Here is a 72,089-nt window from a genome sequence, read left to right on the forward strand (position 1 = left end):
TAAGTAAGTTCCTTCTCTTGCAACTATTTTCTCTCCTCTTCTAGTAGTCAGTTCTCCTCTTGTTCTTCGACATGTTTCTGTGCTACTTATTCTTCTTCTCTTCTGTGCCTTTCTTTGTATTCTTATGTATGCCTTTCTTCTTCCAATATTTTCTATTCTTGTTCTTCCCTCTGCTTCATCTCTTCTTCCTGCTTCCTTGGTTTCCTCCTCTTTTCTGTTGTTATGGTTGCTTTCAGGATGATTGGATCTTCTTTCATCTTGCGTCTTTTCTCTTCCACTGGACTACGTGCAACTTTCCTCTTGCATTTTCATGCAATGGGTTGCATCTTTTAGCTGGTTCTTCCTATGGAGTGAGCTCTTTCTAAGGAGTAACATGTGATGTTCCTGCGAAGCTTACTAGTTCATGGGACTTGGAGGCATTGTAACACTTATTCATCTCTTCTTCCTCAGGCCTATAAAATGTCTCGCTTGGCCAATGGAAATGAATCCTCATACTATGTTATTTGAAAACATTCCTAGGATTGTACAGGTTGAATTCAAAATGATTGAATGTGAATTTCTCTATCACCTTGGCTTCGGTGTCTACAACCTTCAAATTCTTAATCTGGTACAATCTATTTTTCAAAGGAAGAATAGGCAGAGGTGCCTTCTTCTTCCGGTGCAAAACTCCTAATAACCCTATAGAGAGATGATAAGAAACTTCTTACATGACCATCTTGTTAGTGGCATACCTCGACAAAAGATGTGGATACTTCTGACCTCCAAAAACTCTAAGGAAAGTGCCATCCGATGAGGTAAACCAATCTTCTAACTCTGACACTACTTCCATTTCCCCACGGGACATGCAAGGTGGATCTTACTAAAATATTAACCTGTATAATGGAATGAGGAAGTGATCAATCAGCTTTTCAATTACTCCTTTGTAATTGCACTATGAAAGAATATTATAGTAAATATGCAAGGCAAGTTCTTTTGGTGACCAAGTCCAACTCATTCTAGGAAACGTGTTATGTGCACAGATTGCATCCAGCAAGTAGGCATAAATGTAGAAACTGTATTTCTTACCCTTAGGAGGGTTTTAGAATTTTTTACATGGGTCCTCAATTTTTGAGCCAACAAATCTGTCCAGTTGAATGGTTTTCCTTCATTCACAACCTGATTAAAACAAAGTTCCTAGCCTTCTAGAAAGGTCTCAGTACTGCTTTGGCCTTAGATTTGATAACATAATACTACCATGTAATGGTAAGCCTTCTTGAGATATTTGGTTTTGTAAGTGTTGTTGGGTGTTTGGTAGAATTTGGAAGGCTCTTTCACCCAACTTTTGACAATATCCTTTGTTCTCAAGTAGTTGGTGACAACATAGAAATGGGAATCCATGTAAGATTCTAGCAGCGACAAATATACATACTCCGAAATCATGTTCCATAAAATATGGAAGCCTTTACCCATTGGAATTGTTGAGAATCATGATCATTTTAATCCCATGGGACAGTATCCAGTTGATAATGTCTGCACATGGAAAAAGCGAGTACCTACATGTAATCTTGTGTAATCCTAACATTTGAAAATTGATGTAAACTTGTTGGTCTTCAAGGTCTGCTTTGAATATTTTTTCTAATAATACCTCATTCACCTTCTACCATGTGTTGTTTGACTCTTTCTTTATGAACAACTGAGTATATGAGAAAACTAGAAAATTCATTAGAGTACTCTCAATTACCTCCCTAGTGCTTCTCTTTATAATGTCCTTTGAGATAGATATCTTGGGAGCCATAGTGGCAGTAACTAATCAAGAGAAGTGCTCAAAAACTATAGTACCTATAGGAGAAAAATGCACTCATGGAAAACATAAATTAGCTCGATCAAACTAACTCAAAAATCAAGAACAATGCAATAACCACAAGATTGAGGGGGAAAATTGTGTGATTCCTGGACTGAGGGGAGAGACTATCCTCATGAACTGCACATTGTGTAGTCTCAGCAGTCAAGGGAGAGGCTTGAGCCCTGAGATTGTGTAATGTGTAGTCTTAGCATGGGCACACTAAGGGAGAGACTACACATTGTACAGTCTCAATGGCCAAGGATGAGGCTTGAGCCCTGGAACTGCGTAATTTGCAGTTGGGTAAGCCAAAGATCATGCATTGCGTAGTCTCAAAGGAAAATAATGAGGCTTGAGCCTTGGAGTTGTGTAATTCCCAATTGATGCGACACTTGTAAAAAGTGAATGAAGGACCGAACCAACACTTTTACAAGCTAATATAGTTTAAAACACTAGCAACTATGAAGAGAAACAAGCAAAACAACACTCACATTAGTGAAACGATAAAAAGCGACAAAATAAAAACTCACCTAGAAAAGTACCACAAACTCAATGGAAGATTGCTTGATCTCCTTGGGAATGTTAGAGCTCCAAGATCGAGTGCAAAAATAAGCTCTAGGGGCATCTATTATATATATCTAGGTTTGTCAGGGTTTTTGATGCACATGCCTAAAATCAAGGAAAAATCACCACTTCTCTGAAAGTCATGATTAGTAGCTTGATGGACCAAACCAGACCTCAATTGGGCAACTCCTGTTTTTTAGGGATGCCAACTCTTCTTTTTCAGGAAAATTCTTTTCATATTGGCAGAGGAGATTGCACAATTCCCAGGCTCAAGGGGTTTGGAAATTCCTTGCCTGCGTGAATTGTGTAGATTCTAATGGGAAGGATAGCTTTGCACAACTTGTAAGCTCAAGCTTGGGATGCCCTCCAAGATTTTGTAGTTTCTGATCTCAAGGTTGGCCTGCCTCTCTAGATTACGCAATTCAAATCCTCAAGGTTGGCCTTCCTTCCAATATTGTGAAATTTCTAAAGGGAACACTAGCAAAGCTACAAAGTCAAGGCAAGAGATGGCTTTCGTTTGAAGAGGTTTTGGTTGGGATAAAAACAAGACATCACAAGCACTGCATAAAAAATAAGTCTCTAAGATAGCAAGCATACTTAATTAAAATGAATGATGAGCTCTTGTGGGTAGAAGGGAGGCTCCAAAATATAAGCATGGGAAAAATTCTACAGAGTGGTTGTAGCAGCTACAACACTTGGCGACACACTAGTAGAACTCCAAATCTTTGTATGGGTCTTAACTCATGTAAAATAGGTCTAAATATTTAGGAACTATTATTCGTATCATTCATCACCATATCTTCTTTACTTAGCTCGAGCTAAAGATAAAGTCCCTACCATTCTCTTCATCGACAACACACTAAAAAGGACAAGTCAAAATCATTTGTTTTGATTGGGGATGGGGAGTATATAGATACACAAGTGAAAAAGGATTGTCAGAGTTTTGGTTTTCATCTTTGGTGTTTCTCTGCTTCCAGTAGGCCTAGACAGTACCCCAACGGAGTCACTTTAGGGACACAAACATTGCTCTGCTACTAGTGATCCTAGACAGTACCCTGACAGAGTTTCTTGCTTGACCTCCCTACGTAAGAAGCCTTTCTCTTCTTTCACATTTTATTTATTTTTTTCATTTTATTCATATAACTATGCATCGACACTTATTGATTTCATTTGGAAAAATAGGGATCCTGACTTATTGAGAGCATATGAGGTTGTCCCTTTAGAGAAGAATATTTATACACCTATAAAATATAGTTCACTTGTTAAATTTTCCTCCCCTCACTCTACTTGATTTAGTTGAAAAGGAAAAACCAACCAATCATTAAAACTGATTAGAGTAGGTGGTACTTAATATATATTTAAGCATCATGATTCCACTATGGTTCTTTGTGATAAAGAACGCATTTTCCAACAGAGTATCATTGACTAAAAGGTGTAATATCCACGCAAAGAGACAGAATAAACAGATAACCAAGCATCAACAACAGCAAAATTTCCTCTTGAACTTCACCATGATTTCTTTGAAACCAAACATCATCTTAGGTGGAAGTTATTTGCAATGGAAATAAAGAAAATGGAAGGGCAGAAAGAAAATCAAAACTAAGAAAACAAAGAAACAAAACTACCCCTACTGTTAAACTAACCAAAAAAATTCTAGGTTCACGTAAAATGAAACTTCCAATGTAACCACAGAAGCATTTATTGGCCTAAGAAAGAGAGGAACAACAAGAGATATATTGAAGAATAACACCAAAAAAGAAATATAAATCGTGGCATGTTGCAACATTCGAAGATTGAAAATCAAGGCAAAGAAATACATGAAGAAAGCATATGATAAACATTTTATGGATACATGATGGTTTTTGTACACATTGCAACAATATGACATGAAAAAGCATTCTTCCAAACTTCCAAACTTGGAAAACACAAAAAAAAAGTGAAAAAATTTTGTTTTGCTAATGGGCTTGCTAGCTATGACTCCTACAATGATTGGGAAATAGGATCATGCAAAATAGATGGAGGATATGAAGATTGTGAAATGGATTGATTTTCAATCTACACAGTCGACTGATGAGGTTTCATGGGAGATGAAGTACTATCCTGATCATGATTGGGCTATTAGCACAGACTGCAATGCCTCGACATGTTGTGGTTTTTCGAAGGCATCAGAAGGTAGATTGTCGAAAACTGGTGGTTTAGAAGAATCAATAGTGGAAAACATGGAGTCATGACTACATGAGTTGATAAATAGATCACGACAACAATGATAAAAAAATCCATCGTTGGGAAGAAAAGGATCCTCGTGATTTGATGAACCATAGAGAGGAGGAGATTTAAAATAATAAATTCACTCTCTATTTCTTCACAATGATCAGATGATAGATGGGAAAGATCAAGAAAAAAATATTCTCCCCCTCTAAGTTCATATTTCAAACTAACATTCCATGAGTCCTCAGTGTAATCATAATTAAAATCATCAAAAATCGATTCTTCAAAATATACAACAAGTATGACAAAATCATGTAAGATGTCAGGATAATGAGGGAGAGGGGAAAAGGGAGAAACATCAACTTGATCATAGATTCCCATTCAAAAATGGAAACCCACACATAATCATCGTAAATGATATCACAAGTTGGTTGGTCAAAACTAACCCCATCCTGAATTTTATCCTCATGAACATCAAAAGAAATAATTGAAATAGGTGGATATAAAATCAGGAGGACCAAAGGAACCAAAGGATGGTGATGAGGAGAAAGATCATCACTAGAAACATCGCATCCACAGTCCAAACTTGAGTTTAAATTTTGAATAAGTTGGGTGGGAGAAGATGGTGGTAGATCAACAAATGGACTCTCAAGTTCTCCAACCTCACCCTGCATAAATGGATTTGTTTGATGAGAGGAAGACAAAGAGTCACTTGGAACAACAACTTCCTTTGTCACATATTTCAGAGCTCCATAACCAGTATATGTTAGGATACTTTCGAAAGATTCATATTGTATTGGATTCATCAAAATATGAACAAGAAATTTGAACTTCTCCTTCATGAAATTCCAATCCATATCATATTCAGAAAATTCATAACAGAAATGAATGAAGCGAGCATGAAAATTGTTAAGAGATTCATTAGGTGCTTTTCTTAGATGCATGATTTTTCTATAAATAAAATTATAATCATACTTGTCAAAGGTGCGGTAGAGATCTTTGAAAAGATTTTTGAAAGAGAGAATAGAAGTGGTTGGCAATGTGTAACACCATTCCTTAACGCACACTTCGAACATGAGAACGAACAACCTGTAAGCAATATCCTCACAGTGAATACCACGATGAGTACAAAATTCCAAAAAGCGAGTGATGTTCTCAAGAATGGTTGTTCCACCCTCACCATTGAACTTCATATTTGATAATTCATTAATTATCCCCTTGGGAACTTTCATATTTTCATTTTTGGAAAAACATTTCAAGGTTAAGATAGCGGAAGAAGCCATTAAACGATAGGAAATTTCACTCAGACCTCACAAGCTCAGCTTGTCATCTGGCCCTCCTTCTAGCACTAGAAATGTTGGTGGTGTTGGACTCACGAACATTTAGGGGGTATCCCCAATTAGACCTCACACTGTTTGGAGTAGGAGCCTCATTTGGAATACGTCCTGGGTTCTGAAATAGTGGGATTTAGTGTTATGCCTTGGTTGTGATAGTGCATAGAATGAAATATTCCTAACTTTGGTGAAACAAGTGTATAGATTTGCGAAGTTTCAAGTGTAATGCATGAAAGGTTCTAACATGATGAAGGGAAAGTGAGTGAGCCCCTTAGAAGCTTGTAATAGTACACAACTTAAAAGCAACACACGAGCATAAAAGGCATCACAAGTTAACCATGATGGAGATAAACAATAAAATGCATTCAACAAGATTCATACTAATGCAAATGAAATAGTTCATAATCGTTATCGTAATTGAAATAACATATATTTCAAACATAACAATAATAGTCCTACTATATTCACAACATATGCATGAAAACATGTCAGCTATGAGATTTTATTAAAGTAAAAGTCCCAAGCATACATATACAATTGACAAAACACTAAACCCAATAGTAGGACATGAAGCCAACACCTGCTCCTCCAAGGAAAGATACTCCCTCTATGCTATAGAGAAGCCAAGGCTCAAAAATCCCAAGATTTTGCTCCAAAGACAAAATCCTGTCCAAAAGCCCTTTACATGACTAATGATGGTATATTTATAACAAAAGGGGTGACTATTCATCTCCCTTTGTGACTCTTTGACTTCCCTCATGGATGTTTGACTTCCTTCAAACATTACCTTTGGATTTCATTAAAAAATGACTCTTAAAATTCCACAATGGACACTTGGAATTTCACTTACAATTAATTACAAAAAGATATGACAATATCATTCAAATCGATGTAAGACAAAATTGGGTAGAGTCAACTAGACAGCCTAATAAGACAAAACAATTTAAGCTTTAGCTTGGTAAAAACATATATCAACCACCTTAACTTGTAGCTCCTTGGTCACATAGGAGTGCCAAGCCTTGTACTATTCGATGACTTCCCCAAACTATGCCATGGGATCAAGCTAGAAGAAGACTCTAGCCTCCATTACATCCAAGTAGACTAACTTGGAACCAGTTTGAATTTCTTTCTTCATCGGGACTAACAAGGTATTGATCTAGGCAAGGCCACCAAAGTACTCCCGCATATTGTGTTAGGATATTCTGACACATAGGAAGTACTTAAGTATAACTTGGTTTAGTATAGAGTTAGGTAAAGTGTGTTTCTTTACTATGTACTTTTTGTAACTTACAATCCAATGGTCATGATATGTAGTGATCCGACGGTTCATTCTCTCCGCGGTATTACCGACACTTGATCCGTGGCTTAACACCCGATTGGTCCATGATCTCTATTTAAAGAGCATGGAGGGTCATTTGTAGGGTAACAGTTCATGAGAGAAGCTTATGTAAATTTTCATTCTTTTATTAATATATTTCCTGAAGTGACCGCGTTGGCTCAGGCTGTGGACTGTTTCCCTCTTTGAGGGTTTTAACCACGTCAAAAATACTGGTGTATTGATCTGTGATCTGTTTGTGAGTGGTTTCCTTTGGTGTTCTGTCTGAGGAACTTACCCTATAAATTCCTACATGCTATCAGAGCTATTTGAGGGCTGCGTCTGTTGGTGATCCAAATCTGAAGCCGGTAGAACAATATCCGACTGTCGTTTCCTAGATCTACTATTTTTGACTACTTTCAGGCCGAGAGGACTGCTCTATTGTGTTAGGAGCATTTGTTCCAGTGAGGAACCCCTTTCGTTTCACGCGAAAAGGTTTCCGGTAGCCCTAACTACACCATTTTTAAGATCTGGAGGTATACAATGTTTATTTGCAGTTTACAGTGATTTTCTCTCTGTTTATTTCGGTTTCAGTTTATTTAGCTTTTTGTTTTTTAATTACCAAATCTATACCTTTCATTTCCACGTATGCTTTTTGCCCCGTGACTCTTTGTGATCTGGGCAAATCAGAAACAGAAAGGAAGGATTTTTCTCATGCGTATGCTCTTTTCCGCCACGCCTTAGTGTGATCTCGGAAAATCAGAAACATTGAGGAAAATATTTAGTTTCCAGCTAAAGCTAACTTTGAGCCGTAAGGTTTTTTTTTTTTTGTATGTCCGTGTTGGGTTTTTGTGTTTTTTGTTTTGTATGGAAAAAGAGCTTTCTCAAGTAAGCACGTAGCCCAAAGCTTCAGCGACTAAATAGATTAAAAAAAAAAAAAAAACAACCCCCCCTTCCTTTTTTCCAAAAATTACTAAACTTTTAGTTTAGCTCACTTGGTCCAAAGCTACTTTATGAGAGTAGAGGTCTTGAGTTCAAGTCTTATTTTTTTTGAGCTAATTATATTAAGTTTGGAAAGGGGGCGGAATTTTCTTTTTAACATTATCATTCATTTCCGCACATTCCCGCACTTCGTCAACATCTTCATCAACTTTTCTTCAAAAAGCCATAACTTCTTCATCCGGAAGCCGTTTTCAGAGCCGTTTTTTTTTAACCAGCCTAATTTTTCAAGATATTTCCATTGGAACACTTAGTTTCAGCATCTTTAGCTTCAGTTTCTTTTTAAATGGAAAGTCCATGCCAAGTTATTCTTGACAGCACCAACTACTTCCAATGGTGGTCCTACATTGTGGATTTACTTAGAAGTAAAGGTCTCTACAGAATAGCTCAAGCCAAGAAACCAAACTGAAAGATGAAGATAAGGCAGCTAAATGGGAAAATAGACAAGATCAAGCACGAGGGTTGATAGGGATGTCTATTTCTCCAAATCTTAGATTCCATATTGCAGAAATTGATACTCCTGATGAAGCAATGAAACAGATTACTAAAGTTTTTGGAATTAAAAATGAACTTAAAGCCCATCAACTCGAAAATGAGTTGCTTACATTGGACCCCAATAATTTTTCTTTCATTGAATATTTTTTTTCCAAGTTCAAGACCCTTAGACTTCTCTTGAAAGGTGTTAAGGTTAAGAAAGAAGATAGTAACCTTATCTATTCCATTCTTACTAAGTTGGGACCAGCCTACTCTGTGTTTGTTTCCACCTTCTATTCTCCAAGAGAAGCCTTCATTTCTCAAGGACAAGTCTACAAGTCCCCTTCCTTTGATTCCTTTTGTGATTCTTTAATAAAAGAACAAGAAAAACTCTTACACCTTGGTCTTCTTAATCTTGGAAACTCTTCTAAGAAAGCGTTAGCCACCCAGCAGCAACCAAATTCAAAGAATCCTAAGAAGTTGTATCCTAAAAGGAATGGTCCTAAACCAAACAAGGGTCCTAAGCAATTTCAGCCTCAAAATGAAAAATAATTTCAACAAAATGATAAGACAAATAAAAACAAAGGGAAGAAGACTGATAGACATTGCAACTTTTGTAATCGAGATGGCCACTTAGAATCCAAATTCTTTAAGAAGATGGAAGCCTTGTAAGCATAAATGAAGAAGCATAACATCCATTTGGAGCACTCTTCAACTTCAACTTCATCTTCAGGAATAGCACTTTCTGCATGTGGTTGTGAAGCATCTCGGTCTAGCTATGCACTAAATGTATCTTCTTCTTCTCATTCTCATGAGTGGCTCATTGATTCTGGAGCTTCTTATCACATGGCCAAAAACAAAGCCATGTTTTCTTCTTTAAATGATTGTAACACCAAAAAAATATATGTTGGTGATGATATATCTCTTAGTGTTGTAGGGACTGGAATTGCTCATATAGAAAATGGTCAATTTATTGATGTATTATGTGTTCCAACCTTATCTTGCAACCTTCTATCTATATATCAGATAACTCATTCAGGTGAAGGTAAAATCGTTGAATTTTCACCTCATGATGTTGTAATTAAGGACCTAAGAGATCCTAGGCAGATTTTAGCTACTGGCATTGTTGATGATTCTACAAGGTTGTATAAGTTTCACAACTTTGGGTCATCAAATCTTCCCTCAGTTTTTGTTGCTCATAACGATGAAGTGAGCAAACTTTGGCATGAGCGATTTGGTCACTTAAACTATCGCTCCCTTCAAAATCTATGTAAAGAAAATATGGTGACAGGTCTTCCAATGGTATCTTACAGAGATGGTGTTTGTTTCGAATGTGTACTCGGAAAACATCATCGGGATAGTTTTGAAAAACGTGCCTCTTGGCACGCCTCATCCCCTTTACAGCTTGTGCATAGTGATTTATGTGGTCCACTTCCAGTTGTTTCATTCTCTGGCTACAAGTATTTCTTAACTTTCATTGATGATTTCTCCAGACGCACTTGGGTATACTTCTTAAAACTCAAGAGTGAAGTATTTAACATGTTCTTGGCCTTTAAGGCCTTTGTTAAAAAACAATTTGGACATCAAATTCTTAAGCTAAGATCTGATAATGGTGGAGAATATGTTAACAACAAATTCATCAACTTTTGCACTGAGAATGGAATTCAAATGCAACATACTGTTCCATATACTCCACAACAAAATGGTGTAGCTGAAAGGAAGAATCGCACCTTAAAGGAAATGGCTAATTGTATGCTTCAATCTAAAGGACTTGGTCTTAATTTTTGGACAGAAGCAATTAACTGTGCAAATTACATAATAAATCACCCTCCTACTAAGGTTTTAAAGAATATCACTCCAGAAGAAGCATGGAGCTCAATTAAACCAGATGTAAGTCACTTTCGTGTTTTTGGAAGTGAAGCATGGGCCCATATTCCAGATGAAAAACATAAAGCTTTAGAACCTAAGAGTGAAAAATGTATTTTTGTTGGATATTCTAAAGATGTCAAAGGATATAGACTTATTCCACTTAAGTCCAAGAATGTTATCATTAGAAGAGATGTAAAGTTTGCTGAAAACATATCGGCCTACGAGCCTAGTTCGGCGGATGTGCCACCTCTCCCTATCTCTTCTACTTTTGAAAATATTTCTTCTTCAGATGATGAAAGTGAGGATGAAAATCCTCCCCCACCTTCTCAGGATCCTCCTTCAACTCCTCAGCTTCCAAAATGGATTCGTGCTACTCGGGATGCAGCAGGTGATCTTGCCGGTGATCCTACAGATCAGCGACGTACAAGTTCTCAGTTCGATAGAGCCTCTTCTTTACTGGCTCAAGCTTCAGCGAATTATGATCCTGACACCTTTGCAGAAGCTTCAGGCCATCTAGATTGGGATGAAACTATGAATGAAGAATATCATTCATTACTGGCAAATGATACATGGGATCTTGTTCCTCTACCAAAGGGACGAAAACTTGTTAGATGCAAATGGGTTTACAGAACCAAGTATGGACCAGATGGGAACGTTGATAAACATAAAGCTCGTCTTGTTGCTAAGGGTTTTTCACAAGTTGAAGGAATTGACTATACTGAAACCTTCTCCCCTGTTGCCAAAATGAACTCTATCCGCCTTGTTCTTTCCCTTGCTACCTCTTTCAAATGGGAAGTCCATCAAATGGATGTTAAATCTGCCTTCTTGCATGGGGATTTGCATGAAGAAATCTATATGGAACAACCTACTGGCTTTATACAAACAGACTCTAGCCTTGTATGTCGGCTTAAGAAATCCCTTTATGGTCTCAAGCAAGCTCCTTGGGCTTGGTATTGCAAAATGGATAGCTTTCTTTTAGAATCTGGCTTTTCCAGGTGTCATTCTGACAATACTGTCTACACCAAGAAAGTGGGCAAGTCTCTTATCATTCTTGTTCTTTATGTTGATGATCTTATCCTCACTGGTAGTGATCCCAACCTTATCAACCATGTGAAGTCCAGCCTTAAAAATAAGTTTGAAATGACAGACTTAGGACACTTGCATAATTTTCTTGGTCTTCAAGTCTCACAATCCAAGGAAGGTATTTCCCTTTCCTAATCCAAGTATGCTTGTGATCTTCTACACCATTTTCACATGGAAGACTGTAAGCCAGCCCCTTCTCCCTTTCAATCTGGAGCGAAACTTTCAGTCACTTGTACTTTCCCTGAAGTTGATGCTACCTTATACCGTCAACTTGTAGGAAAACTTTTGTATCTAACCCATACTCGTCCTGACCTTTCCTTTGTTATTGGCCTTGTTGCTCGGTTTATGCAAAACCCACATGAAAGTCATTGGAAAGCAGCTAAAATAATACTTCGTTATGTTCGAGGTACAGTTCAGTTTGGGATTCATTACAGTGCCGAAGCATCTCCTCTATTGGTTGGTTTCACTAATTCCGATTGGGCTGGTGACCCTGATGATCAGAAGTCTATTGCAGGTTATGTGTTCACTCTTGATTCAAGACCTATTACATGGGCTTGCAAGAAACAAGGTGCCATTTCTCTTTCTTCAGTAGAAGCAGAGTATCGTGGTGTTGTAGAAGCTAGTAAGGAAGCCTTGTGGCTTCATCAAATCCTGTCAGAGTTTGGCTTTCAGCAGCAGCATCCAACTACACTTTGGTGTGATAATCAAATTGCCATTCAACTATGCAAAGATCGAGTCCAACATCAGCGCAACAAACACATTGAACTGCACATGCACTTCATCAGAAAGCTCATTCACGACCATGTTCTTGAAGTGCAATATTGTTCAACAGATGATCAAGTTGCAAACATATTTACAAAGGCTCTCATAGAGGTGAAGTTTACTAAACTTCGATTTATGGTTGGAGTTCAGGAAGTTGTCACTAAGGGGGGATAGGCTCTAGTGCCTCCTTCCTTCTCCTATTGTGTCATATTTTGTACATCCTTCAATCCTATCCCAAGTTGTTCTTAAGCGGGGATGTTAGGATATTCCGACACATAGGAAGTAGTTAAGTATAACTTGGTCTAGTATAGAGTTAGGTAAAGTGTGTTTCTTTACTATGTACTTTTTGTAACTTACAATCTGACAGTCACGATATGTAGTGATCCGACGATTCATTCTCTCCTCAGTATTACCGACACTTGATCCATGGCTTAACACCCAATTGGTCCATGATCTCTATTTAAAGAGCATGGAGGGTCATTTGTAGGGTAACCGTTCATGAGAGAATCTTATGTAAATTTTCATTCTTTTATTAATATATTGCCTGAAGTGGCCACGGCCGTGGACTGTTTCCCTCTTTGAGGGTTTTAACCACGTCAAAAATACTGGTGTATTGATTTGTGATCTGTTTGTGAGTGGTGTCCTTTGGTGTTCTGTCTGAGGAACTTACCCTATAAATTCCTACATATTGTTCTTATTCACCTCCATATCTTCCTTCGTGGTGATTTGCCTGAGCTGATCCATGTATTCTTCAACCTCATACTTGACTTGATTCTTGCGCTTGGCTTCGTTGGGTGAGCCAACTGAAGGGATATTATGTGATTTCACCATGAAATCCATGTTATTGTATAATCATTCATATGAGGCCTGAATTTTGGAAATGAATGAGGCAAGCTTTTTGTTACTCTGGATGATCATCTGAACTTGTGCTTTCTCCAACTCTGTCTATTGCCTTGTTCTCTTTGACAATTCAAATGGTGCCCCTTTGTGTTGCATTAAACACTCATGCATGACAGTGATGGTTGTATGAAAAACCTTAAGGGATTTAGCATTATCCTTACACTTCTATTGCATGGCATGCAAGCAAACAACTACTTCATGCATGGTGACAAGCTCCTCATAAAGACTTTGCAAGGTTTCTCCAATGTCAATACTTTGCCAAGTATGGGTGCCTTAAGTTCTTCTAGATATACCTATGCAGAAGCTACTTTCCAAACCTCTTCTTGGAGCTACTCAATTTTTTTCCTTGAATCCTGCAAGTTCTTTTCCATCTACCTATTCTTGTCCATGAGATACTCCGTATTTGACTTGGTAGCACTTGCAAAGGCTAATTTTGCTGCAGCAATGGCTTTTGGGTTTCTCCTAGTATCCATTACAATCACCCTTTCTCTATTGAATGCACGAGATGTAAGGTCGTCTGAAAAATGTTTCTTTCTTGCTTGTATAATCTTATCTGAAGCTCCTCATAAGTTAGCTTGTATGTATCCATGACCAGACCATCATCAAGAGGAACAATTTCCTCTTCTTTGCTTGGAGATTTCCTATTATCAAAGGAGGGGGAGAGTGAATGGTGGCTTGTTGAGTACTCAACATGAGATCAACATCTTGGTTTAGCAACTCTGGTTCTACCTCCATGTCTTGAATCACAATCAGTTTTTCAAATTCTTGAGCAAGTTCCTTCTCCTGCAATTATTTGCTCTCCTCTTCTAGTATCTAGTTCTTCTCTTATTCTTCAACTTGTTTTGTGTTGCTTCTTCTTCTATTCTATGCCTTTCTTCTTCTTATTATTTCTTCCTTTCTTCTTCAAATATTTTTTGTTCTTGTTCTTCCCTCTGCTTCAACTCTTCTTCATGCTTCCTCTATTTCCTCATTTTTCTTTTCTTGCTGCTATGGCCACTTTTAGGATGATTGGATTTGCTTTCATATTGCATCTCTTCTCTTGCACTGGACTACGTGTAGTTTTCCCCTTTCCTTTTTTGCACACTCGGTTAGGCCTTTTAGCTAGTTTTTCCTCTTGAGTTACCTCGTTTTGAGGAGTACCCTATGATATTCCTATGAAGCTAACAGGTTCACCAGACTTGGAGGCATTGTAAAAATTCTTCATATCTTCCTCCTTAGGCATGTAAAATGTTCCACTTGGCCATTAGAAATGAATTCTTGTAGAGTGTTCTTTGAAAACATTCCTAGGATCGTACAGATTGAAGTCCCAATGACAAAATGTGAATTTCTTTATCTCCTTTTCTTTCTTGTTTGTAACCTTCAAATTCTTGATCTCATACAATCCAATTTTCAAAGGAAGAACATGCCAAGGTGCCTTATTCTTCTGGTGAAAAACTCCTAATAACCCTTTGGAGAGATGATAAGCGACTTCTTGAATGACCAAATTGTTGGCATACCTCAACAGAAGATGTGGAGGCTTCTCACCTCCAAACACTCTGAGAAAAGTGCCCTCCAGTGAGGAAAAAAAATCTACTAACTCTGACAGTGATTCCATTGCATACCTTGACAGAAGATATAGAGACTTATGACCTCCAAACACTCTCAGAAAAGTGCCATCTGGTGGAGCAAACCAATCTTCTAACTCTGACACTACTTCCATTTCCCCACGGGACATGCAAGGTGGATCTTCATGAAAGATTAACTTGTACAATGGAATGAGAAAGTGATCAAACAACTTTTCAATTACTCCTTTGTAACTACACTCTGAAATCATCTTGCGGTAAATATGCATGGCAGGTTCTTTAGGTGACCGATTCCAACTCATGCCAGGAAAAGAGTTTTGAGCGGAGATTGCATCTAGAAAGTAGGTAGACATGTAGAACTTGGATTGCTTACCCTTAGGATGGTTTTTAGCATTATTTAAATGGGTCATTTATAACAGCCCTGGTGAAAATTCCATGTAATAAAAGTTAAAAACAATAACCACATTGTATGGGACACTTATTCCAAGCTTAATGTTGGGCAAGACATCCTAGGGGGTTGTTCATTTGGTTGTTTATGGATAAGGAAATTGGTAAAGGAAATGGCTAAGGCTTTGGAAAGGAAAAATGACATTTTTGGCATATTTATTTATGAAAACGAAGGAAATTAGGAGAAAAGGGAGGTGAAAGGTCACAGGCTGCATGTGAGGAGGAAAATGAAGGAAAATAATGGAAAATGAAGAAAATAGAGGCCTCATTCAGTAAAAGGCTTCTAAGGATCAGTTGGTAACCTTTTGTCAATTGAGTTTTGGATCTCTCTCATTATTCTCTCTCTCTCTCTTTCTCTCACTCTTATACACTTATAGTTCTCTTGGATAATTTTGGCATTATAGAAAGAAAGGAAAAGAAGGCAAGAGGAAGCAAAGATCAAGCATGGAAAGGCATGATCAAGCAGCTAAAACAAGCTTCATTGTAGGTATCGACTTGCATGTGTATTTTCCTTTCTATATTTTGCATGCATGGCATTGCATGTGGTTCTTTTCTTTCATGGCATGGGTTTTGCCAGGTGCAATAGTGTTTTCAACCTATCCTTTCCATTTCCATATAGCCATGGTGTGATGGGGTTCTCATGTTTTGGTTGAGTTAGATTGTTGGAAGGATTTGAAGCTAGGTGAGGTGGATCTCTAAATGATAGAGCACATGGCCTAATGGTCCCTGAACCAGACTATGGATCACGGTAAATCCACTGGCCTAGTGACCCCTAATATAGACTGTGAATTGCAGTAAAGCCAGGATTATGTTACCTCGATGGGCCTAGGAATCATAGCCGGTGAATGGCATGATATATGGTAAAGCCAAGACATGGTTTGCTCTCTGTTGGGCCTAGTAATCCCAAAATGGGATGTATGGTAAATCCTAGAGAGTATGTCTCGGTTCAGGGCCTACTGATCCCAGGATCATACTGTGGATTGTAGTAAAGCCTGAGAGACTAGGAGACAGGAAAATTCCTCACGGTGTAGGTGGAGAAACCCGTTGGAGTCCATGCTTGTTTGGCTTAGTGATCAGGTGGAGATCACGATAAAACCTGTTATGATGTGTTCATTGTGTTGGCTAGTGATCCGGGATGGATTACGTTAAAGCTTGGTTTCTATTGATGAGGGTGAGGTGGTTTAGCCTTGGTATGCCCTAGTTGGTTCTTTTGGTTTGAGTCCCACATTCATGCTTGGAATACGGTACAGGGGTGATTGAATGAAGAGAGACTTTGCTCAACGAATCTATGGTTGGGTGGAACGTGGTAGTCTCATCTCCAGTTGGTTTATTGCATTCATTAATGAGAAATCCATTCCCTTTATTTTCATGTGTAAATGTACTAATGTATATGTGGATTTTATGGCTGATATGTTTATGATATTTATGCCCCTATTATGTTGGTTATATGTATGTTTCATGACAACTATGTATGGCTCTCAACATGTTTTTACTTCTGAATGAATGGATAATCTATCTATGGTCTAATAGATTATAATGTAGCAAATGACGTGACAAAACAATGGTTCATAGTGATTCTCAGATAACTATGATATCCCTACACTAAATTTTGTTGTTTACACATGTAGGATATATGTTGATGATATGTTTGACAAAATTTCTATCATGGCTAGTAGGGGTCTAGTTAAGGTTTTATTCAACTTATTTCTTTTTCATCATTGTTTCCATGTAATTTTATTGATTTTGAGATATCACTCCATTTTGGGTAGTGACATGAGCTCTAGGCCTGAAAACATGGCTTAAATCCCAAGGTCACCGGCACAGAACTAGTAGCTTTAGTCTCTGGTTGCTGGCAAGAAAGCCTGTGAGAGTGAATTTGGGTTTCTGGACGTTATATTTCCTATATCATGAGAGCGACTGAGGCTTAAGAAGTTTAGAACTTCAGTGGGACCCAAGGACAGGCTATCTAAGTGGCTGACTTGTCTCCTGAGGATTCTGAAGCCAATGTTGGATGACTGTGTGTGATGTTTCCATTGATTTTACTTCCTTAAGGTTACATAAGAGGTTGAATCCAATTATAGTAGCCTCTCATCTCATGTTTCCCCTGGTTGGCTAGTTACTTGCGTAGATTTGGGAGGAGGGTGTTACAGAGTAGTATCAAAGCATGGCTCAACCCCCAGACTGGATGGGTGGTGTGTGTTGATCATGCATGCATGTCAGTTTCATGTGTGTTTCTTACACTTGAATTTCATGTGCTTGTTTCATTTTCTTGATGATTGATTATGGTTGTAGTAATGTTGCCATGGATAATTTGATGTTGATTTTGTGGGATGCATTTGTCATGAGTGTATGACTGGTTTCATATGGTTATATGTCGCTTACATGTTTATTTTATGTCAACTACTTACATCCTTGTATGTTAGGCTACACTCTTGTATGTTTTCATTCCATATATCAGTCTTGTAGATTGATTACAAGAATTGATCGCTAATGCTCGACTTCATGCGCTTATGCATATGTGTAGTTGATTTGGAACTGTTGATGTATATTCTTGGTTGCATGTGACAATGTGTACAATGGAGTAATGGTTGTTTTCATGCATGAGTTCATAGCATGCATTGTTGATATGGCCTTGCATTGATGACTGGACCCTAACTAGAGTGATGTTTATGTGTTGATACATTTAATTACGTATGTATATATGCTATTATGTTTATGTTATACATGTATCACACTAATTTTTGATCTTGCAGACAAGGTATCTTTTCCAGATTATGCTAAGGTATGTTGATTTATTGTGATTTGGTTTATCTGACATATTATGCATTGTAGGAAAGAGATCAAATGGCTAGAAAGATGGTAGACTATAAAGACTCTCCCTATGAATTAGATGAGAAACATGGTGTGGGGCACTCTTCTGATTTGGTAGATGCACTGAGAATCTTGAAGGAAGAGATAAGGATTTATAAGGCAGATAATGACTAGATCATACAGGCAGAAGAAAGGCAAGCAAAGGTTAATGCTATACTTCTTCAGAGTTTTTCACACTTTCAGTGACAAGGGATGCTTCAGATCAGCCATGGACATGAGGATAGAACTAATGGGGAATATAGCAGTAGGTCTCCTAGTAGACACAAGTCAGATAGATCTGATATGGTGAGAGATGGCAAGTTGTTGGACACTCTAGATAGAAGGGGTGATGAGTACAAGTACTATTCTAGTTCTAGTTCTAATAGACATCATGCTTGTCATCACTATCATCCTTACAGGAGGAATGATAGGGGATACTTTCTAGATGAGTTTAAGAAAGCTAAGACACCTAATTTTGATGGAGATGTGAAGAAGCTGGAAGGGCAGAGGCTTGGATACTTGGGATGAAAAAATTATTTGAGTTTCATGAGTACATAGATAACAGAAGTCCAAAATATTTATCTTCAATTTTAAAGGTAAAGAAGACATCATGCGGGAAGACATTAAGCGGGTTAGAGACATCAGGATAAATGATTTGAGTTGGCAAGAGTTCAAGAGGATTTTCAGGAAGAAGTACTTGTCAGAGAGGTATTACGGCAGTAAGGCTAAATAATTCTATGAGATAAAGATGGGATCAACGACAGATGAAGAGTACATGACCAAGTTTCTGGAGCTATTGAGGTATATACTATATCTTACTGATGAGAGGGCTAAAGTTCAGAGATTTGTTAGTGGTTTTTCATTAGCATTTAGAAACCAGATTGAGTATGATGAGCATCAATCACTTGAGGAATTCATTGGGAAATTGAAGCATTTATATGAACAATCAAAGCATAAGAATAAATCCCAACATGGATGGAAGGGAAAAGAAAAATAAAAAGGTAAATGATAGCCTAAGAGGACAAGGTCACCGCATGCTAATGAGAAAGAGAATGTGGCACCACAAAAGAAGTTTAATGCAACTAGACAAGGACATGAGTCACAACAACAACATAGAGGTGTTGGTACTAGTTGGTTAGAGTGTTGGACATGTGGAAAGGAACACCTTAACAGAGACTATCCACAAAATCAGGTTGCTAGGCCTCATATATACAGTGCACAGGAGGTGTAGATTGTTGGTGATGTTGGGTAGAGAATTCCTCGTATCTATGCAACAATGGACAATAGACAGGGAGAACACCATGCATCTATCATTGAGATGGATGGTAAGCTTTGTGACCAAGTTATTTCTATTTTGATTGACCCTCAATCTAATTGTAGCTATGTTATTCTTGACTTGGTGAATAAGTGTGGTTTGAGTAAGGAATTTCATGCAAAATCTTGGTTAGTGCAATTGGCTACAACTACAAAGAAGTGAGTTCATTATTGGGTAAGAACTTGTGCATTTTATTTGAATGGTATGCCTATAGCAACACATTTGAATTTATTACCATTGGGATCATACAATATGTTGTTGAGCATGGATTGGTTGTATCTTCATAGAACCAAGGTAGATTGTTCTAGCAAAGCTATTGAGTGTGTCAATGACAATGAGGAACAAAGAGTCTTACAGGGTAAGAAGAAATCCACATTAGTTAGGATGGTGATAGATATGTAGGCAAATTATAGTCACAGGAAAGGGTGTATGTTATTTGCAGTGCACATTCATAGTGATAAGGGAAAGGAGGTTTAGGATGCAGATGTGTTGAATAGGTTCCTAGTTTTACTGCAGTTCAAGGATGTATTTCCTAAGGACATTATAGGGTGCCACCTCACAGGGACGTATAATTTTCGATTAACTTAGTACCAGGGGCAACTCTAGCATCAAAAGCACCATACAGGATGAGTACACCTAAGTTGGTTGAGTTAAAGTAGCAGTTTAAGGCAATGTTGGACAAGGGATACATTAGGCCAAGTGTATCACCTTGGGGTGCACCAGTATTGTTTGTGAAGAAGAAAGATGGTACTCTCATATTATGCATTGATTATAGGCAATTGAACAAAGTGACTATCAAGAACACGTACCCTTTGCCGATGATTGATGACTTGTTTGATCAACTGAAGGGAGAAGCAGTATTCTTGAAGATTGATCTGAGATCATGATACCATCAGGTACACATCAAAGAGGAGAACATTTATGAGACGCGTTCCAGACAAGGTATGGGCATTATGAGTTCATTGTTGTTCCATTTGGCTTGAATAATTCTCCATTTGCACTTATGTGTTTGATGAGTAGTGTGTTGCATCCATATTTTGATAAGTTTTTTATTGTGTTCATTGATGATATATTGGTATATCCTAAAAACAAGGAAGAGCATGCTAAGCATTTAGCAGTAGTGTTGAGGTTGTTGAGAGAGCATCAGTTGTATACTATCTCAGCAAGTGTAGTTTCTTTCAGACTTAGGTACATTACTTGGTGCATGTTGTCTCAAAGGAGGGCATTGCAGTAGATCCAAAGAAAATAAGAGCCATTATGGAATGGGTAGCTCCTAAGAGTGTGGATGAGGTGAGATATTTCATGGGTTTGGCAAGCTACTATAGGAGGTTCATCATGAACTTCTCGCAAATTTCTTATCATATTATATCATTACAGAGGAAAGGTAAGAAGTTTGAATGGACAGAGGAATGTGAGGCTAGTTTTTAACAACTCAAGCAGTTGTTGAGACATGCATCAATGCTATAGATTGCAGATCCAGAAAAAGAGTTTTTAGTGTGCATACATTCTTGCAGGAAAGGGCTTGGTGGGGTCCTTATGCAAGATAGATAAGTGGTATGTTATGAGTCCCAAAAACTAAATGAGTGCAAGAAAAACTACCCAACACATAATCTTGAGTTGGCAGCGATTATACATGCATTGAATATGTGGAGGCACTATCTTCTTGGCAAGAAGTTTTTACTTATGAGTTATCACATTGGGTTGAGGTATTTGTTTGACCAGCTAAATCTAAGCACCATGCAGGCTAGATGGTTGGCCACAATCAACAAGTTTGATTTTTAGATCAGGTGCATCAAAGGAAACGAGAACAAGGTGAAAGATGCTCTCAGTATGCGGGTACAAGTAAATCACTTGGTAGCTATGAGCTCCTATGGGACAGATCTATAGGATAGGATCTTGCAGAGGCATGTCAACAACATGTCAAGTATATGAGGATTGTGCAGAGGTTACAACAGGGTGTTGGTACAGGTATAGGTGATATTACAGGTACAAGTACAAGTGAAGGTACATGTAGTGGTACATGTATAAGTGGAAGTACAAGTCCAAGAACAGGTACAAGTGTAGGTGCACAAGGTATGGATTATTGTCTTACAACATATGGATTGGTAAGATTTAGAGACAAGATATATGTGTCGAATAGCAGTGAGCTCAAGAAGGTGATCTTGAGAGAGTTTCATGCGAAAGCTTATTCAGGTCACCCAAGCTACTAGAAGACACTGACAAGAATGAAGAGATATTATTAGTGGCCGAATCTGAAGAGGGATGTAGCAGAGTTTATGGCTAGATGCTTTAATTTTCAGCGAGTGAAGGTAGAGTGTAAACATCCAAGTGGACTACTATAGACAATTGCAATTCCAAAGTGGAAATGGGAATTCATTTCCATGGACTTCATCAGAGGGTTGTCAAATACAGTGAAACAACATGATTCCATCATGGTCATTATGGACAAGTTGATGAAGGTTTCACATTTCATTCTAGTGAAGTCAACATTCTTAGCTAGTGATTGGCATAGGTATTCATTAGGGATGTGGTTAGACTACATAGTGTTCCAAAGAAGATTGTGTCAAACAAGGATGCAAAGTTCACTTCCAAGTTTTGGAAGGAGTTACTTGTAGGTTTGGGAACATATTTGGCCTTTAGTATATCTTATCATCCACAAACAGATGGAGAGACAGAGAGGGTCAGTATGATATTGGAGGACATGTTGAGGATGTATGTGATGCATTAGTGGCAGAAGTGGGAAGAGTATCTCCCCTTGGTAGAGTTCGCATACAACAATGGTTATCAGGAGTCATTGAGGATGAGTCCTTTTGAGGCATTGTATGGGTAGAGTTGTAACACTCCTATCAGTTGGCGTGATCCGGTTATCAGGGTATTTATTGGACCAGATATGTTGGCAGACATGGAATAGGAAATGTAAGTGATTAAGAAGAATCTAAAGGCAACATAGGATAGGCAGAAGATTTATGCAGATAGGAACAGGTGGTTCAAGGAGTTCTAGGTTGGGGAATAGGTGTATTTTCACATCATACCAAAGAATATCTCCTTACAGATTGGATCTTGTGCCAAGATGGCTCCATGATTTTGTGTACACCTCAGTATCATTGAGAGGATTGGACCAGTAGCCTATCGACTTGCACTGCCTCCAACAGTGAAAGTCCGTGATGTTTTCCATGTATATTTGCTTAAGAAGCATGTTAAGGATGTTGATCATGTGATTGATTTTTTTGTAATGCAGGTGGAACCAGATGGAGAATTCCATCCGGAGCCTCGATGTATATTACAGAAAAAGGTGCTCATGCTCTGGAACTGAGCAATCGAGCAAGTTAAAGTGCAGTGGAAGCACTTTGGGCCTGATGAAGCTACATGGGAGATGGTGGATCACATGCAGGTTATGTATTCTTCCTTATTTTCCGATTGAGGCAAAGCAACTTCGATTTGGTGGTTTTTTATATGCTTTGATATGGTATTTTGGTATATTCTTTGATATGGTGTTTTGGTATATGCTTTGATATGGTGTTTTGGTATATGCTTAGATATGGTGTTCTAGTATATGTTTTGGTACATGTTTTGGTATATATTTTTGGTGATATTGTTATGTGTACATATGTATATGGATGTAAATATTGCCATGAGCTATGTTATAAAGCTCCACTATGCGGTATGGGTGTCATGTCATTATGATTATGTTTTCATGTTACTATGCTATCATGTCGTTATGTTATCATGTCATGTGGGTTGGAACTTAGCAGGATGATCATTGTAAATACCATAAGGAGTTATGTTATAAAGCTCCAGTATGCAGTATGTTGTCATGATGTTTTGATTTTGAGAAGGTCCTTCACTGTAAATATTGCGTCGAGCTATGTTATAAAGTTCCATGAGCAATATGTCTTCTTTCAGTGGGTTGTTGAGGTATATGTGTGATTGAAGACTTAGGATGATAAACCCCAAGGGGGAGGGTTCTGTAACAGCCCTGGTGAACATTCCATGTAATAAAAGTTAAAAATAATAACCACGGTTGATGGGACACTTATTCCAAGATGAATGTTGGGAAAGACATCCTAGGGGATGTTCATTTGGTTGTTTATGGCTAAGGAAATTGGCAAAGACAATGGCTAAGGCTTTGGAAAGGAAAAATGACATTTTTGGCATATTTATTTATGAAAATAATGGAAATTAGGAGAAAGGGTGGTGAAAGGTCATAGGTTGCATGTGAGGAGGAAAATGAAGAAAATAGAGGCCTCATTCATAAAAAGGCTTCTGAGGATCAGTTGGTAATGTTTTGTTACTTGAGTTTTGGATCTCTCTCTATTTCTCTCACTCTTGGACACTTAGAATTCTCTTGGAGAATTTTGGAATTATATCAAGAAAGGCAAAGAAAGCAAGAGGAAGCAAATATCAAGCAGGGAAAGGCAGGATCAAGAAACTAAACCAGACTTCATTGCAGGTATCAACTTGCATGTGTATATTCCTTGCCATATTTGGCATGCATGGCATTTCATGTGGTTCTTTTCTATCATGGCATGGATTTTACCAAGTGTAATAGTGTTTTCAACCTAGCCTTGCCATTTTCGGATATCCATGGTGTGATGAGATTATCATGTTTTGGTTAAGTTGGATTACTGAATGGATTCAAAGCTGAGTGATGTGGATCTTTGAATGATAGAGAACGTGACGTAGTGGTCCCTGAACCAGACTATGGATCATAGTAAAGACACTGTCCTAGTGACCCCTGAGCCAGATTGTGGGTTGCAGTAAAGGTAGGATTGTGTTGCCTCAGTGGGCCTAGGAATCCTTGTCGGTGGAATACTAAGGTACACTGATTTATTGTAATTTGGTTCATCTGACATATTAAGCATTGCAGAAAAGAGATCAAATGGATAGCAAGATGGTTGACTACAAAGACTCTCCCTATGAATCTGAAGAGTATTATGGTGTTGGTAACTTTTCCAATTTGGGAGTTACATTGAGAAGTTTGAAGGAATACATAAGGAGTTGTAAAGAAGATAATGACCGGATCATACATGCACAAGAGAAGTAAGAAGAGGTTAATGTTATACTTCTTCAGAGTTTGTCATACTTGTAGCAACAAGGGCCACTTTGGATCAACCAAGGAGATGGGGATGGAACTAATGGGGCATATGGCAGTAGATCTCCTTGTAGACACTGGTCAGATAGATCTGATACAATGAGAGATGGCAGGTTGTTGGAAACTTTATATAGAAGGGGTGATGAGTACAAGTACTATTCTAGTTTTGATCGTCATCATTATCATCCTTATAGGAGGAATGATAGGGGATACTTACCAGATGAATTCAAGAAATAAAAACCACCTAATTTCGATGGAGATGTGAAGAAGCCATAAGATGAAGAGGCTTGGATACTTGGGATGACAAAATTATTTGAGTTTCATGAGTACACAGATAAGATGAAGTCCAATGTATCTATCTTCAGCTTGAAAGTTTAAGCAGGCATATGGTGGGAATATGTTAAGTGGGTCAGGGACATCAGGATAAATGATTTGAGTTGGTGGGAGTCCAAGAAGATTTTCAGGAAGAAGTACTTGTCAGAGAGGTACTACAACAGTAAGGCCAAAGAATTCTATGAGCTAAAGATGGGATAAATGACATATTAAGAGTACACAACGAAGTTTCTGGAGCCATTAAGGTATGTACAATATCTTACTGATGAGAAGGCTAAAGTTTAGTGATTTTTCAGTGGTTTTCCATTATCATTTAGAGATCAGATTGAGTATTATGAGCATCGGTTACTTGAGGAAGTTATTGGGAAATTGAAGCATTTATATGAACAATCAAAGCATAAGAATGAATCTCAACATGGATGGAAGGGAAAATACAAAGGTAAAGGTAAATGACATCCTAATAGGACAAGACCACCACATGCAAATGAGAAATAGAATGTGGCACCGCAAAATAAGTTTAATGTAGCTAGACAGGGACATTAGTCACAAGAGCAGCATACAGCTGTTGGTACTGGTCGGTTAGAGTGTTGGACATGGAAAGGAACACCTTAAGAGAGGTTTTCCATAGAATCAGGGTGGTAGGCCTCAAATATAAAGTGCACAGGAGGCGTAGACTATTGGGGATGTTTGGCAAATCATTCCTCGTATTTATGCAACAGTGGACAATAGACAAACATAGCACTAGGTGTTGGGCCTAAAAATTATCCTTAAAATACATCCACTTTCACTCCATTCAACATCCACTCTCTCCATTCACACCTTTTCTCACCTCTATTCCACCACCATGTCATCACATTAGCTTCACTTTCATCATTATATGGGTTATCCTTGTGTTTTCCAAAACATTATTAATCCTTAGTATTTTTAAGAGAATTTGTGGTTCAAATTTAGAAAATAATATCCATATACTTATGCCTAACAATTAAAATGATTTTGTTTACATGTGTAGGTACAAAAGGAAGCTTCCATGGCATCTTTATATGGCACTCTATGTTCAAATTCGAATTTGAGGAGATCATGGACCTCATGGAGGAAATCATGGAGGATAGGGTTATGTGTCACCATTGGTTGAGAAATATGTGGAACAAAGGAGGGGATAGTGGGTCTACATTTATGAGTTTGTTATCATAGCTTTTGTATAAATAGGAGTGTTATCTCCTTCATTTGTAATCTTCATTCTTTGTAATCTTAATTTTTAGAATTTTAGAACCTAGTCCTTCATTTGTAGTCTTAGTATCTTATAGGTTGGTAATGAGAAGTTAGATTTGGATAATCATTGTAATGGTTGTAATTGCAATTTGCAATTGATGATGAATAAAACGAGCTTCTTTGATCCTCTACATTTGACTTCTCTTTTGGTGTGCTTGTGAATCCTTGGAAGGATCCCCATTGCCTAGCAAGTACACTTTTATTTTGGCAGGGTTTTATTTTATGTTTTTTTGTGAATTTCATTAGATTAAATTATTAGGTTCATATGTTTGAAATATTAACGAATAACCTTTCGTAAGAAAGTTATGTTTCCTTCAATGAATCTAATTTTTTATTTAATGTTTGATTTCATTAGTTTAAGTTTCTGATTTATATGCTTGAGATATAAAAGAATAGTCTCTTGTAAAAGAGCTTTAATATTTCATGCAATCAATCAAAATTATGTTTAAGAGCTTTAATTTCATTAGTTTAAATAGTTGATTAGAAATATTAATGAACAGTCTCCTGTAAGGAAGCTTTAATATTTCTTCAACTAGCTTAGTTTAGTTTGTCTCTAAGTTCATATATATTGGATGATCCTCGAAGTTTAGTTACCCGGATTGATAGTAAATGAAACTCCAATTTGCATCCACATTTTGGAACAAACACTAGGCATCTATCATTGAGATGGACGGTAAGTTTTGTGATCAATTTATTTATATTTTGATTGACCCTGGATCTAATTATAACTATGTTAGTCCTGACTTGGTGAATAAGTGTGGCTTGAGGAAGGAATTGCATGCAAAATATTGGTTAGTGCAGTTGGTTATAGGTACAAAGAAGTGAGTTCATCATTGGGTAAGAGCTTTTGCATTTGACTTGAATGGTATGCCTACAGTAGCATGTTTGAATGTATTACCATTATCATCAATCGGTATGTTGTTGGGCATGGATTGGTTGTATCTTCATAGAACCAAGGTAGATTGTTATGGAAAAGATATTGTGTTTGTTGATGACAATGGGGAACCAAGAGTCTTACAGGGTAAGAAGAAAGTCGCATTAGTTAGGATGTTGGCAGCTATGTAGGCAAAGCGTAGTCATGGGAAAGGGTGTATGTTATTTGTAGTGCACATTTCTAGTGATACCGATAAGGAGGTTGAGGATGTAGATGTGTTGAGAAAGTATCCAATTTTGCAGCAGTTTCAGGATGTATTTCCTGAGGACATTATAGAGTTTCCACCTCATAGGGAGGTAGAATTTTCGATTGAGTTAGTACTAGGGGTAGCTCCAGCTTCAAAAGCACCTTCAAGGAGGAGCACACTCGAGTTGGTCGAGTTAAACTTGCAATTAAAGGAAATGTTTGATAAGGGATACATTAGGCTGAGTGTATCACATTAAGGTGCACTGGTATTATTCATGAAGAAGAAAGATGGTACTCTTAGACTATGCATCGATTATAAGCAGTTGAACAAAGTGACCATCAAGAACAGGTACCCTTTGCAGAGGATTCATGACTTGTTCGATCAAATGAAGGGAGTAGCAATGTTCTCGAAGATTCATCTAAGAACCGAATACCATTAGGTACACATCAAAGAGGAGGACATTTACAAGACGCATTACAGATGAGGTATGGGCATTATGAGTTCGTTGTTGTTCCATTTGGCTTGACTAATTCTCCAACTACATTTATGTGTTTGATGAATAGCATATTATGTCCATAGTTGGATAAGTTTGTTATTGTGTTCATTGAGGATATATTGGTATATTCTAAAAAAGCGGAAGAGCATGCCAAGCATTTATCAGTAGTGTTGAGGTTGTTGAGAGAGCATCATTTGTATGCTAATCTCAGCAAATGTAGTTTCTTTCAGACTTAGGTACATTACTTAGGGCATGTTGTCTTGAAGGAGGGAATTTCAGTAGATCTAGAGAAAATAAGAGCCATCATGGAGTGGGTAGCTCCTAAGAGTGTGGATGAGGTGAGATCTTTCATGGCAGGCTACTATAGGAGGTTCATCAAGAAATTATCACAGATTGTTGATCCTATTACATCATTACATAGGAAAGGTAAGAAGTTCGAATGAACAAAGGAGTGTAAGGCTAGTTTTGAAACACTCAAGCAGTTGTTGACACATCCACCAGTGTTATAGATTGCAAATCTGGACAAAGAGTTTGTAGTGTGCACAGATGCTTGCAAGGAGGGGTTTGGTGGAGTCCTTATGCAAGATGGACAGGTGGTATGTTATGAGTCCTGGAAACTGAATGAGCACAACCAAAAATACCCGACACATGATCTTGAGATGGCAACGATTATACATGAATTGAAGATGTGGAGACAATATCTTCTTAGTAGGAGGTTTGTACTTATGAGTGATCACATTGGGTTGAGGTATTTATTTAACTAGCCAAATGTGAATGCTAGACAGGCTAGATGGTTGGCCACGATTAGCGAGTTTGATTTTGAGATCAGGTACATCAAAGGAAAAGAGAACAGGGTGGTAGATGATTTCAGAAGACGGGTATAGGTAAATAACTTGGCAGCGATGAGCTCCTATGGGATAGACTTACAAGATAGGATCCTATAGGCAGGTCAGCAAGATGTTAGGTATATGGATATTGTGCACAAGTTGCAGCAGGACACTGGTACGGGTACAGGTGCAAGTACAGGTACATCTGTAGGTACATGTATAGGTGGAGGTAGTGGTACATGTACAGGTGGCAGTATAGGTATAGGTGCAGGTACATAAGGTATGGATTATTGTCTTACAATAGATGGATTGGTCAGGTTCTAAGATAGGATATATGTACAAGATAATAGTGAGCTCAAGAAGGTGATCTTGAGGGAGTTTCATGCAAAACCTTATTCAGGTCACCCAGGCTACCAGAAGACACTGACAACAATGAAGAGATATTATTGTTGGTCGAATATGAAGAGGTATGTAGTAGATTTTTTGGCTAGATGCTTTGATTGTTAGTGAGTGAAGGTAGAGTGTAAACATCCAGGTGGACTACTACAGCTGATTGAGGTTCCAAAGTAGAAATGGGAAATATTTTCCATGGAATTCATCATAGGGTTTCTGAAGATAATGAGATAGCATGATTCCATTATGGTTATTGTGGACAGGTTTACGAAGGTTGCACACTTCATTCCAGTGAAGTTTACATTCTCATCTAGTGATATGGCACACGTATTCATTAGAGATTTGGTTAGATTGCATGGTGTTCCAAATAATATCGTGTCAGAGAGGGATGCAAAGTTTACTTCCAAGTTTTGTAAGGAGTTATTTGCAAGTTTGGGTACAAAGTTGGCCTTTAGTACATCTTATCATCTGTAGACAAATGGATAGAAAGAGAGGGTCAAAAGGATATTGTAGGACACGTTGAGGATGCATGTGATGCATCAATAATGGAAGTGGGAAGAGTATCTCCCTTTTGTAGAGCTCACATAAAACAATGGTTATGAAGAGTCATTGAGGATGAGTCATTTTAAAGCATTGTATGCGTGGAGTTGTAACACTCCTACTAGTTGAAGTGATTTGGTTAGCAGAGTATTGATTGGACCAGATATGTTAGCAAACATGGAACAGGAAATGCAAGTGATCAAGAAGAATATAAAGGCATCATAGAATAGGCAGAAGAGTTATGTAGATAGGAACAGTTTGTTCAAGGAGTTCCGAGTTGGGGAACATGTGTACTTACACATCAAACCAAAAAAATGCTGCTTGCAGATTGGATCATGTTCCAAGATGGCACCACACTTTTGTGGACCCTTCAATATCATTGAGGGGATTGGGCTAGTAGCCTATCGAATTTTACTATATTTGATAGTGAAATTCCATGATGGGTTTCATGTATATTTTTGTAAGAAGTATGTTAAGGATGTTGATCATGTGATTAACTAGTCTATATTGCAGGTGGAACCAGATGGAGAATTCCAGCTAGAGCCTCAGTGTATATTGGAGAAAAAGGTGCTCATTCCATGGAACCGAACAATCGAGCAAGTTAAAATGCAGTGGAAGCACTTTGAGAATGATCAAGCTACATGGGAGATGGCGGATCAGACATGGGCTATGTATCCTTCCTTCTTTGTTGGTTGAAGCAAAATAGCTTCGATATGGTGGTTTAGTATATGCTTTGATATGGTGGTTTGGTATATGCTTTGATATGGTGTTTTGGTATATGCTCAGATATGGTGTTTGGTCTATGTTTTGATATTTGTTTTCATATGTGATTGGGTATATGTTTTTGGTATATATTTTTGGTGATATTGTTATATGTACATATGTATATGGATGTAAATACCACCATGAGCTATGTTATAAAGTTCCACTATTTTGTATGGATGTCATGTCTTTATGATTATGTTGTCATGTTACTATGCTATCATGTGGTTATGTTATCATGATGTTATGATGTCATGTGGGTTGGCACTCAGCAAGATGATCATTGTAAATACCATAATGAGCTATGTTATAAAGCTTAAGTATGTGGAATGTTGTCATGATGTTTTGATTTTGAGTAGTCCTTCATTGTAAATATTGCATCGAGCTATGTTACAAATCTCCATGATATTTATGTCTTCTTTCAGTAGGTTTTCGAGGTATTGTTGAAGCCTAAAATTTCACTGCAACAACATCAGGGATGACCACCCAATCTTGACCTTAAGGCAGATCCTTTTTCGTTTGGAATGGTGATTCCAACTAGTTTAATTAGGTCCAACTACCTTCTCTCAATATCCAATGGCTTAAAATATGACTTTCATTCGCCAATGGAAAAGAGACATCAAATCAGCCCTCTTGTTGATCAGTCAAGAAAGTGATCCTTAAGTTGATCTGGGCTCAGCCAAGCCACAACTAAAGTTTGCCTCTTTGTGAAGAGGAATTTTAGGAATGTAGAATTAAATCTATATGAAAAACTTTTCTAAAATGCAAGAAAAAGGAACTAAATCTTAATCCTTTCTCAATTAGACATATATAGATCTAACCCAACTGAGAGCAAGATATTTAAATGATAGGGATTTAAATATGTCTGCCTTATATTGAATATTAAGCTAACAAAGTAGTTCAATTAACTGACATTATGAATACCAAAACACATTCTATTCAGAGACATCTTAACTGAAATAATCAACCAACAACATTTAGGTAGTTCACAAAATGATATTAACTATTAAATCAACAATTCGAATAATTAAACAATAATATGAGGAAATAGTTCAAAGCATATCATTATTTGTTAAATCAGTATTAAAAGACAGAATTCTGATTAAATAGTTACTAAGAAATAAAAAATCAACCCATAAGAGTAGAGATAAATAATAACATATAATTGAGACACATTACTCATATCAACAATAGTGCACAAATATGAATAAAATGACACATTCATGCCATCATAAAATAAAACTAGTATTTAGAACAATAGTATTAGAAATACCAATTTATTGAATCCATTTCTTTGGCTCTCATCTCCAACAATCCTCTACAATATTTGAACTTTTGTTGTTACAACAAGAGTTTGCATTAGTGCAAGCTCTATTTTCCATACATAATTCAGAATGCAAAAGAAAATCCTCAATAATCCCCAGACCTAATATTTTCTCTCCTCTCACCTACAACTCTAAATACCTATTACAGTAGTTCTTTTAGAATTCCAGAATTTAGAATGGCCAAAAATTTCTCTTATGTGATTTCTACCAAAAGACGTTTCTTAATTTTAGAATTGCAGAAGAGAGAAACCCTTAATCCATTGTACAATTTGTTATTTATAATATTTACAAAAGAATTCTCAACAAGAAAGCTTGTTGAAGAATAAATTTGATCCATTAATTTTCATTGGCCTAAAATTCCATTCTTCTATTGCTGAAGCATTCTCATTGATTGAGATCTTCTTCTCCTCACCTTTTTAAATGTTTCCCTGCAAAAAACAAATCAAAAGTAAATTAAAATGACAAAATAAAATAAAAAATGCCAAATCTGGAATTAAAACAAATCCAATCAAAACTTAATTACATAATTAAAATAAAATAAATATGAGCTTTCTATTGATTCCTGTGAAGATTTAATTGGGCAAGGAGAACATAGGTAAATGGATCTACACTCAGAAGAGTTGTGGGCAAATGAAAATGCAGAAAGTTAAACTTAGAAATTAATTTTGTTAAAAAATTTAGAGCTTGATCTTCTGCTGGATTTTAGACCAAATAAATGATCAAATCTGGAAATGAAACTACTTCATAAATATTTTCCTTAATTTTATCTTTTCAATGAGCCATCCTAAGAGTCATTTGGCCAAGTAAAACTTCATTTATGAGCTTCCAAAGTTGGTGTATTAAAATTGTCAAAATTCTGGAATTTGTGTTGCTTGAGCTAAAAATCAAAAATTTTTATTAAAAATCTGATCCTAAAATAGATTGCAAATATTAATTAATTAATTATAAATTTAATTAAAAACAAAATTAAACAAAATCTAATAATTAATTAAAATATTATTATATTATAATTTAAATTATATTAAAATGGTAATATAATATAATTATAATATAAATATTATATTTCAATATTTAATTCAAATCTCATAACAAAACAAACCATTAAACCATTGGAATCAATCCATATTAATAAAACAAGTGAAAATGAAACAAGTTACATGAGGTGTGAGGAAGTATTGGAGTTATAAGTGGAGGTGAGTTATGGAGGGATAAGCCATGAGTGGAGAGTGTGGTGGAGGGATAAGGTGGAGGGTGAGGTGAGGATGAGGTCAAGGTGTCGAGAGGTACAAGGAGTGAGCGAAAGAGACTTTATATTAAAAAAATTTAACCTCTTGCATGTTTTTGAAATCAACGATCACAAGTTTTTAAATGAGAGCCTTAATAAATTTGTTTTTTTATGATATGTGATACGCGATGTATCTCAATCACAATATCGCATCGCAAATTTCATTTCGACATTTTTTAATTTCAGGATTTTTGAAGGGAGGATTTGATGAGAAGTGGGGCCCACGTGAATTAACGATCCTACAAATTGGACTTCAGCCACTTTGCAATTTTGTGGTTTTGGGTTTGGTAATTTGTTTTAAAATAACAAATTGGAGCAAATTACCAAGATCCCAAAACGTTTTTCATCTAACATACAATTTAGTTGGGTCATTTTGTAGGACCATTAGTGAAAAATGAAAATATATTAGTAAAAAATAAGAGTTAATATTTACTATGAATGACTATTGAAATTAATTAGTTACAAAAAAATAGAAAAATTATACATTTATTTACATTTTTTAGCCTAGTGAGAAAATGATCAAACTTCAAAAGAGTGTCATTTACAAAACAGTTGACCAAATGAGGTGAAACAAGTATCAACAGAAAGCTAGTGAAAGTTTGAATTCAATGAAAAAATCAAAACAAAAATCTAATGAAAATGAAAAGGTGACAAAATTGTAAAACAATTAACTTTAATGAAAATCATAAAAGATGCTTAGCCAAAAAATAATATAAAGGGTCCTCATTATTTGAATCAATAATTCAAAGATGGGGTGTGGTGGGTTTTCCCTACAACAATGGTGACATACTGGGAAGAACCAATTATCTCTGGTTAAAGATAATGAACTTTAATCTATCCAAAAATAATGGAGTTCAGGAAACCATCTAGCAATAAAACATTTCCATAGGTCCCACATAACTAGAGTCCCACATAAATAGATTAAGCAATATGATCTTATAAATATAAGTACTCAAAGAAGATTTGAGTAAAAGTCATGAATCTAAATTTGGGAAAATTGTTTAAAAGTTACCTTATATGAAAAATAGAAGAAAGTAGAGGTAGGATTTTTTGATAAAGCATATATCCATTTTATGATTGGTCTCTGACATCGCTTCGTTGCCAACGAGCCTGAACAGTACCCTGACGAAGTTGTATTTTATGCCATACAAACCTACTCACGCTAGTGAACATCCATAGCCCTGACGGGTTTACTTGTATTTCCCATGCTTCCTCTTTAATCACCCTTTTGATAAGCACATTTGCAAGATTCAAGTTTATGATATATTTGAGTGAAAAAGGTGGGATGGTAATAGATATTTATGTTTAATGGACATAATACTTTCATAATGTTTACTCCAAATTTTTTCCATGTAACTATCAATTAGAGGCTTTTATGTGGAGGGTGTAAGGGATTCATTGTGTTAAACTCAAATCAGTGCTTTCCTTGAAAAAGTAAACTACATCACGTAGTACGGATGTGTGTTCCTCCATGAAAAAGATTTAAAGCCATATGATATTATGGTTCCATAAGGATATGCCTTTAATAATAAATGAAATTCGCTGAAATGGATAGAGTTAAGAGATTTCCCATGTATTCCAATCGCTATTGGACGAGGAAAAAGGAATTTCACATAAATCACGATAGAGTCACCAAAATCCAAACAAAAGTGAAATAAAAAGGAAAAGAATTCCTAAACTAAAGTAAGAAAACAAATCAGTAAACAAAAATAAAAATGAAGAAAGCAAAAACTGAAAGAAAAAAATCCAAATTTAAAAGATAAACTCCAACAAGATTACTTATACAAATGTCTCAACAAAAGAGATAAAAGAAAATAAGCATATGTGCATTTCTTTCTATGTTGAGATTTAAATTTTTTATCTTGCAGAGTTATAAGAAATGAGGCTCTTATAATGTAGAGGGTGAAATAGCAGTGATGATGGATAATATGCTAAATGAGAAGTCTCTGTCTGCTGCAAACTTTCTTGTTTCGAAGCAAAACCTGCAAAAATAATCTTAACAATTTGCTAATAAAAGTGATACTTAAAGAAATAGACTAGAGGTTTAGAAACTCCCCAATTTAGCTGATTTGATGAGGATCATTATTGCATCTCTTAATAATCTCAAAGAAAACTGAACAAAAGATAATGGACTTCAAAATTGATCTAGTAGATGTGTGAAAGGTTCATGAAGACCTGAAAAAGACACAGTTTAAAATCAGTAAAAACTAAAAACAAAAGTAAAGCAATGAAAATAAATGAAAGTGGGTACATGAAACTTACCATTGGAGAATTTCATTTAATCTTACGTGAGAGGTATCATTTTCTCCAAAAAAAGATAATTTATTCCTTTAATTAAAAGCATGAAGAAATTTTATTGACCCAAAATCATCATTTATTAAATTTAATCTAAAGCGAGCAGTAACCTAGAATCATGCAATGCTTTATGTCCAAGGAATCTGGAAAAAATAAAAATAAATCCATCATAAATAAGAATGAAGATATGCTTCTTAATGAATTGCAATGATGAATGTTCTCTTAGTATTATAAGTTTCATATCGACTTTATGTTTTTCATAAATTGTTTAGAATTAAGACCAAATCCAAGATAATGAAATACGCATTTGTAGATGGGGAGGTCTTGAATTAAATATAGAATGATATATCTAAAACTTAAATATAAGAGAAATAAAAAATGATTTAACCATGCTCCAAATTTCTTATCAATTGCTTCGTTATCCAAGAGTGCCTTAAAGCATTTTACGCATGACAACGCTTCATCATTTATTCTGCATCACACGTTTCTTTGCCACACATAATTTCCAAGTTGCGATATTCATCTTTTCTAATATGCGATTGAGTGTTTTAGAACAGTTAAAAGATAATGACAGAGAGGCATATACCAAAGTTTATCGCATCAGAGAATGTCAAGACAAGGCATCATTTGAGTTTTGCAATATGATACAAGCGTTGTGATAGTGGCATTGCAATATGAGCATATGTAATAAAAAATCATGATGAAGCGATTGCGATATCGGGTAATAGTCATAGCAAGAGATCGGAGTTTTTAATCAAAAGAAAACACCAAACTTATTCTTGCGATAATGAGAATGTGCTAGATGATGTGGCTCATTGGTGGGACCGGCTTTGGATTTATAAGAGATCGACGATCGAAAGATTTGAGTATAGGATGCAACCTCTTTGATATGCCAATATGCGATATAGAATGGACCCGATCGTTTAATTATATGGATTTAATCTCATATCAGATTCGAGATATCAGAAGTTTTAAACATGTGCCTCAACCAAAATTGCGATTTATGAGTGGACGTGATATCTTTTAAAACTGAATTTAAATGTGGTATCGAGTGTGGGGTTGTATGGTCATCGCAATATTGGTGAAGTCAACTATCGGAGATCGTTGATTCAGGATATCAGAGAAATTTGAAGTATTCTCATTTGATAACCTCCGATGTGCGAATTGTGATATGAGACGTGGCACTTTGTGGATCCGACAACTTCTTAAGGTATTCGATTCAAAAGAAAGCAACCAAGTTAACTTTTCCTTTTAACAAAACCCCTTTTAATAGATATCAGAAATATTGGATAAGGGAATATGTTTATCAGAGATTTTCGAATGATGACAATTATGCTATTAGAGTGCTCTGATATGAATCTTCCAATACTATTTTTAAACACCTATTGGGGTTTTTAATGAATGAAAGAAAAATTAAAAATGCTCAAATTTTGATGAACAACCAATAATACTTCCCTGAATATGTTGTGGATTTGAAAAGGTCTAGCTGCTTTCTTATCTTAAGTCTCCATAATCAAGTCGATGAAGACATGTAAAAGAAACAAAACAGAAATAAGAAATGACCTTTGAAGAAGTAAAACTAACAATAAATGATGATGAACCTGTAAATGCATCCCTGGAAAAGAATTGGTTGTAAATTTTTACCTCATGATTCTTTACTTTCTCCCAAATTTTCTCAAAATTCGCATATGTTCAACATCACCTACTTGTTTAATTTAAAATTGCTAAGTAATGAGTTTTCATATTTCATCCACCTCAAATTTACATCAGAAGACAAGAGTGCTAAAAGCAAACTCTTTTTTAGAAATGATTATGAATAAAAAATTGTCAAGTTGTAGCAAATTCTTGGAATTTCTTCATGTATGATCAATGTGATGAAGTTTTGCAAAACAAGACAATTAAGGGGTTCACAAATATGTATGATCTGGTCATTCAAGAGCTTCTAAAAGGTTCTAGGTTGCTTTCCAAAATGAAAGGGGATGCTCAGAAAAAGTTGGATTCATTACTTGCTTATTGAAAATCTAAAATAAATTAAATAAATGCAAATAGAAAAGAAATCTAATTTAAATTAATTTATTCTTATTTCTAACTTGATAAAGAAAACATCGTTAGGTATAGTCATACTTCCAATGTAACCATGTAAGCATTTTAATTCTTGCATGTATGTACATGTCAAACATTAGTAATAAAAATTCAAATAAATTTAAAATAAGAAAGATAAATATGAAAGCAGAATATACATTACTTGCTAACATATTTATAGATAGAAACTTATTTACAATTACCTTCTCTTGAAAATCCCTTTCCAACTGAATTTCAATTGCATCATAGAAATATGGATGAATTTCTATTGATGATTGGAAGAGGTTCAAAGAGGGGATAACAGGACAGATTGTAGATAAAAAAAATAAATAAAAATAAATAGATATAATGGCTTGTATGAATATGTTAGTGTTATATGCAAGTGTTAAATTATTAACAACCTTCCATGTGGGACAATTATCCAAATATTTTTCAACAGGGTCTATGAAAGATGGATGGAAATCTGTTAGATTTAATGGAAGATTATTAATTAAATTAGATTGTTGGTCATATTGTAAAAATACATTCTCGTGTTGACACTGTTTTTGAGAATAAAGAAGTAATTGATAAGAAATGAACATTAGTTGGAATTGGAAGAGAAATAACTCTTGATGTTTATGATTAGAATGTGAAACTTCATTTTCCCATTTAGGGAACACATCAATTGAGTGTTTAATACTGAGATGCTCAATATGTCAGCACAAAGTATCTAAAAATCGAAAACTAAAAACAAATATATATATATATATATATATATATATATATATATATATATAAACAAAATGAGTGAAGGACATATAAAAAAATCGAATCGTAGTTTACACTAGTGTTAGAATTATTGTTAATAATTTCGTTTTCACAATAATTGACCATAATAATGGAATTAGAATGTTTGACAATGTCAACTTGTGAATTAGAAAGAGAATCATGACTATGAATAGGAATGAGAGCTTGATCGTCATATAAATCATGAATTGGAATGGTTTCTTGAATGCTGAAATCATGAGTATGATTGATTATTTGAAAATGAGAACTATTTGAAACAATTTATGAATTAGAGTGTTCTTCATTTTCACATGTGATTCGACTTTTATCATGAGGATTCATTTGTGAAAAAATCAAATCAATATCCTCAATGTCAAAGTAACTATCATAAATGACCTCACGACATTCATTAGAATTCTCTTCGATCTCATCCAATGTATCAAAACAAGAAGGAATATAAAGCACATGTTCATTAATGTCAGAATAATGCTCAATAATTAATTCTTTATCTTGATAAAAACTAATTGGCAATTCATTAAGATCGACCTCTCTGTTTTCCGAAATATCGTTAATGTTAAAAGGGAATAAATTGCTATCAGCAAAATATCAGGATAAAGGGAAAAATGAGAATCGGAAGTAATGGATTTAAAAGTGTCTCTATTTGAGAATTTTTATGCATTCTTTTCATTGTGAATTTCATATTTAAGATCATCCATTTGTGTACTTGTGCTTTCTTGAAGAATGTTGCTTTGTTTTTCTAAATTTGGCATTTTCTCATCTTAAAATAATTCAGAAATTTGTATAGCAAGTTGTGTGTTATTGGTAACTTTGATTGTTGCTTGTACTTGTTGATTTATGCTATGGTTTTCTGAATTTAACGCACAGTAATTTTCAGATTTCAAAGTGGTACCTTCTCCAAGATTGTTGCTAGTATCTTCTTGTCGCTGATTAGAGAAATTTTCCAAGCTTTGAGATTGAGATTCACTTATATTTGAAGGTGCATCTTGATCATTATTAATAGTGTATGAAGTGTGCACTAAATGGAGAAATTGATCGTACATAATACATGTCACTTCATCATTATTTATTTTCACCTCCATATTGGGATTCTCAATTGTATTAATGTAATTGGAAGGAATTTGAGCCAATCTTGAAATAATCTCACATGGATTATTGTTAATTTTAGGTATGTTCTATGCTAGAGCAATTTATTTCAATTTATTTTCCACATTAGCAATCACATCAACATAAAGTAAATTGCAAATAGAAAATAAATATAAATCGCAAAAGGCAATCCAAGACAAGAGGACACAAGATGTGGCGCTGGCCAGGTACAAACCCCAATGTGGGGAAACCCTTGATCAATTCTTCTTTTATGTTCTTCAAAGTTCAGCAGAGAAAGTGAGAGAGATAGTAAATTTACAATAGAAGTCAATCACATTGACTTTTGATATCGGCATGAGATCAATTGAAGACATATTGCTTCAACTGATTCCCTAAGGTGACTCGATCACCTATCATAGTGTTGCATCTCGTCTATTTGCTGCAAATTACCATGTGACACCTTGCTGTACTGTCACATGTGTTGAACCTTGATGACTGAGCTACTCTCATCTTCATGCTGCTCATCATGCTGTATCTTCCATGGTCTTATTCATCATCAAGTTGCTCATGCTCATGACCTCATTCATCATTATGCTACGCATGCTCATATCATCATGCATCATTATGATGCCCATGCTCATATCATCATGCTACTTATTATGCTGCCCATGATCTCATACATCATGATGCCTTCCTTCGGAGATAGATGCTCTGGCTGTTTTGGTAGTTCCCAGTAGTTCCAGCTTTTCCGGCAGTTCCGGCATTTCTGGCATTTCTGGATTATCTGGCTTTTTCAGCTTTTCTGGTATTTTTGGATTTTCTGGTGTTTTTGGCTTTTCCAGCAGTTTTGGCTTTTCGCAGTTCCGGCTTTTCTGGCTTTTTCAGCAGTTTTGGCTTTTCCGGCTTTTGCGGTATTTCTGGTTTTTCCAACATTTCTGGCTTTTCCGGTAGTTCTAGCTTTTCCAACAATTCTGGCTTTTCTAGCAATTCCGGATTTTCCAGCAGTTCCAACTTTTCTGGCTTTTCAATCTATTCCAGCTTTTTCGGCAGTTTCGGCTTTTTCGACTGTTCCGGAAGTTCCAGCTTTTCTTTCTTTTGTGGCTATTTTGGATTTTCTGGCTTTTCCGTAATTCTGGCTTTTTTTACAGTTCCGGCTTTTCTAGCAATTCTAACTTTTCTGACTTTTCCAGCTTTTCCTGCTTTTCCAGCAGTTCAATCTTTTCCAGCAATTTCGGCTATTCCAGCTTTTCCGACTTTTTCAGCAATTCCAACTTTTCCAGCTTTTCTAGCTATTCCGGCTTTTCTGGCTATTCTGGTTTTTCTGGCTTTTTTGGCAGTTCCGGCTTTTCTGGCTTTTCCTTAGGATCTCTCCTCCTACTAAAACCCAAAGACAAGTAGAGAGAGGAAGAGATCTAAGTGTGTGTAGAAATGACTTGAAGTCCTCCTCTATTTGTACTAAAATGTAGAGGTTGAATAGACATGACTGTTGAGCTTCTGAGCCTACATAAGTTGTTGGCCGACTTAACAATTTTTCCATAACATAAATAAATTCATAACTTCATAAATACTTATCGGAATCGGATTATCTTTAGATCAATACTACACCTCTCAATGAGAGGAATCCAATAAAAATATCAGCTGCAATAAATAATATGACCCACATGGAGTTTGGCCCTAGTTGCCAATTTTAACACTCCCTCTCAACTAGGGAGAACTCCATCCATTGATCAATATGTCCAACTGTACTATCTCTGCTATCAGTGCCCTGCACTGCTCTACTCATCTCTGCTCTGCTCTGCTCAGCTCTGCTAACTCTGCTCTGCTCTGCTGGCTCTGCTCAACTCTGTTGGCCCTGCTGTGCTTTGCTCAGCGCTTCTCAACTCTGATGGCTTTCTTCTGCTCTGCTCAGCTCTGTTGGCTCTGCTCTACTCAACTTAGCTCTGTTGAACCATGAAGAAGAAGAATTGATCGAGAATGTGTCATACCATTCTCCACTGACCCGAAGTCATTCTAAGAGTGTGTACCACTGGTCCCAAACCAATCCTCAACTGACCCGAAGTTAGTGTCATAGTAGGTACAACTCCTACCACTGGTCCCAGACCAGTACTCTATTGACTCGAAGTCAGTCTCAGAGTATGTACCACTGGTCCCAGACCAGTCCTCAACCGACCCGATGTCAGTTTCATAATGGGTACAACTCCTACCACTGGTCCTAGACCAGTATCATTGATCCCAGATCAATGAAGGTCATCCTAGCATAGGGAGTACGGTAGATACATTGATGCATCCATTGGTACTACTATGGTCCCTATCCTCATTTCTTGCTCATTGATCAGATGAGAGGTACTTCCCATGAGTCCTAGACTACATGGGTAGGATGCCTTGACAGGAGAACTTAATCAATCCTATCCTCACAGGAGAATTAACCATCTTGCTACACAATCGTCATGGAGAACACATCACCCAGACCTCACAGGAGAATTAATCATCCTGCTACACAATCATCATGGAGAACACATCATCCAGACCTCACAGGAGAATTAATCATCCTACTACACAATCATCATGAAGAACACATCACCCAGGCATCACAAGAGAATTAATCATCCTGCTACACAATTGTCATGGAGAACACATCACCCAGACATCATAGGAGAATTAATCATCCTGCTACATAATTGTCATGGAGAACACATCATGCAGACCTCACAGGAGAATTAATCATCCTGCTACATAGGAGACCGAATCATCTTGTCCCACAAGAGAGCAAATCATCTTGTCCCATAAGAGAGTGAAGCATCTTGTTCACAAGAGAGCGAATCATCCTGTCCACACGAGAGCAAATCATCCTGTCCCACAAGAGAGTGAATCATCTTATCCCATAAGAGAGCGAATCAACTTGTCCACAAGAGAGTGAATCATCATGTGCACAGGAGAGAGAATCATCCTGTCCCAGTGCGCACCACCAGGGGAGGGTGAGTCACCCTGTAGTCGTATGTTGCTGCAATAAGAAACACAAGCCCCCAGAACTCCTAGAGCTCAATGTATACAAAATGTAGGACCCTTGTACAAGGGTCTCTTGATGACTCCAAGTCGTTCAGGAAAATCACAGATTTGATCTTTCCCCCGGGGCTTAGAAAAAGTGTAGTGACCTGTACATCATCTCATAGCGATGGAGCTTCCTTGCTCATAGACTTACCATATCCCAGATAAGGTAGTATCTGATGTCTTTCTATTGGAGCAATCGTTGAATACGATATTCCTCAATAATCAAATCCAACCTTTGGTTGTCACAGAGAATCATAGTGGTACAAATAACTCACTTGAAGAGCTTCCCCAACCAGGAAGCTTCATATGAGATCATACTCGTAGATATGTATCCGGTCTCATTGGTGCTTATAACAATCAAATTTTGCTTCCTGCTCATCCATGATATCGAAACAGAATCAAAAGAGAAACAACACTAAGAAGTGCTCTAGTGATCCTCCACACTACCTACCCAATCAACATTCGAATAATCATGCAGTTTCATATTTCCAGCAGTGTATCTCAATCCATGAGAGATTGTGCCCCGAAGACATCTTAGAAGATTCTTGGCACCAATCCAATGAGGTTCAACCAAATATGACCTCACCATGCTAACTACAAAACATATGTCTAGATGGAAGTTCACCAAGAACATCAACGCGAATGAGTTTATGAGATTCAGAGGCATTTCCCAAATCTGGTCCGACATCATTACCATATAACTTCTGAAAGTTAAGATCCTCGAGGTAGTCATAGGCTTGTAGTTCACCATTCCACATCTAGAATCCAACTCCCTCTTACTTCTGAAAATGAGAGGGTCTGCACCTGTTAGAAGTAGGTCATCCTCATAAAGTGCTGGTATGAGAGGTCTATCATCCACAACCTTCGGATGGTTTGGATCTGTTTCACTCCTAGTGAATCTCAGCTTTATCAGATAGCTATCGATCCTCTCATACTATGCCTGGTCTGTTTTTCTTCAAGCCATAGAGGGCTTTCTTCCACCTTCATATGTGAGATCCCTGATTATCAATATTAGACCCCTTGGGTTGTTCTAAACCTGTGGACCTGCTATATGAGGGGAATAGTCCCCTTGTAAGATTTTCCTTCGGTACATCTCAGACATGTACTTTCATGCTCCTTTTGAATTCAGGCATCCTTGTCACCATCTGACTCACAGACCTTCGGTGCTACGTGACAATGGACATGGTCCCCAGTGGACTTCCTGCAATTTGATACAACCCTGAACTCAAAAACATCTTTGAAAATTCTATTTCCAAACACGTACCTTTCCATCGATGAGTGCCACCCTGAAACCTTTGAATTCCATTTTCGAGATGGACACCAAGTTATTCTTATGATCAGGTACATAAAAGTGATTAGGGGTTCCTCGCTTACTTTGAAGAGTCGACCATTTCCTTGATGACCTGCATTACCTTCAGACACTCCTTCACATAATGGCCGAACTTATTGCAACCAAGGCATCTGCCTTTCCTTCCACCCTTAGATCCGAACTTCCCAATGAAGTGATCTTTAGATGGGCCATCATAAACTTCCACTATGCCATTCTGATAATATGTTCTGCTTTGACTTCACCCTCTGTGAACTTAGAAGAGAGATGTGTAACCCATTGATCCTTTTGTCTTGTCCCTATTGTCTTTGGTGGTTGCTCTTTCACTCTTGCTTGGGCATTGTCTTCACCTCAGCTCTAATACCATGTTAATTTTAAGTATGTTATATGCTAGAGAAATTTATTTCAATTTTTTTTCCACATTAGCAATCACATCAGCATAAAGTAAATTGCAGATAGAACATAAATATAAATAGTAGAAGACAAGCCAAAACAAGAGGACACAAAATGTGGTGCTAGCCAGGGATAAACCCCAATGTGGGGAAACCCTTGATTAATTCTTCTTTTATGTTCTTCAAAGTTCAGCAAAGAAAGTGAGAGAGATAGTACATTTACAATAAAAATCAATCACTTTGACTTTTTATATCGGTATGCGATCAGTTGAAGACATATTGCTTCAACTGATTCTCTAAGGTGACTCATTCACCTATCATAGTGCTGCATCTTGTCTATTTGCTGCACATTACCGTGTGACACCTTGTTGTATTGTCACATGTGTTGAACCTTGATGATTGAGCTACTCTCATCTTCATGCTGCTCATCATGTTACATCTTCCATGGTCTTATTCATCATCAAGCTGCCCATGCTCATGATCTCATTTATCATTATGCTACCTATGTTCATATCATCGTGCATCATTATGCTACCCATGCTCATATCATCATGTTGCTTATAATGTTGCCCATGATCTCATACATCATGATGACTTCCTTCGGAGACAAATGCTCTGGCTGTTTCAGCAATTCCCGGTAGTTCTGGCTTTTCCGACAGTTCCAGCTTTTCTGACAGTTCTGACAATTCCGGCATTTCTAGCTTTTCCAAATTTTCTGGCTTTTCTGGTATTTCTGACTTTTCCGACGTTTCCAGCTTTTTCGGCAGTTTGAGCTTTTTTGGCAGTTTTGGCAGTTCTGGATTTTCTGGCAGTTCCAGCTTTTCCGGCTTTTCTGGCTTTTCTGGCTTTTCCGGTATTTCTGGATTTTTCGGCATTTCCGGCTTTTCTAGCAGTTCTGAATTTTCTGGCTTTTCCGGCAGTTTCGACTTTTCCGGATTTTCCAGCTTATCTTGTAGTTCTGGCTTTTCCGACTTTTCCTGCTATTCCGGCTTTTCCAGCAGTTCCAACTTTTCCGGCAGTTCCAACTTTTCCAGCTTTTCCAACTATTCCGGCTTTTCCGACTTTTCCAACAATTCCAGCTTTTCCAGCGTTTCCAGATTTTCCTTAGGATCTCTCCTCCTACTAAAACCCAAAGACAAGTAGAGAGAAGAAGAGATCCAAGTGTGTGTAGAAATGATTTGAAGTCTTGTTCTATTTATACTAAAACATAGAGGTTGAATAGACATGACTGTTGGGCTTCTAAGCCTACATAAGTTGTTGGCCGACTTAACAATTTGTCCATAACATAAATAAATTCATAACTTCATAAATACTTATCGAAATCGGATGATCTTTAGATCAATCCTACACCTCTCAATGAGAGGAATCCAATAGAAATATCAACTACCATAAATAATATGACCCACATGGAGTTTGGCCCTAGTTGCCAATTTTAACAATTATGAATGGGGGGAAGAGAGAAAATATGTTCAAAGCAATCTAATCATTCATCTTCCGTAGGTTTTTCTTCAATTTTAAATATCAAGCAATTTAAATGAAATCGAATGGTAAAATCAATCAAAGACTCATTTTCAAACCTTTGTAAATATTCGATTTCGTCACATACCTGTTCGTAGTTATTACAGTTAAAACTACAAAGGAACATTATAACAAATTGATCCCATATATGAATTGAGGCAATTGTAAGCAATTAACACTAGCTTCTGGCTTTTGCCAAGAATGTAAGAGTAAAAATCCTACATAAAATGCCTTCATCAATATCACGAAAAGTAGAATTTGAAAAATTTTGAATGAATTGTGAAACATGATTAAATGCAAAAGCATTCCTCTTATTATTAAACTTTACTTGAGACAAGAGTCTTACCACTTCTAGTGGAGTATTGGAAAATGCTCATCTGTGGATACAACTCTATATTGGAAGTTTAAGAGGAGCCATCGTGATTTAAATAAAATGTTAGAATTCAAAGACTCCAATAGACAACAAGTTTCAGGCCCTCCTAGCGCGAAAACATTGAAGCCTCAAAATTTGCTGCAAAAACATTAGGGATGACCACCTGGTTCAGACCTTAAAGAAGCTCTTTTTCCATTTGGAATAGTGGTTTCAACTAGTTTAACTAGGTCCAATTACCTTCTCTCAATCTCCAATGGCTTAAAATATGACTTTCATCCACCAATGGAGAAGAGACATCAATTCATCCCTTTCGCTGATCAGGCAAGAAAGTGATCCTTATGCTGATCTGGGGCTCAGCCAAGCCACAACTAAAGTTTGCCTCATTTTGAAGAGGACTTTTAGGAATGTAGAATTAAATATATATGCAACACTATTCTAAAATGCAAGCAAAAGGAACTAAATCAATTAGGAAGATATAGATCTAACCCAACAAAGAGAAAGATATTTAAATGATTGAGATTTAAATATGTCTGGCTTATAATGAATATCAAGCTAACGAAGTAGTTCAATTAACTATCATTATGAATATCAAAACACATTCTATTGAGAGACCTATTAACTGAAATAATCAACCAACAACATTAAGGAAGTAGTTCACAAAATGATATTGATTGTTAAATTAGTAATTCGAATAATTAAACAATAATATGAGGAAATAATTCACAACATATCATTATTTGTTAGATCAATATTAAAAGATAGATTTCTAAGTAAATAGTTACTATGAAATCAGAATTCAACCCATAAGAGCAGAGATAAATAATAACATATAATTGAGACGCATTAGTCATATCGACAATAGTGAAAAAATATGAATAAAATGACACGTTCATGTCATCATAAAATGAAACTAGTATTTAAAATAGTAGTATTATAGATAGCAATTTATTGAATCCATTTCTCTGACTCTAGACTCCAACAATCCTCTACAATCTTTGAACTTATGTTGTTACAAAAAAAGTTGCAGTAGTGCAAACTCTGTTTTCCATACATAATTTAGAATGCAAAAGAAAAATCTTAAATAATCCTCAGATCTGAGATTTTCTCTCCTCTTACCTACAAATCTAAATCCCTATTACAGTAGTGCTTTTAAAATTCCAAAATTGCAGAGAAGAGAAGCCCCTAATCCATTGTACAATCTATTATTTATAATATTCACAAAAGAATTCTCAACAAGAAAGTTTGTTGAAGAATAAATATTCTCCATCAATTTTCATTGGCCCAAAATTCCATGCTTCTTTTATTGGATCATTCTCATTGATTGTGGTCTTCTTCTCCTCATTCTTTTTTAACTTTTTCCTTGCAAAAAACAAATCAAAACTAAATTAAAATGAAAAAATAAAATCAAAATGTCAATTCTAGAATTAAAACAAATCTAATCAAAACTTAATTACATAATTAAAATAAAAGAAATCTAATCTTTTTATTGATGCCTATGAAGATTTAATTTTCCAAAGAGAACATAGGTGAATGGATCTACACTTAGAAGAAGTTGTGGGCAAATGAAAATGCAAAAAATTAAACTCGGAAATTAGTTTTGTTAAAAATTCGTAGCTTGATCTTCTGCTCAATTTTAGACCCAATATATAACCAAATATGGAAATGAACTACTTCAAAAATATTCTCCATAATTTTATCTTTCCAATGAGCCATCACGGGCCTCATTTGGCCAAGTAGAACTCCATTTATGATCTTCCAAAGTTGGTGTATTAAAATTGCCAGAATTTTGGAATTTTTGTTGCTTGGGCTAAAAATCAGAAATTTTTATTAAAAATCTAATACTAAATTAGATTGCAAATATTAATTAATTAATATTAATTAATTATAATTATGTTATTAATTTTAATTAATTACAAATTTAATTAAAAACAAAATTTAATAATTAATTAAAATATTATTATATTATATTAAAATTATAATTATAATTATATTGTATTATAATATAAATATTATATTTTAATATTTAATTCAAATGTCATAACAAAACAAACCATTAAAATCAATCCATATTAATAAAACAAATGAAAATGAAACAAGTTACCTTATAATAAAGCAAATGAAAATGAAACAAGTTACCTGAGGTGTGAGGGAATAGTGGAGTGGTGAGTTATGGAGGGATAAGGAGTGAGGGGAGAGCGAGGTGGAAGGATAAGGTGGAGGGTGAGGTAAGGATGAGGTCACGGTGTCGGGAGGTATAAGGAGTGAGTGAAAGAGACTATATAGTAAAAAAATTTAACCTCTTGCATGTGTTCCAAATTAGCGATCGCAAGTTTTTAAATGAGTGGCTTAATAAAAATGTTTTTTTTTGTGATATGTGATATGTGGTGTATCTCAATTTCAATAGTGCATTGCAAATTTCATTTCAGCATTTTTTAATTTCGAGATTTTGGAAGGGAGGATTTGATGAGAAGTGGGGCCACGTGAATTAACGATCCTACAAATTGGACTTCAACCACTTTGAAATTTTGGGGTTTTGGGTTTAGTAATTTGTTTTAAAATAACAAATTGGAGTAAATTACCAAGATCCCGAAATGTTTTTCAACTAACGTACAATTTAGCTGGGTGACTTTGTAGGACTGTTAGTGAAAAATGAAAAAATATTAGTAAAAACTAACTAAGAGTTAATATTTACTATGAATGACTTGAACTTAATTAGTTACAAAAGAATAAAAATATTATACATTTTTTTATATTTTTTAGCCTAGGCAAGAAAATGATCAAACTTCAAAAGAGTGTCATTTACATATCGGTTGACCAAATGAGGCAAAATAAGTATCGATGGAAAGCTAGTGAAAATTTGAATTCAATGAAACAATCAAAACAAAAATCCAATGAAAATAAAAAAATGACAAACTTGTCAGACAATTAACTTAAATGAAAATCATAAAAGATGCTTAGTTAAAAAATAATATAAAGGGTTCCCATTATTTGAGTCAATAATTAAAAGATGAGGGTTGTTGGGTTTTCCCTACAACATGTATATGTGTTATTGAACATCGAGGATGGTGTCCCCCAAGTGGGAGGGTTCTGTAATAGCCCTAGTGAAAATTCCATGTAATAAAGTTAATAAAGACAAAAATAATAACCATGGTTGATGAGACACTTATTCCAAGTTGAATGTTGGCCAAGATATCCTAGGGGGTGTTTATTTGGTTGTTTATGGCTAAGGAAATTTGTAAAGGCAATGGCTAAGGCTTTGGGAAGGAAAAATGACATTTTTGGCACATTTATTTATGAAAATAATGGAAATTAGGAGAAAATGAAAGTGAAAGGTCACATGTTGCATGTGAGGAGGAAAATGAAGGAAAGAAATGGAAAATGAAGAAAATAGAGGCCTTATTCATAAAAAGGCTTCTAAGGATTAGTTGGTAACATTTTTTCAGTTGAGTTTTTGGAGCTCTCTCATTATTCTCTCTCCAACTCACTCTTGGACAGTTAGATTTTTTCTTGGAGCAATTTTTGAATTGGAGCAAGAAAGACAAAGAAGGCAAGAGGAAGCAAACATCAAGCAAGCAACGACAGGATCAAGTAGCTACAATAGGATTCATTGCAGGTATCGACTTGCATGTGTATTTTCCTTACTATATTTGGCAGGCATGGAATTGCATGTGGTTCTTTTCTATCATGGCATGCGTTTTTCCAAGTGTAACAACGTTTTTCAGCCTATCCTTTCCATTTCTGAATAGCCATGGTGTGATGGGGTTCTCCTGTTTTGGTTGAGCTGTATTACCGGATGGATTTGAAGCTAAGCAAGGTGGATTTCTGAATGATAGAGAACATGGCCTAGTGGTCCCTAAACTGGATTGTGGATCATGATAAATCCATTAGCCTAGTGACCCCTGAACCAGACTATGGGTTGCGATAAAGCCATGATTGTATTGCCTTAGTGGGCCTAGGAATCCTTTTCGGTGAATGGCATGATATACAGTAAATCCAAGAGGTGGTTTTCTCTCCATTAGGCCTAATAATCCCAAGATGGGATGTACAGTAAATCCTGAAGAGTATGTCTTAGTGTAGGGCCTAGTGATCCCTAGATTAGACTGTGGATTGTGGTAAAGCCTGAGAGACTAGGAGACAAGAGAATTCTTCATGGTATAGGTGCAGAAATATGATGGAATCCATGCTTATTTGGCCTAGTGATTGAGTGGAGATCATGGTAAAGCCTGTTCTAATGTGTTCATTGTGTTGGCCTAGTGATCCGGGATGGATTACAGTAAATCCTAGTTTCTATTAATGAGGGTGAGGTGGTTTAGCATCGGTATGCCCTAGTTGGTTCTTTTGGTTTGAGTCTCACTTTCATGCTTGGAATAAGGCATGAAGGTGAATAACTGAAGAGGGATTTGGCTCAACCATTCTTTGGTCGGGTGGAACGTGGTAGTCCTATCTCCAGTTGGTTTATTGCATTCATTAATGATAAATTAATTCTCTTGATTTTCATGTGTAAATGTACCGATGTATATGTGTATTTCATGGTTGATGTGCTTATGATATTTATGTCCCTTTTATGCTAGTTATATGTATGTTTTATGGCTTCAACTATGTATGGCTCTCAGCATGTTTTTACTTGTGAATGAATGGATAATGTATCTATGGCCTAATAAATAATAATGGAGCAAATTATATGAGGGAAAAAATGTTCATAGTTATTCTCAGATAAGTATGAAATCCCTACACTTAATTACATTTTTTACACCTATAGGTTACATGTTGATGATATGTTTGATGAAATGTCTTTCATGGCTAGTAGGGGTTTGTTTAAGGTCTTATTCAACTTATTGCTTTTGTATCATTGTTTCTTTGTACTTTTACTAATTTTGAACTATCACTCCATTTTTGGCATTGATCTAGGCACTGGGCTTGAAAAAGTGGCTTAAATCCAAGGGTCGCACACAAAAAAATAGAAATTTTAGTCTCTGGTCATTTGTAGGCAAGTCTGTGACAGCAACTTTGGGTTTCTAGATGCTCTCTTTCCTATAGCATGAGAGCGACTGAGGCCTAAGATGTCTAGAACATCAGTGGGACCCAGGGAAAGGTTGTCTGAGTGGTTGACTTGTCTCCTGAGGATTTTGAAGATGATGGTTGATGACTGTGTTTGATTTTTCCCTTAATTCTGCTTCCATAATATTACATAGGAGGCCGAATCCAATCATAGTATCCTCTCGTCTCAAGTTTACCCTAGTTGGCTAGTTACTTTGGTAGATGTGGGAGGAGGGTGTTACAGAGTGCTCAATTCTATAACAACCCTAGTGAAAAATCCATGTAATAAAAGATAATAAAAAAATAACCACTATCGATGAGACACTTAATCCAAGTTGAATATTGTGCAAGACTTCCTAGGGAATGTTCATTTGGTTGTTTATGACCAAGGAAATTAGCAAAGGCAATGGTTCAATCTTTGGAAAGGAAAAATGACATTTTTGGCACATTTATTTATGAAAATAATGGAAATTAGAAGAAAAGGGAGGTGAAAGGTCATAGGTTTCATGTGAGGAGGAAAATGAAAGAAAATAATAGAAAATGAAAGAAAATAATGGAAAAAGAAGAAAACAGAGGCATCATACATAAGAAGGATTCTCAGGATCAGTTGGTAACATTTTTTCAGTTGATTTTTGGAGCTCTCTCATTATTCTCTCCTTCTCACTCTTGGACACTTAGAGTTTTCTTGGAGCAATTTTTTGATTGGAGCAAGAAAGGCAATGAAGGCAAGAGGAAGCAAAGATCAAGTAGGGAAAGGCAGGATCAAGAATCTACAACAAGATTCATTGCAGGTATCAACTTGCATGTGTATTTTACTTGATATATTTGGCATTCATGTCATTGCATGGAATTGCATGTGGTTCTTTTCTATCATGGCATGGGTTTTGCCAGGTGTAACCATGTTTTTCAGCCTAGCCTTTCCATTTCCCGATAGCCATGTTGTGATGGGGTTCTCATTTTTTGGTTGAGTTGGATTGTTGGATGGATTCGAAGCTAAGTGAGGTGGATTTATGAATGAAAGAGAACATGGCCTAATGGTTCCTGAACCAGACTGTGGATCACGATAAAGCCACTGTCCTAGTGACCCATGATCTAGACTGTGGGTTGCAATAAATTCAGGATCGTATTACTTCGGTGGGCCTAGGAATCCTTGTCGATGAATGATAGGATATATGGTAAATCTAAGAGGTGGTTTTCTCTCCATTGGGCCTAGTAATCCTAAGATGGGATGTATAGTAAAACCTGGAGAGTATGTCTCAGTGTAGGGCCTAGTGATCCCTTGATCAGATTGTGGATTGTCATAAATCCTGAGAGACTACGAGACAGGAAAATTCCTCACGGTATAGGTGGATAAATCCAGTGGCATCCATGCTTGTTTGGCTTAGTGATCGGGTGGAGATCATGGTAAAGCCTGTTATGACGTGTTCATTGTGTTGGCCTAGTGATACGGGATGGATTATGGTAAATCCTAGTTTCTAATCATGAGGGTAAGGTGGTTTAACCTCGGTATGCCCTGGTTGGTTCTTTTTTTTTGAGTCCCACATTCATGCTTGGAATAAGTCACGAGGATGAAGGGATGAAGAGAGATTTGGCTCAGCCGTTCTATGGTCTGGTGGAATGTCGTAGTCCCATCTCCGATTGGTTTATTTCATTCACTAATGAGAAATTCTTCCCCTTGATTTTCATGCGTAAATGTATTGATATAGATGTGGATTTCATAGTTGATATGCTTATGATATTTCCGTCCCTATTATGCTGGTTATATGTATGTTTTATGACAGCAAATATGTATGTCTCTCAACATATTTTTACTTGTGAATGAATGGATAATGTATCTATGGCCTAAAAGATGATAATGCAGAAAATGACACAAGGGAACAATGGTTCATAGTGATTCTCATATAAATATGAGATCCCTACACTTAATTCTGTTGTTTACACCTATAGGTTACATGTTTATGATATGTTTGATGAAATGCTTGCCATGGCTAGTAGGGGTTTGGTTAAGGTATTATTCAACTTATTGGTTTTTCATCATTGTTTCCCTATACTTTTACTGATTTTGAGTTATCACTCCATTCTGGGCAGTGACTTGGGATTTGCGCCTGAAAAAGTGGCATAAATCCCGGGGTCACTAACATAGAACTAGCAATTTTAGTCTCTAGTCATTGGAAGGCAAGCTTGTGAGAGGGACTTTCAGTTTATGCATTCTCTCTTTCCTATAGAATGGGAGAAACTAAGACCTAAGATGTCCAGAACATCAGTGGGACCCAAGGACAGACTATCTCAGTGGCTGACTTGTCACCTTAAGATTCTAAAGCTGATGTTGTATGACTCTGTGTGATTTTTCTGTTGATCCTCCTACCTTAAGGTTACATAGGAGGTTGAATCCAATCATACTAGCCTCACATCTCATGTTTACCCTAGTTGGCTAGTTACTTGGGTAGATGTGGGAGGAGGGTATTACAGAGTGCTCAATTTATAACAACCTTGGTGGAAATTCCATGTAATAAAAGTTAAAAATAATAACCACGGTTGATGGGACACTTATTCCAAAATGAATGTTGGGAAAGACATCTTAGAGGGTGTTCATTTGGTTGTTTATGGATAAGTAAATTGGAAAAGGTAATGGCTAAGGCTTTGGAAAGGAAAAATGACATTTTTGGCATATTTATTTATGAAAATAATGGAAGTTAGGAGAAAAGGGAGGTGAAAGATAATAAGTTGCATGTGAGAAGTAAAATGAAGGAAAATAATGAAAAATGAAGAAAATAGAGGCCTCATTCATAAAAAGGCTTTTGAGGATTAGTTGGTAACCTTTTGTCAGATGAGTTTGGAGCTCTATCATTATTCTCTCTCTTAGTCGCTCTTAGACACTTACAATTTTCTTGGAGAAATTTTTGGCATTGGAGCAAGAAAGGCAATGAAGGCAAGAGGAAGCAAAGATCAAGCAGGAAAGGTGGGATCAAGCAACTACAGCAGGCTTCATTGCAAGTATCAAGTTTCATGTGTATTTTCCTTACTAGATTTGGCATGCATGGCATTTCATGTGGTTCTTTTCTATCATGGCATGGGGTTTTCTAGGTGTAACAATGTTTTTCAACCTAACCTTTCCCTTTATGGATAGCCATTGTGTGATGGGGTTCTCATATTTTGGTTGAGATGGATTACCAAATGGATTCGAATCTTAGTGGGGTGGATCTCCGAATGATAGATCACATGGCATAGTGGTCCCTGAACTGGACAGTGGATCATAGTAAAGCCACTGGCCTAGTAACCCCTGAGCCAGACTGTGGGTTGCATTAAATTCAGGATTGTGGTTCCTCGGTGGGCCTAGGAATCCTTGTCAATGAATGGCAGGATATACGGTAAATCCAAGACATGGTTTGCTCTCCATTGGGCCTAGTAATCCTAGGATGGGATGTACGGTAAAGCTTGTTATGATGTGTTCATTGTGTTGACCTGGTGATACGAGATGGATTACAGTAAAGCCTAGTTTCTATTGATGACGGTGAGGTAGTTTAGCCTCAGTATGCCCTGGTTGGTTCTTTTGGTTTCATTCCTACATTCATGCTTGGAATATGGCATGGGAGTGAATGCATGAAGAGAGATTTGGCTCATCCATTCTACGGTAGGGTCAAACGTGGTAATCCCATCTCCGATTGGTCTATTGCATTCATTAATGAGAAATTCATTCCCTTTATTTTAATGTGTAAATGTACTGATGTATATATGGATTTCATGGCTGATATGCTTATGATATTTTTGTCCCTATTATGTTGGTTATATGTATGTTTTATGAAAACATCTATTTATGTCTCTCGTCATGTTTTTACTTGTGAATGAATGGATAATATATCTATGGCCTAATAGATGATAATGCAGCAAATGACATGAGGGAATAATGGTTCATAGCGATTCTCAGATAAGTATGAGATCCATACACTTAATTCTATTGTTTACACCACTAGGTTACATGTTGATGATATGTTTGGAAAAATGCCTATCATGGCTAGTAGGGCTCTTGTTAAGGTCTTATTCAACTCATTTATTTTGCATCATTGTTTCCCTTTACTTTTATTGACTTTGAGCTATCACTCCATTCTGGGCAGTGACCTAGGCTTTGGGCCTCAAAAAACGGCTTAGATCCTGGGGTTGTTGGCACAAAACTGGGAATTTTAGTCTCTGGTTGCTGGCACTGAACTGGCAATTGTAGTCTCTAGCCACTAGAAAGCAAGCATGTGAGAGCGACTTTGGGTTTTTGGAAGCTCTCTTGCCTATAGCATGGGAGTGATTGAGGCCTAAGATGTCCAGAACATCAATGGGACCCAAGAACAGGTTGTTTGAGTGGCTGATTTGTCTCTTGAGGATTTTGAAGCTGATGTTGGATGATTATGTGTGATGTTTCAAAACCCTTAGGAGACATGTCAGCCACTCAGACAGCCTGTCCCTGGGTTCCATGGATGTTCTGGACATCTTAGGCCTCAGTCACTCCCATTTTATAGGCAAGAGAGCATCCAGAAACCCAAAGTCACTCTCACAGGCTTGCCTACAAATGATTAGAGACTGAAATTGCCAGTTTTGTGCAAGCGACCTAAGATTTAAGCCACTTTTTGAGGCCCATATCCTAGTTCACTGCCCAGAATGGATTGATAGCTTAAAATTAGTAAAAGTATAGGGAAACAATGATACAAAAGCAATAAGTTGAATAAGACCTTAAATAGACCCCTACTAGCCATGAAACGCATTTCATCAAACATGTCATGAGCATGTAATCTATAGGTATAATCAACAAAATTAAACATATGGATCTTGTACTTATCTAAGAATCGTTAAGAACCATTGTTCCCTCATTTCATTTGTTGCATTATCATTTATTAGGCCATAGATACATTATCCATTCATTTACAAGTAAAAACATGTTGAGAGCCATACATAGTTGTTGTCATAAAATATACATATAACCATCATAATAGGGATAGAAATATCATAAGCATATCAGCCATGAAATCCACATATACATTAATACATTTACTCATGGAAATCAAGGGAATGAATTTGTCATTAATGAATGCAATAAACCAACTGGAGATGGGATTACCACATTCCACCCAACGATAGAATGGCTGAGCCAAATCTCTCTTCATCCATTCACCCCCGTGCCATATTCCAAGCATGAATGTGGGACTCAAACCAAAAGAACCAACAAGGGCATACCAAGGCTAAATCACCTCACCCTCATCAATAGAAACCAGGCTTTACCGTAATCCATCTTGGATCACTGGGCCAACACAATGAACACCTCATAATAGGCTTTACTATGATCTCCACCCGATCACTAGGAAAAACAAGCATGAATGCCACCAGGTTTCTCCACCTACACCATGAGGAATTTTCTTGTCTTCTAGTCGCCTAGGCTTTATGGCAATCCACAGTCTAATCCACAGATAACTAGGCCCTACACCAAGACATACTCTCCAGAATTTACCGTGCATCCCACCCTAGGATTACTAGGCCCAATGGAGAGAAAACCACCTCTTGGCTTTACTGTATATCCTGCCATTCACCAGCAAGGATTCCTAGGCCCACCTAGGAAACACAATCCTTTTTTTACCGCAACCCACAATCTGGCTCAGGGGTCACTAGACCAATGGCTTTGCTGTGATCCACAGTCAAGTTTAGGGACCATTATGCCATGTTCTCCATCATTCAGAGATCCATCCCACTCAACTTATAATCCATCCGGTAATCCAGCTCAACCAAAACATCAGAACCCCATCACACCATGGCTATCTGAAAATGGCAAAGCTAGGCTTAAAAACATTATTACACCTAGAAAAACCCATGCCATGCATGCCAAATGTAGCAAGGAAAATACACATGAAATTCGATCCCTGCAATGAAGCCTATTGTAGTTGCTTGATCTTGCCTTTCCCTGCTTGATCCTACCTTTCCCTGCTTGATCTTTGCTTCCTCTTTCCTTATTTTCCTTTCTTGCTCCAATGCAAAAATTTCTACAAGAAAACTCTAAGAGCGAAAGAGAATAATTAGAGAGATCCAAAAATGAACTGTCAAAAGGTTACCAACTAATCCTCAGAAGTCTTTTTATGAATGAGGCCTCTATTTTCTTCATTTTCCATTATTTTCCTTCATTTTCCCCCTCACATGCAACTTGTGACCTTTCAGCTCCTTTTTCTCCTAATTTCCATTTTTTTAATAAATAATTGTGTCAAAATTTCCATTTTTCCTTTCTAAATCCTTAGCCATTTCCTTAGCCATAAAAAAACCAAATGAACACCCCTTACAATGTCTTTCCCAACATTCAGCTTCAAATAAGTGTCCCATCATCGAGTTTAGGCTTCTGTGATCCATATCAAGTTAGAGAAAGATTTTGGCGAAAATCACATGGAATCTCATTTGTCAAGTGTCCCATCAACCGTGGTTATTATTTTTTCCTTTATTAACTTTTATTACATGGAATTTTCACCGGGGTTGTTACAAAACCCTCCCCCTTGGGGGACACCATCCTCGGTGTTCAATCACACATATACCTCAACAAGTTGTTGAAAGAAGACATATTTCTCATGGAGCTTTATAACATAGCTCCATGCATTATTTACAATGAAAGACCTGCTCAAAAGAAAAACATCATGACAACATACTACATACTGGAGCTTTATAAAATAGCTCATTACAGTATTTACAATGATCATCATGTTGATTGCCAACCCACATAACATCATAACATCATGACAACATAACCACATGATAGCATAGTAACATGACAACATAATCATAATGAAATGACACCCATACTACTTAGTGGAGCTTTATAACATAGCTCAAGGCGCTATTTATATCCATATACATATGTACTTATAGCAATATCACCAAAGTATATACCAAAAATATGTACCAAAACAACATATCAAAACATATACCAAAACACCATATCAAAGCATATAGAAAAACACCATATCAAAGCATATAGAAAACACCATATCAAAGCATATACCAAGATACATTTCCCATCTAGTATGAGGGGTGAACCATGCTCTGATGCACCCTCCAACTCAAATCATCTATCCTGATGCCTCTGACCCGCTTAACATCTTCCCACCAGATGTTTGTTTTACCTTTCAAGTTGAAGATAACTATTATGGCCTTCATGTTATCTGTGTACTCATGCAACTCAAAGAATTTGTTCATCCCAAGTATCCAAGCCTCTGCATCTTCCGAATTCTTTGCATATCCATTTAAATTAGGTGGTTTTTCTTTCTTGAATTCATCTGGTAAGTATCCCTTATCATTCCTCATATAAGGATGATACCAATGACGATCATGATGTATATCAAAGTTAGAACTATAATAGTACATGTACTCATCGCCCCTCCTATTCGAAGTGTCCAACAACCTATCATCTCTCACTATGTCAGATCTATCTAACATGTGTCTACTAGGAGACCTACTGCGATAAGCCCCATTAGTTCCATCCCTATGTCCATGGATGATCTAGAGTGGCCCTTGTCACTACAAGTCTAACAAACTCTGAAGAAGTATATCATTAACCGTTGCTTCTCTTGTTCCTATATGATCCGGTCATTATCTTCCTTACAACTCCTTATCTCTTCCTTCAAAATTATCTGTGTATCTGCCAAATTAGAAGAGTGCTCCACACCATGTTTCTCATCTGATTCATAGGTATAGTCTTTGCAGTTTACCATGTTTTTGTGGGGAAAAATGCCTATGCAGGACAATCCTATCCACCTAAGGTGTGACAATGCCTTAGCAACAAACAGAAACAGCTATTCTAGTATTCTTCCTTTATGAATTAAGAATGAAGAGAGATGGATGGACTAACCGGTGTCTCCCGTTTGTCCCTCGATCCGGTTTCTCTTCTCTTTGGGAGTTCCCAGCTACTTGCCTTCTCGCTCGCCCAGCTTCAAGAGGTTTCTGCAAGATCACAAGAGGAGAACACTACACAAAGACATAGATTCATATTCATAACTAGTTCAGGATTAGAAATAAACTAAACATATTAATGCAATCATACATCAAAGATACACCAGTATATAGGAGAAACCAAGATAGCTTTATTGATGAATAACAAGGTTCAGGAAGAGATACAACCCAGAGGGCTCCAATCCAGCATCTCCTTCCCAGCAAATGAAATTCCTATCTTCCCCTTCCTTCAAAGCATTAAGCACCCAATGATTCCAATCTCAAACCAACAACAATTCTTTGCAATAACAAAATTCCAGCCTCTAGATCTCATGTAGGAGAGATCCATATATAGATGTTTGGAGAGAGGATGAGTCAGCTTGAGATCTGACTAGTGTCCTCTCCCTCTGTCAGTTCTTGATTCCACTTGGAGGTTCTTGCTTCCACTTGGAGATTGGGAACCTCTTACTCATCACTAGTCGAATTCACTGAGGCAAGTGTCATTGAGGAAGATTTTGGAAGCTTCCTGGGTCTTGACACCTCTTGGAATGAACTTGCCATTTTTCAACTCTCGCTCAGCGCACCCTGGTAGTGCTTCTACCTGCGTTGTAGTGCAGGTAGCCAGTGTTGACTTTGCATTTCAGCGCAGACAACTAGTGGAGCCACTGAATTGATCCTGAATTGACTTGTTTTTGAGCAATTTCTGGTGGAGAACTTCTGTGAATTGTTGTGGTTTGTTAGCCTTGTTCCTCTAGGGGTAGGAACAACATGTTTAGGGACTTTGGATCCCTTAGATTATGGACATTTCATGCTTATAGCTGTAAGGCACAAAAATGTCTATAACAGTTGCCCCCTAAAGTATGAGGCCGTTTATTGGGTGAAATGCTTTATCAGGAGGATCCGAAGTTCATTCATTGCTGGGAGGAGACCTGTAATACAATACAATACAATACATTATTTTTCATACTACTTTCATGATCTAGCTGAGGCAGGCATTCCCATGCTCAGCTTTATAAATTCATTTTTATGTACATAGAACAGACAATCGTCTGATGGTAGACTGATAATTTTGATGAAATTATCATCCTTTGGGTAGGATGATTATCTGCTGCAATGATGTACATGTCAATGTATTTATTTTTCCTGAATATATATCGCAGCCCAGATGGATGAAACTAGATCCGGGGTCTTCAAACTCGTTCGATCTTCACTCTAAGTACAAGTCGATCCATGTGAGAAATGTTCTGGAGTCGAACATGGAAAGACATAGCTTGATTACCGGTCAATGAGGTAAACCGTTAACAAGCGTGAGAGGAATCACCGATAATGATAATGACCCTCAAGGTACTGCAGTACAATTCACGTGGTGTGAATAAAGGACTTGGCGTCGAACACCACGCAAAATCTTTTGGTCGAAGGTCATTGATGTATACCTGTCGTCGGAAGTGAGAAACTTGCCATTGAGGCATGCAAGCTTCAAAGTACTGAAGGGGTTGTTCCTAGATCAACTTCTTGGATAATGAGCTGATGTTGACAAGAAGCGATCCGTCAAAGGAGGGCCTTAATGAATCCCACATCAATGACATGGAACGGAGCTAATGATTTTGATGGAGGTGAAAACGATCTGTGACATATGATTCAGGGTGGCGGTCATGAAAGGATGAAGGATAATGTACGGCAGTGGATGGGACACGGTTGACTTTTCTAAATGACTTCTCTTGAACATATGGCGACACTGATGCGATGGATCGGTAGCATTACCCCAAATATGGATGGTATGGTGAGACCATGGTGATGTGACCGGTGAATGAAACAACCCAACCCGATTGTGGTACGGAGGAAAAGTGTCATGTTCAAGAGCGACTTGCTACCATCAAAGTTTTCTTGAGTTTCTCCCAATTTTTCCCCAGTCATTGCTGACCAGTACCTCTTTATTTTTGTCAAGCTTGAGGAGGATAACATATGCTTGTTCTATAACCTGCCCTTCGGGCAAGCCCATCGCTATGTTTTAACGAGCCTAGCGATAGTGAAACTCGTTCTCGTCTAAAGACAAGTTTGTCGCTATTAATGATTTTAACGAGTCTAACGACAAAGATAACTCGGTCCTTTTCATTTTTAGAGAGTCTGAAAAGGTACATAAAGTTAACTCCAAAAGTCCTTTTTCATCATCTAATCCCTTAGGTCCGAAAAAGTATAAAACAATACAGAAGGGATGAGTTTTCGATAGTTTTAACGAGCCGAATAAAACAAGCGCTCGATCTTTTTGTGCAATAATCCCTCAGGTCCAAAAAGATTAAAATCTAGAGGGATAGCACTTCCTGTCCCTTTAACGAGCTGGAAGGCCAAGGACTCGGCAATCTTTTCAAATTTTACGAGTCAGATGAAAAGAGCTTAAAGAAGACTCGTCTTTTGAGGAACGAGTGATGAAACAGGTTAGCAGCTGATTCCAGGTACAGGTTGGAATTTTCCAATCACGACAGTGTCACAAGGATGGCTAGTGAAATCACTCTTCGCAGCTGTTCCTCAAAATGGGTAAACAAACATATGGAGGTGAACGATCGGCCAATGGAAAAGTGGAGGTGACGGTGCAAACACGACCAAGGCTTTAATGGCTGATGATATTACATTCACTGCGGTTATTTACCGGGTATTTCATTTTTTAACGAGCTTAAACGCGGATTGAAACACTTGCTCGATCTTATGTTTATTTTTTAACGAGCATGAACTATGTGCTAAAACTGCTTGGATCTTGCGTTTATTTTTTAACGAGCATGAACTGTGTGCTAAAACTGCTCGATTACCCATTCATATGATCAGAATGTCTCATTAAGATTCTATTTTTTATGGAGCTTCATCTTACAAAGCTATGCCCCGCATCCTTTCGTTATGCAAGTTCGGAAACGGCTAATCCTACGAGTTTAAAGGGTTAGACCTACAGGTTTAAAGGGAGGACCTAAAAATTTAAAAAATAAATAGTCGCCCCTTGCTTGCACTCCGAAAGGTTTGCATGCCCCCAGGTATAAAACAGAGTTTCAAGGTTACCCCTACTTTAGTCCGGCAAAACAATTGTTTTACCGAGAGAGGCCTACCTCTTTCAGGTTACCAAAGATTGCTCCATTCGCGGCCACGAATAAAACACTTCTTCGGCGATGTCTACCGAAATAGACAAAGGTGAGCGACGATGCCTGCCAACTCACATAACTTTGACAAAAGAATATTATTCTAGAAAAACCCCTCTTCCAATCACGGACGGGGTACGGACTAGTCATATTCTCCCGCGGAAACCTACCCTATACCCAAAGTTTTCCTGCCGAAGCAGACCAGGACGCATGCCCCCTGGGTTCCAGTCATATCCTCCCAGATTACTCGCGCTCATCAGGAGGACAGACCGTGGGTTGAGACATTTCTTGCGTGAAGAGACCATTTAGGGATGGTATGTGACTATTTGCGATGCGTGATCCGGGAAATGAAAGCTGGTCCACGAGCTTGACCACTCTTCCTTCATGCGGAAAACACATTACTCTAAAGAGTGAGGAAACGATGGATCCCATGCAATATATATAGTCTCGTCCAAGGAGTAGGTTATAATCCAAGGGTCCTTGAACGACCATCACGTTCATTTGAACGGTCTTCCCTTTCACTGTTATGGGCACATTGGGGAGGATCCCTAAAGGTCGACTGGTTCCTTTATCAAAGCCTGTCAGATTTCTCATTTCAGGCAAAAACGCTGGCGAACCAAGCGCTTTCCAAGAAATAGAGGAAAGGATACTCACAGATGCCCCCTCATCAATGATAGTGCCAGCCATTACCATTCTGTATATTTGAACGATAATTCTGAATGGTATGCTTGCTAGCAAACGGGGTCTGCCTAGTTGGTTCTAGTCGAACGAGACAACTAGGTTGCTTGGTGGTGGGACCGAATAGACGGCCGGGTATGACTCTAACGAAGTTCCTTCCTGTGATAAAGGAATGGGCAAATTTCCCCCTTGTTCATCGGAGTCTGTGTTGATGAAGAGAATTTGGATGGTGTCGTCTTTATTCTCCTCTGTGATGGTATCATTCGAAGATAGAGCCTCTGAAGGAAAAACCGGGTCAACTGTCGCCTCAACCTTTTGACTTTCGTCAGGTATGGATTCAGACGGTTCATCCTCAATGATAGATGCTTCGGCTGACCACCTGAGCGGGCCAGTCGGATTCTCAACTGATGAAGGACTTGGCAGGAGTTTTTGATATCCAGGAGGAAGTCGCACTGGTAAAACCGGGCGATCTTCCAAAAATCTTTTAGCCTCGTCTAAGAAGGGACAACGGTGGATGGCATGGTCGCCTTCACATAGTTTGCAGGGAAATCTAGCTTTCCCTCTCTGTCCTGTGACTTCACTTTCACTAGTTGACGGTGAGCTGTCAACATGGCTATCAGAGGTTGACGCCACCGAATTGTGCAAACGGGGAGACCAGTCCCTTAGTATCCGAGGGATGCAGGGACAATCTCTGTGGAAGTGGTCTCCCTTGCATATGACACATGGCGATTTAGGCCTAGTCAGTGCTGTGTGTGGATTTTTGTCAGACGCCACTTGTTTGCCCCCAGTTGCTTTTGGCTCCTTCTTCTTCTTCTCTTTCTTCTTCTTTTCCTTCTTCTCCTTAGGAACTTGGTTTTTTGTTTTACCAGTTCCTTCAAGCGAAGAGGAAGGAGGAGAGGGAGAATTAGATGAAGTAGAAGGCTGGTGGGTAACTCTGGTCTGGTCTGACTGTTGATTCGACTGTTCAGGAATAGTGGTGTTCTGAACGACATTGGTTGAGAAGAGCCAGACCGGAAGGCCAATTGTCAGTCCTGGAAGCGACAATGTGGCCATATGGGGCGCACCAACATCTCCCCAAGAGGAGAAGGGACTAGGATTTCCACCAAGGGGAATTCCTTGGTTGGTGTGCTCCATTTTCTCAACCTAAAGATCAACGCAGGAATAGGGGTGATTGTTCCGTTTAAAATAAATTTTAACGACGCTTTAGACACAACTTGCTTTTTCAATTTTAAAGAGTCGAGAAAAAGCTAAAGATGACTCTAGTCTCCTTTGATGTTTTAACGAGCCCGAAGTGACAAATGCTCGGATGGACTTTTTCCGTTATAGAGTCTAAAAAAGTCCAAAAGGAACTGCTCTGGAGTTATAGGTAGAGGGTGTGCCAAACTTTTCGCAAAACCACAGAATACTTTTTAAGGTACGGGCGGTCGATCTTCCTGAATGCTGTGTTCAGTGCATTGCGATCAGTAGGGCGGCCGACACGGCTTCCTAAGGATAAAGGTTTTATGCCTATAGGGGTCTCCCAATATATACGCGACGGTACGTGGGAGCACAATCCGTATTGGCGCTATCATCCCTCAGGAGGAATCACCCACCATCAATGAGATCGACAGTCACCAGGCTTTACGACGCCGGAACATGTCTCTAGCCTAGACCTCTATGTTGTGCGTTATGTTGCAAAGCGTTGTTAAGTTCATTCAATTTATTTTAGGTTGATCTTTTTAGAAGTTTGCCTTTTGAGGTTCACCACGAGATGTATGATACAATTCTTAAATGCAGTCTAAAGATGATAAGCAAGATTTATATCTTTTCAACTTATGAAAATCCTAGCTACAAAGGGAAAAGAAAGACACCATCTTTTCTCAAAGAGCAATCAGCACACTCTAATGCACTTTTCCTAAACCAAACATGCAAACTATCAAGATGCAAATGCACAATGCAGGTGTTTGTTTTCCACTTTCTTAGTATTGATGCCTACAAAGAAAGCTTTTTGTACAACTTTGAATTTGCTTTTAAATGACAAATACACACAAGTTTACTTTTTCGAAATCAGAGAGGGTAGAAGAGATTAAAACACTTAACGATTTCTGAAATGAATACTTGTTTCTACACTTAAAAGAGACAAACTCAAACCAAAAGCAAAAATGAATGTATAATCAACTATAAACAACCAATGAACTCTCTCCTAAGATCACAATCAACAGATATGAATCAAGGGCTACAGGATGACTATTTCACTCTTGCAACGGAAAACTGTAAATGACGCCACAAACACATAAAAACACTCACAGTATTTTTGTACAAAAGGAGGCGGAATTTAAGCAGAGAAAAGGAGTTATCAGACAGGTACCTATGCTGGTTACAGGCTGCAAAAACAGAGATCAAAACAAGGCAAAACAGAGCAGAGAACCCCAGCTGCACAAGGCCTAACTGGATCAGCGCACCCTCAACACAGAGGTTTTGACATTCAGCACAGGTAGCCTTCACAGGACCTGTGTTGAAATGCAGAACCTCTTCACAGGGTCTGCGCTGAAGGAGAAACGAGAGTTTCTCACTGGGTTCTGGGTCACAGTTTGCTATTTAATCCACAGTTTCAGGCCAAATCAAAGCAACAAGCAAGGTACAATCAAAGGGATGCTTTGAGGAAGGGCTAAGATCTATCACAAAGGATCATCAAATCATTTGTGAGTCCATTGTTCAGATCATAGACAAATCCAGTGATTGGATCAAAGCAGCAGCTGTCTACTTTGCATCTGAGAATAACAGATGCAGTTCGATTGTTGCTGTTGAGTCTATGAAACAAACAATGATAGAGACACAAATAAAATGACTAAACAGATCTCCCTAGTGGAGTCGCCAATTTGTTGTGGGGAAAAATGCCTATGCAGGACAATCCTATCCACCTAAGGTGTGATAGTGCCTTAGCAACAAACAGAAACAGCTATTCTAGTATTCTTCCTTTATGAATTAAGAATGAAGAGAGATGGATGGACTAACTGGTGTCTCCCGTTTGTCCCTCGATCCGGTTTCTCTTCTCTTTGGGAGTTCCCAGCTACTTGCCTTCTCGCTCGCCCAGCTTCAAGAGGTTTCTGCAAGATCAAAAGAGGAGAACACTACACAAAGACATAGATTCATATTCATAACTAGTTCAAGATTAGAAATAAACTAAACATACTAATGCAATCATACATCAAAGATACACCAGTATATAGGAGAAACCAAGATAGCTTTATTGATGAATAACAAGGTTCAGGAAGAGATACAACCCAGAGGGCTCCAATCCAGCATCTCCTTCCCAGCAAATGAAATTCCTATCTTCCCCTTCCTTCAAAGCATTAAGCACCCAATGATTCCAATCTCAAACCAACAACAATTCTTTGCAATAACAAAATTCCAGCCTCTAGATCTCATGGAGGAGAGATCCATATATAGATGTTTGGAGAGAGGATGAGTCAGCTTGAGATCTGACTAGTGTCCTCTCCCTCTATCAGTTCTTGATTCCACTTGGAGGTTCTTGCTTCCACTTGGAAATTGGGAACCTCTTACTCATCACTAGTCGAATTCACTGAGGCAAGTGTCATTGAGGAAGATTCTGGAAGCTTCCTGGGTCTTGACACCTCTTGGAATGAACTTGCCATTTGTCAACTCTCGCTCAGCGCACCCTGGTAGTGCTTCTACCTGCGTTGCAGTGCAGGTAGCCAGTGTTGACTTTGCATTTCAGCGCAGACAGCTAGTCGAGCCACTGAATTGATCCTGAATTGACTTGTTTTTGAGCAGTTTCTGGTGGAGAACTTCTGTGAATTGCTGTGGTTTGTTAGCCTTGTTCCTCTAGGGGTAGGAACAACATGTTTAGGGACTTTGGATCCCTTAGATTATGGACATTTCATGCTTATAGCTGTAAGGCACAAAAAATTCTATAACACATGTTGCTAGCCATTTGATCTCTTTCCTGCAATGAATAGTATGTCAGATGAACAAAATCACAATAAATCAATGTAGGATTAGTATAGCTCGGGGAGGATACCTTTCCTACAAGATCACCAAATCAAAGTGATACATATATAACATAGACATAATATCATATAGACATATAACAAGTAAGTGCATCAACGCATAAAAATCATTCTAGATTGGGTACAATCATCAATGCAAGGCCATATCAACAATACATGCTATGACCTCATTCATGACAACAACCATTGGTCCATTATACACATTGCCACATGCAACCAACAATATGCATCAGAAATGAAAAATCAACTACACCTATGCATAAAAACATGTACTCGAGCATTAGCAATCAATTCTTGTAATCAATCTACAAGATTGATATATGGAATCAAAACATACAAGAGTATAGCCTAACATACAAGGATGTAAGTAGGAAACTTAAAATCAACATGTAAGTGACATATAATCCATATGAAACTAGTCACATACTCATGACAAATGCATTCCACAAAATCAACATCAAATTCTCAATGGAAACATTATTATATAATAAATCATTAAGAAAATTCAACAAGCACATGAAATGTAAGTGTAAGAGACACACATGCAACTGACATGCATACATGAACAACACACGCTACCCATCTAGTCCAAGGGTTGAACCATGCTTTGATACCACTCTGTAACACCCTCCTCCCATGTCTACCGAAGTAACTAGCCAACTGGGGTAAACATGAGATGAGAGGCTACTAGGATTGGATTTGACCTCCTTTATTACCTTAAGGAAGGAAGTGGAATCAATAGAAACATCACACACAATCATCAAACATCAGCTTCAGAATCCTCAGGAGACAAGTCATCCACTCAAACAGCCTGTCCCTGGGTCCCACTAATGTTTTGGACATCTTAGGCCTTAGTCACTCCCATGCTATAGGGAAGAGTGTCCAAAAACCCAAAGTCACTCTCAGAGGCTTGCCTACTAGTGACCATAGACTAAAATTGCCAGTTCTATGCCAGCAACCCTAGGGTTTAAGCCATTTTTTTGAAGCTCAGAGCCCAAGTCACTGCCCAGAATGGAGTGCTAGCTCAAAATTAGTAAAAGTATAGGGAAACAATGATGCAAAGGCAATAAGTTGAATAAGACCTTAACTAGACCCCTACTAGCCATGACAAGCATTTCGTCAAACATATCATCAACATGTAACCTATAGGTGTAAACAACAAAATTAAGTGTAGGGATCTCATACTTATCTGAGAATCACGATGAACTGGTGTTCCCTCATTTCATTTGTTGCATTATCATCTATTCGGCGATAGATACATTATCCATTCATTCACAAGTAAAAACATTTTGAGAGTCATACATAGATGTTGTCATAAAAAATACATATAACTAGCATAATAGGGATAGAAATATCATAAGAATATCAAACATGAAATCCACATATACATTAGTACATTTACAAATGAAAATAAATGGAATGAATTTCTCATTAATGAATGCAATAAACCAACCAGAGATGGGGTTACCACGTTCCACCCGACCATAGAATGGCTGAGCCAAATCTCCCTTCAGCAATTCACCCCCATGCCATATTCCAAGCATAAATGTGGGACTCAAACCAAAAGAACCATACAGGGCATACTGAGGCTAAACCACCTCACCCTCATCAATAGAAACCGAGATTTACCGTAATCCATTCTGAATCACTAGGAAAACACAATGAACTCATCATAATATCCTTTACCGTGATCTCCACCTGAGAACTAGGCCAAAAAATCATGGATGCCACCAGATTTATCCACCTACACTGTGAGGAATTTTCTTGTCTCCTAGTCTCTCAGGCTTTACTGCAATCCAAACTCAGATCATTAGGCCCTAAACTGAGACCCACTCTCCAGGATTTACCGCATATCCAAAACTTGGGATTACTAGGCCAAACGGAGAGAAAACCACCTCTTGGATTTACCGTATATCCTATCATTCACTGAAAAGGATTCCTAGGCCCACCGAGGAAACACAATCCTGGCTTTACTGCAATCCATAGTCTGGCTCAGGGGTCACTAGACTAGTGGATTTAACACGATCTAAAGTTTGGTTCAATTTCCACTAGGCCATGTTCTCTATCATTCAGAGATCCACCCAACTTAGCTTCGAATCCATCCAGAAATCCACCTCAACCAAAACATGAGAACCCCATCACACCATGGCTATCTAGAAATGATAAGGCTAGGCTGAAAAACACAGTTACACCTCGCAAAACCCTTGCCATGATAGAAATAAACCACATGCAATACCATGCATGCCAAATCTATCAAGGAAAATACACAGGCAAGTCGATACCTGCAATGAAGCCTGTTGTAGCTGCTTAATCCTACCTTCACTACTTGATCTTTGTTTCCTCTTGCCTTCTTTGCCTTTCTTTCTCCAATGCAAAAATTGCTCCAAGAAAACTCTAAGTGTCCAAGAGTGAGAGAGAGAGAGAGAATAATGAGAGAGCTCCAAAACTCAACTAAAAAAAGGTTACCAACTGATCCTCAGAAACCTTTTTATGAATGAGCCCTCTATTTTCTTCATTTCCATCATTTTCCTTCATTTTCCTCCTCACATGCAACTTGTGACCTTTCACCTTCCTTTTCTCCCAATTTCCAATCTTTTCATAAATAAATATCCCAAAATTTTCATTTTGTCTTTCCAAATCCTTAGACATTGCCTTTTCCAATTTCCTTAGCCATAAACAACCAAATGAACACCCCTTAAGAGTTTTGGCCCAACATTCATCTTGGAATAAGTGTCCCATCAACCATGGTTATTGTTTTTTCCTTTATTAACTTTTATTACGTTGAATTTTCACCAGGGATGTTACAGAACCCTCCCCCTTGGTGGACATGATCCTCAATGGACATCGTCCTTGGTGTTCAATCACACATATACCTCAACAACGTACTGATAGAATACATACTACTCATGGAGATTTATAACATTGATAGATGCGATATTTACAATGAAGGACCTGCTCAAAATAAAGCATCATGACAACATACCACATACTGGAGCTTTATAACATAGCTCATTATGGTATTTACAATGATCATCCTGCTGAGTGCCAACCCACACAACATCATAACATCATGATAACATAACCACATGATAGCATAGTAACATGACAACATAATCATAATGACATGACACCCATACAACTTAGTGGAGATTCATAACATAGCTCATGGTGGTATTTACAACCATATACATATGTACATATAGCAATATCACCAAAGTATATACCAAAAACATGTACCAAAACATATACCAGAACATCATATCAAAGCATATACCAAAACACCATATCAAATCATATACCAAAACACCATATCAAAGTTGATTTTCCTCAACAGACAAACAAGGAAGGATATATAGCCTACATCTGATCCACCATCTCCCATGTACCTTCATCGCACACCAAATTTCTTCCAGTGCACTTTAACTTGCTCTAATGCTTAGTTCTGGATCATGAGCACTTTTTTCTACAATATACATTGAGGCTCCAGCTATAATTATCCATCTGGTTCCACCTTCAATACAGACTATTCCATCACATGATCAACATCCTTAACATGCTTCTTAAGCAAAGATACATGGAAAAAATAATGGAATTTCACTATCGGAGGTAGTGCAAGTCGATAGGCTACTAGCCCAATCCTCTCAATGATACTAAAGGGTCCACAAAACTGTGGTGCCAACTTGGCGCATGATCCAATCTACAAGGAGCTCTTCTTCGGTTTAATGTGAAAATACACCTATTCCCCAACCTAGAACTCCTTGAGCAACCTATTCCTATCTGCATAACTCTTATACCTATCCTGTGCTGTCTTTAGATTCTTCTTGGTCACCTACATTTCTTGTTCCATGTCTGCCAACATATCTAGTCCAATCAATACCCTTCTAACTAGATCACTCCAACTGATAGGAGTGTTACAACTCTCCCCATACAATGCCTCAAAAGGACTCATCCTCAATGACTCCTGATAATCGTTGTTATATGCGAACTATACCAAAGGAATATATTCTTTCAACTTCCGCTTTTGATTCATCAGATACATCCTCAACATGTCCTCCAATATCCTATTGACCCTCTCTCTCCATCCATCTGGCTGCAGATGATAAGTTGTATTGAAGGCCAACTCTGTGCCCAAACCTGCAAATAACTCCTTCCAAAACTTGGAAGTGAACTTTTCATCCTTGTCTAACACAATCTTTTTTGGAACACCATGTAGTCTAACCACATCCCTGATGAATACCTATGCCACATCACTCGTTGAGAATGTAGACTTAACTGGAATGAAGTGTGCAACCTTTGTTAACCTGTCCACAATTACCATGATGGAATCATGCTGCTTCACTATCTTAGGAAACCCTATGATGAAATCCATGGAAATAACGTCCCATTTTGATTCTAGAATCACAATCGGCTGTAGCAGTCCACCTAGATGTTTAAACTCTACTTTCACTCGCTGATAGTCGAAACATCTAGCCACAAACCCTACTACATCCCTCTTCATATTCAACCAATAATAAAATATCTTCACTGCAGTTAATGTCTTCTGATAACCTGGGTGATCTAAATAAGGTTTCACATGAAACTCCCTCAAGATCACCTTCTTGAGATCATGGTTATCTGATACATATATCCTATCTCGAAACCTGACCAATCCATCTGCTATAAGACAATAATCCATACCCTGTGCACCTGCACATGTACCTGTACCACTACATGTACCTGTACATGCACCTATACCTATACTTGTAATATCACTTGTACCTATACCAGTACCCTGTTGCAACCTATGCACAATCTCCATATTCCTGACATCCTACTGACCTGCCTGCAAGATCCTATCCTGTAGATTTGTCCCATAAGAGCTCATAGTTTCCAAGTGATTTGCATGCACTCGCCTTCTAAGAACATTTGCCACTCTTTTCTCTTTTCCTTTGATGTACCTGATCTCGAAATTAAACTCACTGATCGTGGCCAACCATCTAGCTTGCCTGACATTCATATTTGGTTGTTCAAACAAATGCCTCAACCCAATGTGATCACTTATAAGTACAAACCTCCTGCCAAGAAGATAGTGCCTCCACATATTCAATGCATGTATAATCGCTGCCAAATCAAGATCATGTGTCGAGTAGTTCTACTCATGCTCATTTAGTTTATGGGACTCATAACATACCACCTGTCCATCATGCATAAAGACTCCACCAAACCCTTTCTTGCAAGCATCTGTGCACACTACAAACTCTTTGTCTATATCTACAATCTATAGCATTGGCACATGTGTCAACAACTCTTTAAGCTTCTCAAAGCTAGCCTCGCACTCCTCTATTCATTCGAACTTCTTATCTTTCCTCTACAATGATGTAATAGGATAAGAAATTTGCGAGAAGTTCCTAATGAACCTCCTATAGTAGCATGCCAAACCCATGAAAGATCTCACCTCATCCACACTCTTAGGAGCT

This window comes from Pinus tabuliformis, chromosome 8 (assembly GCF_031772625.1).
Source record: "Pinus tabuliformis cultivar Carrire ecotype Pingquan chromosome 8, CPIR1, whole genome shotgun sequence".
NCBI classification, from domain to species: Eukaryota; Viridiplantae; Streptophyta; class Pinopsida; order Pinales; family Pinaceae; genus Pinus; species Pinus tabuliformis.